General features: G+C 36.6%; 4 protein-coding genes across 7 annotated transcripts; 2 read left to right on the top strand and 2 right to left on the bottom strand.

Moving 5' to 3' along the window:
- Window positions 1-374: 374 nt before the first annotated feature.
- On the bottom strand, window positions 375-8,036 carry LOC132098101 (probable cytosolic iron-sulfur protein assembly protein ciao1). The gene is made up of 7 exons (XM_059504228.1): window positions 7,753-8,036; window positions 6,661-6,809; window positions 5,820-5,931; window positions 4,623-4,711; window positions 4,331-4,526; window positions 4,142-4,217; window positions 375-1,462 (listed from the first exon to the last, which is right to left on the bottom strand). Exons 1-7 carry the CDS (start codon window positions 7,889-7,891, stop codon window positions 1,216-1,218), a joined length of 1,008 nt encoding a protein of 335 aa, XP_059360211.1. The 5' UTR covers window positions 7,892-8,036; the 3' UTR covers window positions 375-1,215.
- Window positions 8,037-14,662: 6,626 nt separating this feature from the next.
- Window positions 14,663-18,841, top strand: LOC132098096 (transmembrane protein 127). 2 transcript variants are annotated; one of them, XM_059504223.1, is made up of 4 exons: window positions 14,663-14,792; window positions 15,907-16,240; window positions 16,642-16,806; window positions 17,395-18,841. In XM_059504223.1, the coding sequence occupies exons 2-4, from the start codon at window positions 16,003-16,005 to the stop codon at window positions 17,703-17,705; spliced, it is 714 nt and encodes a 237-aa protein (XP_059360206.1). In that variant the 5' UTR covers window positions 14,663-14,792; window positions 15,907-16,002; the 3' UTR covers window positions 17,706-18,841. The 2 variants fall into 2 exon arrangements, with proteins under 2 accessions (XP_059360206.1, XP_059360205.1); XM_059504222.1 differs by having other exon boundaries at window positions 14,664-14,950.
- Window positions 18,842-22,942: 4,101 nt separating this feature from the next.
- Window positions 22,943-26,294, top strand: LOC132098095 (ES1 protein, mitochondrial). The gene is made up of 7 exons (XM_059504221.1): window positions 22,943-23,140; window positions 23,277-23,329; window positions 24,096-24,209; window positions 24,420-24,551; window positions 25,072-25,164; window positions 25,709-25,874; window positions 26,053-26,294. Exons 1-7 carry the CDS (start codon window positions 23,021-23,023, stop codon window positions 26,185-26,187), a joined length of 813 nt encoding a protein of 270 aa, XP_059360204.1. The 5' UTR covers window positions 22,943-23,020; the 3' UTR covers window positions 26,188-26,294.
- Window positions 26,295-27,496: 1,202 nt separating this feature from the next.
- On the bottom strand, window positions 27,497-70,352 carry LOC132098094 (uncharacterized). Of its 3 annotated transcripts, XM_059504219.1 has the most exons (23): window positions 70,082-70,352; window positions 69,897-69,966; window positions 55,488-55,582; window positions 51,849-52,055; window positions 38,338-38,484; window positions 36,820-36,971; window positions 36,360-36,477; window positions 35,589-35,730; window positions 35,286-35,431; window positions 34,990-35,132; window positions 34,762-34,902; window positions 34,484-34,600; window positions 34,175-34,325; window positions 33,970-34,081; window positions 33,689-33,864; window positions 33,040-33,278; window positions 32,858-32,942; window positions 32,461-32,631; window positions 32,068-32,104; window positions 28,466-31,918; window positions 28,145-28,320; window positions 27,787-27,990; window positions 27,497-27,636 (listed from the first exon to the last, which is right to left on the bottom strand). In XM_059504219.1, exons 3-22 carry the CDS (start codon window positions 55,546-55,548, stop codon window positions 27,800-27,802), a joined length of 6,165 nt encoding a protein of 2,054 aa, XP_059360202.1. In that variant the 5' UTR covers window positions 55,549-55,582; window positions 69,897-69,966; window positions 70,082-70,352; the 3' UTR covers window positions 27,497-27,636; window positions 27,787-27,799. The 3 variants fall into 3 exon arrangements, with proteins under 3 accessions (XP_059360202.1, XP_059360201.1, XP_059360203.1); XM_059504218.1 differs by having other exon boundaries at window positions 69,897-70,352; XM_059504220.1 differs by lacking the exon at window positions 27,787-27,990 and having other exon boundaries at window positions 69,897-70,352.
- Window positions 70,353-72,089: the final 1,737 nt, after the last annotated feature.

Here is a 72,089-nt window from a genome sequence, read left to right as displayed (position 1 = left end):
GCAGTGAATGGGTGCCGTCAGAATGAGAGTCCAAACAGCTGATAAAAACATCACAGTAAATAATCCACAACACTCCTGTCCATCAATTAATGTCTTGTGAGTGTTTGTAAGAAACAAATCCGTCAAGGCATTTTACCATTAAAACACTGCTTCTGGATAAAATTAAGTCCATAATCCATAACATTTTAGCTGGAATGATGGATTTGTTTCATTCTGACGGCACCCATTCACTGCAGAGGATAATTTTGGTTGAACTATTCCTTTATGATTAGACTACTGTTTACACATACCAGGTCAAAAACAACTTGATATTCTTTCGGTGACATCAGAAAATAATTTCAACACAATTTAACTGAAAGAATAACCACAAGACATTGTTAGACATCAGCTCGCTGTAATAAGTTTGTCAAAACAGAAACTTGTCCATGTAAAATATCCAATATTTCATCAGTAACTTATAACCAAAGTTCAGAAAAGTAGAAATTATTCTGTGAAATGGGCAATTAAAATTAAATTAGCTTTCAGCTCAAAGATAATGGCTAATAGAAAAGCAGTTTGAAAAATGGCATATCTATTTAAAAGAATTATCAAATGCCCATAAACGTCTATTATGATTGTATCTTGTAAACACCTTAATCAGGTTAGATTCCAGATTGCATTTAACAGTTGAAAATGAGGTTGTGAAAGGCAGACTAACAGTCTTTACAATGGCACACACTGTATGAAGGTCCTAGAGGTTTTTTTCCACAGAATCAGCACGTTGTTCAACAACAGTTCAGTTCACTGAATGCACTGTGCTTTTATCTGTCAGTCTTGCTCTCATTCCTGTCAATAAGTAAATATTTACCCAGACAAAGGACTATTAAAAGTGGAACATTACTTTAACACAACTATTATAGATGAAGTCACTCTAAATTTTTTATATCAATCTAAACAGATGGTTCTGAGACATAATAAAAAGAAAAATCAGCATCAAGACGCTTTATTTAATTAAAGCACTGAAGGTATTTTAAGCCACAGATAAAAGTTGAAATATATCCATACTGTCAAAAACAATTCTGATAAGTTACAACTGACCCATCAAAAACAGTGATGTGAGTTAAAGAGTATATTGTCTTTCGATCCACTTCACCAGTGCTGCCAATACACTCAGTTTCCTCACTCACAGCCTGAATAAAAACAGCTATTGTTCCTCATTATGTGTCTGATTGACTGTCATTCACCGGCTGAGGAATCAGAGCTGTACTTCCAGATGGCAAACTCTCCGTTGTCACTGCAGGTGGCCAGCAGCCCCGCTTCCTTCGGGTTCCAGGACACGCAGTTGACGTCCTGACCGTGGGCTTTGGGCACATGGGCTGACATGAAGAAGACGGGCTGCTCTGAGTCAGCAGTGGGGTCTTCTCTGAACACACGGACTCCGTCATCGCCACACGCTGTGGCCAGGGCACCAGTCAGACGACACCTTAACATGTCAAAATTAAGAAAAATTACATGCACCTGCAATTACGTACATCGCTTCTGAACTCTGAGCTAACAAAAGGGATAAAAAAAAAAAAGCCCAATTAAAAACTATTTTAAAAGAAATTTAATAAATAAATTAGGGAGTAATTAAGAAATAAATTCAGGGCATGCAATATCTTCTCCAAAAGTAATATCTAAGGAGAACACAAAGAGTATTTATAGCAACACTTCAAAGTTTAAAAGTCAACTTTCAATAGACCATTTATTTCTTAAGGGATAGTTCACCCAAAAATCAAAATTATGTCATTAATAACTCACCAATATGTCGTTCCAAACCAGTAAGACCTCCATTTATCTTCGGAACACAGTTTAAGATATTTTAGATTTAGTCTGAGAGCTCTCAGTCCCTCCATTGAAGCTGTGTGTACGGTATACTGTCCATGTCCAGAAAGGTAAGAAAAACATCAAAGTAGTCCATGTGACATCAGAGGGGCAGTTAGAATATTTTGAAGCGTCGAAAATACATTTTGGTCCAAAAATAACAAAAACTACGACTTTATTCAGCATGGTCTTCTCTTCCGTGTTTGTTGTGAGAGAGTTCTTTGTCATATCCGGTTCGCGAACGAATTATTCGATGTAACCGGATCTTTTTGAACCAGTTCACCAAATCGAACTGAATCGTTTTAAACGGTTCGAATCACTAATACGCATTAATCCACAAATGACTTAAACTGTTAACTTTTTTAATGTGGCTGACACTCCTTCTGAGTTCAAACAAACCAATATCCCGGAGTAATTCATTTACTCAAACAGTACACTGACTGAACTGCTGTGAAGAGAGAACTGAAGATGAACACCGAGCCGAGCCAGATAATGAATGCAAGATTAGATTGACTCGATCATTCTAGAGTCAAGATCCGGTTGCATCGGTTTTCGGATCACCAGTAGTTCTTTCTGACAGTTCGATTCAATAAACCGGTTGAAGAAAACGGTTCACCGGTTCTTTTGCGCTCGACGTAATGGCGTCATTTGCGATGATTGCCCTTGATTCAAGCCTTCGGTTTACCCGCGCTCATAACACTAGCACAGAATCAGTTCAGAATCAATCACCAAAAGAATCAGTTCGGTTTAGACGCTCTGTGTATCGGTCTGCTTCACACTCAATCACACATGAACAGTATCATCAGCTCCTCGGTTCTCGAATCGGTCAGAAACGGTTCTTGACTCGTGAACGAGTCATTATCTGGCTCGGCTCGGTGTTCATCTTCAGTTCTCTCTTCACAGCAGTTCAGTCAGTGTACTGTTTGAGTAAATGAATTACTCCGGGATATTGGTTTGTTTGAACTCAGAAGGAGTGTCAGCCACATTAAAAAAGTTAACAGCTTTTCAGTGGATTAATGCATGGATTAATGATTAATGCAACAGTCATTTGTGGATTAATGCGTATTGGAGACGCGAACCGTTTAAAACAATTCAGTTTAATTTGGTGAACTGGTTCAAAAAGATCCGGTTACATCGAATGATTCGATTGCGAACCGGATATGACAAAGAACTCTCTCACAACAGACACGGAAGAGAAGACAATGCTGAATAAAGTCGTAGTTTTTGCTATTTTTGGACCAAAATGTATTTTCGATGCTTCAAAATATTCTAACTGCCCCTCTGATGTCACATGGACTACTTTGATGTTTTTCTTACCTTTCTGGACATGGACAGTATACCGTACACACAGCTTCAATGGAGGGACTGAGAGCTCTCGGACTAAATCTAAAATATCTTAAACTGTGTTCCAAAGATAAATGGAGGTCTGAAGTAACAAATTTAGGTAAATGGGTGCAGAGCCAGTGGTAGTTTTGTAGGCAAACATCAATGCCTTGAATTTTATACGAGCACATATATATATATATATATATATATATATATATATATATATATATATATATATATATATATTAACTTCACACCAATAAATCATCAGAAATATTGGTCTTTACCAGTATATTGAATCTTTACATTCATTCTGCCTGTTGTCCGTGCATTTACCTATATTTGGTGTCATTTGCTGTATAAATTGCATCTAGACATGCAAAATCGATTTTACAATCGATTCAATGAACACTTGTCACTCAAATCAAACAGGATTTTTTTCAAAGTGACAACCCAAGAAAGCAAAGTAAACGGTCTCTCATTTGTAGAATGCATTGACACCTAGCGGTGCATGCTAGTAAAACAGTACCTCATTTTTTTTCTACTCACCTGAAATTCATGCAATAAACATGTTTTTGATAAAGATTTCAATTTGTTTGTGGTCTATATAGCCTGCATCAAAATGAGGTTTGCAATGATGCGCCCAAAGGCATGGGTTGAAGTCCCAGTCAGTGACGTCACGATATGCTAATTTGTTTAAATTCATAACTATGTAACCACCATCACCAAAATTTTACTTTTTTTCTACATTAAAACTTGAAAAATATATATATATATATATAGACCTACCCACTGACCCTTTTTTAATTTTTTTTTACTGTTACTGCAAACCAAAATATTTTTAAGGATGGCCTCAACAGGTTTTCAGCAGTTTTGATCATGTTGATGATATAGAGGCCTTGTAAATTCACTTATCAAACATAAAACAGTAGGATTTATAGGGTTAAGACAAAGTTAGCACAGTGCATCTTACCATGCAACATCATACACTGTTCTCCCATGGAATCCAGACAAGGTACACACACACTTCCAGGACTCATCTGTTGAACCTGCGACAAAATCACCATCACAGCTGAGCCAAGAACTTCAGACTTACTATTCAAAACAGCAATATAGAGCAAAACTGTACATAAGAAACGTTTTGAAATCCTCACGCTCTCACCATCTCCAGCCGTCGACTCCTTCCAGATCTTCACGGTACGATCATCGCTACAAGACGCCAATCTCCTTCCTTCAGGGTCAAAGGCCAGACTCCAAACGGTGGATTCGTGACCCTCCAACGTGGCTCTACATTCCCAGTCATCATCCTCCTCTTTATAAATACACACTTTGTTGTCATAACTGGCTGATGCGAGAAGCTGTAAATGAAAATGACAAAAAAAACACTGGTCGTTACATGTGTGAAAACATTAATAATGCGAGCACCGTATAACATGCTTGTGTAAATACCATACCTCCTGTGTTGGGTGCCAAACGACATGCTTCACATCCTGCGTGTGTGAATTCACAACACTTACACACTCATATTCATCCTCCTCGTCCACTAGAAGGAAAATAAAGGGTTTAACACAAATACTAGTAATGTTAATAATTACTTTTAAGGAAGACACTACAGGAAAAACTACTGTTTCTTTTACATTTCAATCATGACAACTCTCTATAGATTTAAGCATAGAGATGGATATGATAATGTTTATGTATTTCATCTTGGTAGAATAGATCTGCTACGCTGCTGAATTTCTGCTGCTGTTGGTTATTGTTGTAGTTGTAGATTATTGTAGTAACTTGCTACTGACAATGCATACGACAATACGGTGATGTGAGTATTTAAGTCATTCCACTGCTGCTTAAATAACATATAAAACAACCCATAGAAGATCCATACAGGTGGAGATGGGGAAGGAGGAGGGTTTCAGAGAAAAGTGCACTGCAAAATCTCAAGTGAATGCTAGCCAGCCATAAAAATGCAAGGCAGCAAGCTCATTGGTGACATATGCAAAATTAACCAATCAACTTGTGCCAAGTTGTTTAATATCATCAGTTACATTAACAACCCTTCAGCCTGCACCATCTACAGTTTCATGACTGAACTATATATTTGATCTATTTGTGTCTGTAGATTTCAAATACAATACAAGGCTGTTTTATTCAAATATTTAAATAATTTATTCACATGCACGGAGCCAGTTATCTCCACTTTATAATAGCACTTACACAGACTTAACTTAACAGAACTACAGTTTTATTCCAATCCTGAAGTTTTCTTTATATATAGGTAAAAACTGTTAGCCTTAATGCACTGTAAGTCGTTTTGGATAAATGCATACATTAATTTATTTTTATATAATTTGAGTCACATTATATTTTATTTCTAAAACATGGTGAAAAATATACATATTTTCTGATTTATAAACATCCACTTTTCCTTTTGCAAAACCCTTGACTATAATATATCATCACAATGAAACAAGAATTTGGCTTTAAATGATCAGATTTCTGGAAATGTATGCAAATACTGTATGCATATTTAATTAGCTCATTTAAAAAAAATACTTAAACTTATGAATGATTCACTAGTGCATGTCGTTCTAAAGAAAACAAATCGTATTTTTGCTATAGAGAGATTATTCATTTATCACTTCGTGATGTACCTTCCCAGATCCAAACACTTTTGTCTCTGCTGCAGGTGGCCAGTAAGTTTCCAGACGGAGCCCAGGCCACACACTTGACTTCGTTCTCATGACCTTCTAGCACAGTCAGAGACTGTAAACACACATGACGGACATGTCAGTGTGATGAGATGTTAACAATGTCACTTCATACAATTTTTAAAGGGGTCATATGATGCGATTTAAATTTTTTCTTTCTCTTTGGGGTGTTACAAGCTCTTGGTGCATAAATAAGATCTGTAAAGTTGCAAAGACTAAAGTATCAAATCCAAAAGAGATATTCTTTATCAATGTTAAGACTCTGCTACGCCCTCCTAAAACACCTCATTTAAACACGCCCCCACATATCTACATCACTATGTGGAAATATTTGCGTAAAGCCGCCCCAAATGTTCACGTAATGAAAGAATTGCCGGTTTCAGTAACCACAGTTAGTGCTGAAGCAGTCAAGTCAGGGAGATGCTGTGTGTATCTAGACAAAAGCAAAAGCACTTTATTTTTTAAGTTTAAGTATTTGCTATTGAATGTTCAAATTTCCAACGAGTGCTTGCGGTGTTTGGCCAATCACAATGCACCTGGTCAGTTGGCCAATCAGAGCAGACTGCGCTTGTCAGAAGGAGGGACTTTATAGAAAACAATGTTTGAGAGAGGCGGGGCATAGGGGACCTACAATAATGTACAGTATTTGAAAAAATAATGTGTTTTTTGAACATTAAAGCATGTTAACATATTCTGTTACATCAAATACACAAAATAATGATCTTTAAAAAAGCATCATATGATCTCTTTAAGGGTCTGACACTATGCTTATGCAAAAACAAACCTCAAAATCATCATCAGTCTTCTTCCAGATGCATGTTGTGGCATCAAAGCTGGCTGAAGCCAGATATTTCCCGCAGGGAGACCAGGCCACCTTTCTGACCGTACGCTGGTGTCCATCAGCCAAGACACACTTACACTCCCAACTGTCCCCTGAGAAGAAAGATCAGACACATAACACACAAACAATAACAATAAAATAAGATGAATGCTGTGTTCATTCAGTCAGAAATACAGTAAAAGTTTGTGATGCTGTCAGTCTAAAATAGAGTAAAAACAATAATAGGGGTGCGTGGTAAATATCTTGCGATAATTAATGCGCATCTCGTCAGTAAACCCGGTTCTCTAATCAGCAGTAAATTCCATCAGGTGCGTGATTTCACATAGAACAGCCGTTACTACGGAGCCGTTGTTAACTGACTAGCTGCGCAAATCCACATTCATTATCAGCGTTCATTTGCGTAGCTAGTCAGTTAACAACGACTTTGAAGACTCTCACGATATTTATCGCGCACCCCTAAACAATAATATTGTAAAATCGTATTATTTAAAATAACTTTTTATATGAATACATTTTGAATTGTTGAATAAAGTCGTTTTTATTTTTTTATTTTTTTGCGCACAAAATGTACAATAAAAGTTATGAAACGTCTTTTGGGAAATCTTAAATTACTTTTTTTTATTATTATTGATTTTCAACATAAAAAGGTACTTGAATATAAACTACAACAAAAAATACAGTATAAAATAAGTAAAAGTTACAGTAAAAGTGTGTGATGCTGTCAGTCTAAAATACAGTAAAAACAATAATATTGTAAAATCGTATTATTTAAAATAACAGTTTTTTTAAATGAATACATTTTGAATAGTTGAATAAAGTCGCTATTTTGTTTTGTTTTTTTGCGCTCAAAATGTACGTTACTCTCGTAGTTTGGTAAAACAGCGGTTGAACCCCGGATGTAACACGGATTATTTTCCTGATCTAACCCTTTAATGACTCACTGACTTCAACTCGACGTACTTTAGATCTCATTTAAAAGTACATGGTTTACACGGCTGATCTGTGGTGTAAAACATAAATATGTTTTATATTTACCTTCTTTCCCCCATATTCTGATGGTGCGGTCTCCGCCGCATGACGCGAGCAGCGTTCCGGCCGGGTTCCACGCGACGTACCAGCAGCACGCGTCTGCGTGCGCGCTCACCCTCTGCAGCAGCTCCAGCGCGCCCTTCATCTCATATAACTCTATGATATTTGTGATTAGATGACATGTAAGTCTTCCCCGATCAGCGACACTATTCTCTCTCAAGTGTCACACTGCTTCAAGACTTGTGTTTATCAGCAGCTTCCCACTTCCTGTTTCGTGCTTCAGTGTTTTCCTGTTGATGTAAACGCACGGCAGTAGCGCCACCTTCAGGAATGTAGCGAAAGTGTTCATGAATATAGAACAATGAGACGCAATATGGAAATGTTTACTTTTATGCAACTTAACTATTTTGCTTGCAATATATTTTTTCCATAAATGCAAGTTTCTAAAAAATGACCCCCACTTTTCTTATTTTCAAAAAGATATTAAAATCTACATTAAATATTTATCTACTTCCAGTAACAAAAAGACAACTAAAACTTTAAATGTATGCTCACTTTTTGGTGTTTATATAGAATTTTTATATTTATGATAATTAATTTGTTTAATTTTTTTGGAATTATTATGTTTCTTGTTATGTGATCTGCTTATTTCATTTACTTTTTCTTTTTTTTTACAATTTATTTTACTTTTTAAATGTTTCTTTCTCTCTCTTGAAATGTAATTGGCATTTATTGTTTGGCCATCCTTGAACCCCTGGTGAAAGATTCTGTTTATTTTTATGTGATCTGCTTATTTTATGAATTATTTTTCATTTATTTACCTTTTCAAAGTTTCTTTCTCTTTCTCTCTCTCTTGAAATGTCATTGCTATGCATTGTTTGGCCATCCTTAAACCCTTGGCTTTTTTCACTGGGGTATGTTTTATTTCTTCTGCATTTGTACCTCCTAAGAAAAATACAATAAAATTATAGAGAAAAATGTGATTTTATGTAGTTATATTAATGGCTGAAGATAAAATCTTTCAAATATAGTGAGACCTATTATTAATAAATTTTGCTTTGCAATTATATTTTACTTATTAATGTTATTAGTTATTTTAATTTAGTTTTTTATGTTTCATTTAAATACATTTTGTTTTATTTTAACTGAAAGCATACGTCTTAAATTTCAGTTTTAGTTTATTACGTTTATAGTAGTGGAAGAGTCATGATATCTGCATTTTTTATTTATTTTATTCTATTGTAGTTCTTAGAACAATAAACATACAAGGGCAATAACATAAATTACATCGAAACAAATACAATAATAAGCAAAAACAATAAATAAAGTAGGTAAAGCGATAAGAAAATCACATGTCCATAAACAAGTACAAATAGTTATTAAAATTAAGGCTTTTAAATAATTTCTTTTTTATGTGTACAGGTAGTGAGCTAGACCTATTTCTTTTTTAAAATGAGTAAAATTATGTTTTTCCGCTGCCCATTTACATCTGTTGATAAAGAATTTTTCAAATATGAGTAAATTCACAATATATCAAATTTTGATCTGTATAATCATAAAACGTTCTTTGGAAGATCTTACATACTTTTTTTTTATTGATTTCCAACACATAACGGTACTTAACAAATCTAAACTACAACAACAACAACAAAAAATACATACATACATACATATATATATATATATATATGTAAGTATAAATAATATATATTTTTTTTTTTTTTTTTAATGCCAAGGTACCAAAGATACAAATACAGATAATATCAACATCACGTGCAAAGAGGTGACACTACGTGCAAAGCATCAAATAAAATAAAAATATTAAATAAATGAATCGTTTTACAAGCTTTGAGATTCTTTGAAGATGAAATAGTTTGAATATACTGTTGAGCCTCTTTTTCAAAAACAATATATAAAGGATTTTGACGATTGAATTTACTACCGTGAATGTGAAATTTTGCAAGAAGTAATAATAGGTTAATAATAAAATATTCCTTAATTTTATCTTTTGGTATATTAAAGAAGCCAAACAGTACATCCTTAAAAAGCAGAGAGAAACCATGGAGCACACTGCGATTGACAACACTACAGAATTCAATCCAAAATTGCTGTGTGTGAGGACAATCCCAAAATATATGTACATCTGTTTCATTAGGGTCACCACAAAAACAACAGCTTGTATCGATGTCTGATTTAAATCTTTTCAAAAACACTTTAGTTGGGTAAAATCTGTGTAATAATTTGAATGAGATCTCTCTAACCTTGTTTGTTATTATGTATTTCGAAGACAGAGTCCATACTTTTTTCCAATCAATATGATCAACCACATTCCTCCAATAAAACACAACATAAGGAGTTGTTACAAGCTCCTTTTGAAAAAGTGATCTAATCTTAAAGTTACGTGATGAAGAAGGTGACAGAAAGCATAGTTTTCCTACTGGGATTTCAAATGGGTCTAAAGAAATAGATAAAGTGCTGGATGATCTAACAGAGTCCCTTAAAAGCATAACAGCTCCTTTAGGAATAGCGTCCATGACAATGGAAAATTCTTTGGGAGTTACTGGAAAATTAAATTTACATAAAAATTCTTCATAACTTAAAAGAAGACCTTCTGAGTTAAATAACTGGGAAACAATCAGAATGTTTTTCACAAACCAACTACTAAAAAACAAAGATTTTCTCTTATATAAAATGTCTTGATTGTTCCAAATGAAGTACCGGTGAGGGGAGAAATTGTGCTTAAAGATTAATGATAAATTGTTAGATAAATTGTAAGGGATTCTAGCAATATTATAATTACAGATCAATAGGAAAGGGAGACCACCTAATTTGGAAAAATAGTAATTGGGGATAAAATTCCAGATTGAGTTTGGGTTACACAAAAACTGTCTAATCCAATTAATTTTGAAAGTGTTGTTCAAAGAAGAGAAATCAAGGACATTCAACCCACCATGCTCATACGTGTTCATTAATACAGACTTCTTAATATAATGGATTTTGTTTTTCCAAACAAAATTAAACAGGATTTTATCAACTGATTTACAAATTTTGTTGTCCACATATAGAGAGAGTGCAGAGTATGTAAGTCTGGAGATGCCCTCCGCCTTAGCAAGCAGTATTCTGCCTCTCAAGCTCAAGTCTCTCTGCAACCATGCATTGAATCTTCTTTGGGCTTTTATTATAACCGGATCAAAATTCAGTGTACATCTTTTATCTTGGTTTTTAGTTATCATAATGCCTAAATATGTAATCTCGGATTTAACTGGAATATTATAAATAGTGAGTGCTGTACAATCTTTAATAGACATTAATTCACATTTACTTATGTTTAGATTAAGACCTGAAGCTTCAGAGAACAGTTTTATATAATTAATGGTTATAGGGATTTGGGAAGCATCTCTCAAAAATAAGGTGGTGTCATCTGCTAATTGACTTATAAATATTTCTCGATCTGCTACACGGATACCCTGAATACCACTTTCATATACAAAAGTTGACAGTAGCTGCACACAGAGAAGAAATAAATAGGGAGAAAGGGGACAACCTTGTCTTACTCCTCTGGATAAACTAAACCTTGGTGAAGTGCCAGTCTTTAATTTAATCGAAGCACTTCCATTATTGTAAAGGGTTTTAATTACTCTGCAAAACATGTCCCCAAAACCAAATTTCCCTAATGAATTAATAATAAATTGGTGCTCTAAAGAATCAAAAGCCTTATAGAAATCTAAGAAAAGAATGAAGCTGTCCTCCTGAATCAAGTCTGAATAATCTAATAAATCAAGAATCAACCTTATATTGTTAACAATGTGTCTTTTGTTCAAGAAACCAGATTGTGTCTCATCTATAACAGAACCCAATACAGATTTTAGTCTTTTAGCAAACATAATAGCTAAGATTTTATAATCACTGTTAAGCAGAGAAATGGGTCGCCAATTGTCAATTAAGAGTAAATCTTTTTTAGGCTTCGGAATTAAAGTAATTAAGCCTTGAGTGAGAGTCGGGGGGAGAGCCTCATTCTGTATGCTTTCTTCAAAAACCTTAAGTAAAAAAGGAGACAATTCTTTAGAGAATTGTTTATAAAACTCTGAGGTAAGCCCGTCCGTTCCGGGAGATTTATTGTTTTTAAGTTCTAGAATTGAGTTACTAACTTCAGATAAAGTAATTTCACTATCACAGAAATTTCTGTCATCACTTGAGATAGTCTTACAATCTTTAACAGACTCCAGAAAAGTATGGGCTGCCTCTTCCGAAAAGTTTTTTTTATACAGATTACTGTAAAATTTAGCACAGAAATGTGCAATTGACTGAGGATTATTAGTGACAGTCCCCTCAATATTAAGAGTTTCAATTAGTGAAGTACTTACGCGATTCTTTTCTAATCTGAAAAAATATGCTGTGTTACATTCTCCCTCCTCCAGCCATTTTTGTCTAGATCTAATATAAGCACCCTGTGCCCTATAAGTGTACATATCATCTAATTTAGACTGCAGGTCAGCATACTCGAGCTTATCAGATTCAGAAAACAACTCTGGGGGTTTAGAAGAAAGTATTGCAATTTTAGACACCACTTTATTTTCTTCTGCCCTCTTAAGTTTAGCTAAATTACTACCTAATTTTCTAAAGTATTTACTAATTTCAAATTTTAACAGCTCCCACTGGCAACAATATGAATCTAACACTAAAGCTTTTCTCCAGTACTGCTCAATCAATAATGTAATATTCTTCTTGACGTCTTCAAAATGGAGTAGAGAATTGTTCAATTTCCAGTAAGAAGGGGATGAGCTGAAGTCAAGGGATGCAGAAAGACAAAGCCTAAGAGAGACTGCACTGTGATCTGTAAGAGGTGTAGCATGAATGCTGACTGATTTACAACTATTTCTTAGGCTTTGAGAAATGAGCCAGTAATCTATTCGGGACTGCTTAGAACGGTCCTTGCTGCTCCACGTATAGAGTCTCTGCTGTGGATACATTTCTCTCCATATATCAACAACACAAAAACGCACCATGAAATTATACATAATAGTACTTATAGAAGCAGCTCTAGGGGGAAACCTATCTAAATCACTGTTTAAAACCATATTGAAATCCCCACCTAAAATAAGAACAGCATTGGGGTATTTCTTTAACCAGTACTGTATATTTTCACTGATATTGTCCATTAAAGTAGTATTTTCTATAGAAGAATTGTACCCATAAACATTTAATAACACTGAGATGGTCTGACCAAGTGAAAGCACTAATAGAAGAAAATGACCCTTTGGATCACTGTCAACGTGTAGAATCTCACCAGCAAACTTATTTTTTAAAATGGTGACACCTGCTTATCGCTCTGTGCCGTGCGACATCCATACATCACTGCCCCACTGGGACCTCCAAAATTTAACATCGTCCTGTGTAGAATGGGTTTCTTGAAAAAAGCAAAAGTCTGATCCATGGTTTTTAACAAACAAAAAGAGGGCTTTGCGCTTCACATTGTTTCTTAGACCCCTGGCATTAAGAGAAATGAACGATATTGACATTGAAAAAACGAACAGCAATGAACAGCTGTTAACACGATTCAAAACAAAAGGCAAAAAGTCAAAACTGACCGATAGATGAGAAAAAAGCTGAGATGAGCAGAGCTTAACTGACCAACTTAAAGGTCCAGCTGTAGTAGGACGATAGATTAAACGCCATAGTGACAGTTAACAGTCATCATTTTACAAAAGAGTACACGATCCACATGATGGAACTCACAAAATAATCTCCACACCTTCAATAAACGCACGTGCTCCGACGTAATAAGCCATTCTTCCAGCAGCCCTCGCCTCTCTCACTCTCGGCCACAAGCTCTTCCGTCTCTCCCGGTCCAGCGAAGTCAGATCCTCTGCGAAGCGTAGGTTGTTGTCTTTGAGAAACTGGGAATTCTTGGCAGCTTTCCATAAGACATCGCGGATAACCCGTGAGGAGAACTGCATGATAACAGCGCGAGGTTTTGTGTTGTCACCTCTCCTCCCTAAACGATGCACAGTGTCAACAACATCAGGGTACTTGCTCTTGGCCTCGGGATAAGTCTCGCTGCATATTCGAATGACCTCGGATCTGATGTCTTCTTTGAATGTCTCAGGCACTCCAAACAATCTCAAATTCCACCTACGAGAGTATCTCTCCAGATCAGAAATGCGTGTTTCCCAGGCGCACGTGAGATGTTCTTGATCTTTAAGCCTGGAATCTACATCTTTCACATTAGTTTTTAAATCTTGTACTTCGGCACACACAAAGTCTACCGTTTTCTTCAGCCCTTCTATCTTTAGAGCATTGGCACTAATCATTCCTCTTCCAGTGCGTCAAACCGAGTATTGATCAACGAGGAGAGTGTAGAAATGATGGCAGAGTCGGCCTGCTCGTTTGGACTTGAAGATTTACCTTTTTTATGAGCAGGTGGCTTGCTAGGAGTGACAGGGAGTGAAGTAGCGCAGAGAACATCTAGCTCGTTTACAGCAGGAGAGGCATAATCGTGGACATCCATGATGTCGCTAGTGTCCGATCGCTCTTTGCGTTTGTCAAATGGCATATTAATGCTCTCAATTGAATGTACTAAAATATGATCAACCAAATGTAAAGAAAAAAATGCGTTAAAACAGCTATACTTTCTTAGTATGTAAAGTTTGGTCAGGAGCTCTGAAAACTTCGACTTAACAAGGCGCCATCTTGGACCTCCCCCTCAAGTATAAATAATAATACAAGTAAATAAAATCTTAGATTACATCACATACACGTGCTCGAAGACTGACGTCAGCTGAAGGACGCGCCTGATTGGTTCAAATATAGATGTATATACAGTAGAGGTATACCGTAGACGGGTTACGTTTAACGGCCCATAGAAACAGTCGCTAATGAGCATCTACATATAGAACTCTATGGGTTCAAATGGCAACACACAGGAAACGGAAGTCAGAGACAGTTCTCCGTCTGATGGAGGAAGCGGACGGACTATTGTTTTTGTTTTCTACTGGAAATCAACAATAAAACGCGAAAATGTCTACGATATAGCGTCGATCCGCAGGGTAATTCGAAACTGAACACATTATATATTTGTTTTATTAAGTTGTTTTATATTTCGGTGCGATTTGAGAAGGTTTTAAATGTTTTTGTGTGTGTTGTGAAGGTGTAAATGATCAAATCTGACTAAAACTGACAGAAGAGCTTCACTTACAGCAAACAGGTAAACATACTGTTTAAATAAAATGTATACTTGTTTATAAATACAAATATACCTTTAATACTTTGTTATAACAGGAAGATTTAAAAAAATCTTAACAGTATTGTTTATGTGTTATTTTGTTATTAACTGGGTATGTTTATTCTGACCAATAATCAATCATTTATAATTCATTAATATAATAATGATTAAAAGTTGGAAACAGGTAAGTTAAGTGCTGTATTATCATTAGTGTATGTCTACCAATAGTTTAATATAATTTAGTGCTGTCAAACAATTAATGGCAATTAATCGCATTCAAAATAAAAGTTTTTGTTTACGTAATATATGTGTAATATATGTGTGCTGTGTATATTTATTATGTATTTATAAATACACACACATGCATGTATATATTTAAGAAAATTGTTATTTTTATATATTAAATATATTTATAAATAATAGAAATTATATGAAAATATACATATATGTTTGTAAATATTTTCAAAATATATACATGCATGTGTGTGTATTTATATATATACATAATAAATAAACACAGTGCACACATATTATGTAAACAAAAACATTTATTTTAAATGCGATTAGTCGCGGCTTGACAGCACTACAATAATTCATATTTTATTATTATTATTAAATAAGTAGTTAAATTACTAAAAAGAATAAAAATGTCACTTTTGGATAAAAGCATCTGCTGAATGCATACATGTTAATTATCGTTCATTTTTTATATTATAATATTATATTATATTACATAAGGCTTTTCCTTCTTTAATTAATGATCTATAATTTACATAATCAAGAATTTTCTTAACATAGTAAAAATGTTCTCTTTCTGTTCCAGTCAGTTCTTAGTAGTTTCCATTAATTAAAACACACTTATTCTAATGTTTTGCTCTAGATTACTGTTACATGATTTGGGTTTTGATTGATTTATTTAAATTTTTTTCCATCTTTAGTGCCCGGCGGAGTTCAAACCCCAGTTCCGTCCACTCTCACTCCAGTGTATTTGAGTTTTAGTGTTTTAAGCAAAGGTTTTCAGAGCTTTTAAGACCATGTACGCCCCCCCGGGAACAGCTGCGCCTGGAAACCGGAGGAGGAGAGGTGGAACGTCTCTACCCAAACAACCAGAGCGGAGTTTAGCATCCGCGCTGCCAGGGGCGCTTTCCATCACCGCACTCTGTACAGCCCTGGCAGAACCAGCCTGGCTGCGCGTCCATGGAGGAACCTGCCCCAGACAGGAGCTCGGTGTCGCTGACGTCCTGGGATATATAGATGACAAACTCATTGAGGGTAGGTATCCCAAACTGAGATAGTTTAGGGTCTGTAAGGTTTTTGAAAGAAGTCTCTTCTGCTCACCTGGCTGCATTTATTTGATAAAAAAAATATTTGAATAGATTTCAGAAAGTAATTGTTTTGCTGTGATTTAAAGCTGATTCACTCCTCCAGTCTTCAGTGTAATGTGATCCTTCAGAAATCATTCTAATATACTTGATTTGCTCAACAAAAATTATTTTGCTGCTTAAGAAACTTATTATTAATATCAATGTTGAAAACAGCTGTGCTGCTTCATATTTTTGTGGAAACCCCAAAACTTTTGAATGTTAGTGTGCATAGATTACAATTTGAAGTTGAAAGTGAGTTCTTCTACTTGCACATCTAATGATAAACTGTTTTTGTTCATTCTCTCTCAGATTACTGTATCAACGCTCAGTCCATCCTGCTCTTGCGGGTCATTGCTGCGTTCTGTTTTTTGGGCATTCTGTGCAGCCTCACGGCATTTCTGTTGGATGTCTTTGGACCCAAACACCCAGCCCTCAAGATCACACGCAGATATGCTTTCGCCCACATCCTCACAGGTACGTCCCCCAAATAGGATTTAATTAATAATTAATATAAATATAGTTATTTTTTATAGCATTAAATGTATAGTTCATCCAAAAATGAAAATGCTGTCATCATTTACTCGCCCTCATGTAGCTCCAAAACTATAAGACTATAAGTTGTGGTCACCAAAAGTTATAAGATTCACAAAGGTCATAAAGGCATAATAAGATTTGTGGTATTCCTGATCAAAATGGACCAGCTTACAAAACATTGCATATAAATCTCTCATTATTATCAAATCTGGGATTCAGTCTCTTTGTCAGCTTGTTTTTTCCAACTAGTTTCAATTATAAGTAAGTGAACGCTGTCAAAATTATCCACACTCAAAAACTGGAGGTGCATAAGCTCTGATCAGTCACCTCCAAGATCGAAAGAAATTGAAAGAAAACAAGCTGACAAAAAGATTGAATCCAGAATTTGATGATCACAAATGTAAACATGTAATGAGGGATAGGCTACATAAGCAATATTTGATGGGAACACTAAATTAGGTAAAGGATTTCCAGCACAGTTTTTTGAGGAGAAGTGTTTTTTAATGTCTTCATGACTCTGTTTTGCAGTGCTCCAGTGCGCTACAGTGATTGGCTTCTGCTACTGGGCCTCAGAACTGATTCTGTCCCTGCAGCAGCAGCACAAGAAGTACCACGGCTCGCTCATCTACGTCACTTTTGCCATCAGCTTCTACCTGGTTGCCGGTGCAGGCGGAGCCTCCATTTTAGCCACGGCTGCCAACCTGCTCCGTCATTACCCCACCGAGGAGGAGGAGCAGGCCTTGGAGCTCCTCTCAGAGATGGAGGAGAGCAGTGAAACATACCCAGTTGACTACGACATTGCCAATCAATTCCAGCCTCCACCGGCCTACACACCCTGATCGCTAACCGCCGTCACCCCACATGTTATCAGCCCAGTGCCACACCTTTGGCCTTCAGATAAAGCAACGATGTTCAGATTTTAGGTGCGCCATCGAAAATGAATATTTATTCAGTATTCCAGATTGTGCAGAAAGCCCCACATCCATGCACACATTTAAATAAGCGTTTTAATTTGGCAGACAGATTAAGCCTTACGTACATGGAATAAATCAAAGAGAATAATCATGGCATTGCTTTAAGAATTCCATTCGAATTCATCGTGCAGTAGTTTGCATGTATCTGGCAATAAAACCCACACAGATTAGATTTTTTGGCACGATTAATTATTGATTAAAAACTTGAAGGGCATCATGCTTGTTGAAAATGCATTTACCGGCAGCCTCTTTGGCGTACTAAACTGTGGGGAATTACTCCAATATTTTTCCAAAGGCATCTTTTTGTATTTCATCAAAGGTTTATCATGTTTTCCATTTGAAATGTTGAGCTGCACTTTCGACTTTTGTTCCTATTTTTCACTGGGTCACTTTCCTTTCATTTTTAATCATGCTATTAAAGTATCCTTTTATTTATTTTAATGAATCAATAGTTTACAGGTGCTGCCATATCTGCACACTTTCAGATTCATCCCATTGCATTAAAAAAAAAGGTTTTAATCAGTTATTGTAATGTTACTTTAATGCACATATAGCTGCAAATACCCAAGATGGATAGACAAATTATTTATTACCTGGTTGAAATAGACTCTCAAAGAAAGTAGAAAGCGGATATTTTATGTACCTGCAATTTGGAGGCTTTCAGGTTTGCCAACTTCACATTGTGAGTGTGTTGTCTATTAATTGGATTTGTTTTGTTTTTTAGTGAAATTATGTTTGCTGTGTTTTGATAGTAATAGTGTGAGCTATGAATGAGACTTAACACATTCGATCATGATTGTATCCACAGTTCACTTGGCTAGCTTTTGCTCTGGTCTGATTATTTTTGATAAAATCACTGCATGACTGTAATTGTTCAGGATTTCACACATGCTGTTCACTTTTGCATAAAGTTCTGATTGTTTTTCTAGTAATCTGGTGGTTTTGTGTTCTTCTTTATTTCACATTTCCTTTCTGTGTTTCATTTGAAATACGTTTACTGACATGGAAAATAAAGAAAAAGAAAAAAAACCGTGTGTGAGAGTTTTTCCTTAATGCGTGTGCACGTCGAAATCGATGCGCGCGGTAGTTGTAGTATGCTGTATGTAAATGAAGCCAGATTTATATTAAGCAGCTACATTTTAGAAAAAGCTGAATTTTATTGCATATGTTTGTGATAAAATAACCAAATTTCAGCTTTACAATGAGCCGTAGAGATGCTTATATCCATCTTTGTCTCTTTTAAGGTCTACACTGCGTTTATAAACAAAAACATGAGCCTAAATTCCATGAATGAATAATCTACTACTCATCCCAGTGGCACCATGTCCTCCAGTAATCTGCCACCCCTGCGAAACCTGCCCAGCTGGACCAGTCCTTCTTAGGAAATGGTGCAGTCTGAAAATTGGTCAAGATATTTTTTTTTTTTTTTTTCATCATTTCATTTGAGAAGGTTGTTTTAACTTTGAAAAAAAAAAAAAAAAAAAATCACTACAGGTCTAAAACACCAGGATGAAAACTGCCATAGACACTGGAGGAGCACAATAGAGGAACATTTTTCCCCAATATTCTAGTAGTTACAAAAACAAAAACAGTTGAAATACTAAGGCCAGACATAATGAAATACTGATAAAGACTGTAAAACAAACTTACTTCTGTTTGATGCATGTGGTCAGAATTTCCTCAAACGTGATGTAAGAAAGAGCAAACCATGTGAGTTAAAACCTAATTGAGGAACAGAATATCTTAAATATAATATTGAGATGATATTTTAATTTTAAATGCCACATCTATTTTTGGTGTATTTTAACATTTTAGATAACCAACTAACTTGTTAGAAATCATTTAATATGTGAGGAAGATGCAAATTGGCAGACATTTCCTACTTAAAAGCAAACATTTTAGTAGTATTTGAAGGTACATTTTAACATTTGTTTTCATTGCTTCCATAAACTAGTTTAAATATTGTCACAGTTCAGTCTTGTGGACACAAATAAAGCACAAAAAGATGTTTGTCATCTGAGAATGAACCGTTTTGATGCACACTTGCATACTATTTTTATGCTTAAATATATTTACTTCTTTTAAAGAATTACAGTATCAGCTGATTATGGAACACAAAAATTCTCAGAAAGGTAAGCTATATTTTATCAAGCTTCTAAAGAAAGAAATAAGAAACGATATTTTGCTTCTCATTAATCTAATTAAAAATAAATCTAATTAATTTTAAATAAATATAAAGTTAATATATATATATATATATATATATATATATATATATATATATATATATATATTAAATATATCAAATTAATTTATATCCATTTATCCTTATCAAATAATATAATTTATATATGTGTTAATTTTTTTATGTAAGTGTAATATATTTTGTAATAATTAGAAGTATTTTATGTACTTATGGGAATAATGATGCCGACTATGATGTTAATAAAAATAACAATTGTTTAAAAAGTATTATTATTGTAATATTTTTTATAGTAATTAGAAGTAATTTAAGCATTTATGGTAATTGTAAATATACATCATGTAGACTCTGAAGGGATAGTTAACCCCAAAATTAAAATTCTGTCATTAATTACTCATTAATGTAAAATAAAAATCTTAATGATCAGTCACAAAGCAGACTTCATTTTGTTTATACAATACAGTTTTCTTTCTGTGGCCTGGACACTTATTTCTCTATTATTTAAATGTATAACAAAATGAATTCTGTTTGCCTATTCAGAATCCATCTCTAATATCATTGCCACTTTATGTAACCGTCTGATTGTTTTTCAGGGGTGAAGTTCTTGAACATTTTCCACAACTAGCTCTCAAACCACTGCCAAAGACACAGTAGGCTGGCTTTTCTATTATCATCATCACAGAATACCACAGACAGTCAATAATTCTGAAACAGTTTTTGGTCATTTCCCCCCAGGGTCCCGAGTCACGCCAGTAAAGGAGAACCTGTGCTTCTCCCAGCCATCAAACACGATCTCAGAGGAGAGCGCAGGACGTGCACAGACTGCGGTGAACTCTTAACCCTCCTCCCACTTCTGTCATTGTGCCATGGTGTCTGCTCATTAGAAGGTCTTACGGTTCGGTCTTTTTTTACTCTATGAAAAGGCTTAAACACCTCAGCCAGTCTCTTTATTAGCTGAAGGAAGGTCAAAAATAGGTCTTTTTTTCTTCACCGGAGAGACGTAAGGAATGAGTGAACGGCTGTTGATCACGTTTGAATCCTTAATGAACTAAATAAGAATCTTTCCAGAGAAGCAGCCAAATGTCAAAGACGAGACGAGAGCTGAGCTAAGCTGCACGTCCTTCAACAGGAAGTTCAACTCTGAGACAGACACGAGATATAAAAGAAACCCTCTGGTCAAATTTCGTATGATGCATTGATTTCATGATTTTCATGGTTTTAAAAGGTGTTCGTTTGACAGCAGTTTAAATTCCTATGACTATTAATACTGCTATTCTCTTTAAATAAATGCACCAGCACCACCATTTATGACATGTTTTTGTATAATTCTTTTCGTTCTTGTTTTGCACCAAAGGCCTATTTCTGAACTCCATGTTCATTTCCTCACTAAAGCTCAGTATGTTTCATCTGTAGTGCACTAGTGTAATCCTGTAGGATCTCTAACTGACGACTACAACCCATTGGATCAGTGCCCGGGTCTCCGGCAGACACCACATAGTATTCCTGTGTTTAAGAGCCTTATTAAGTAATGGGTTTCTGATTTGTGCAGTTCAGTCAGATGGTTTAGATGCCTCAAACAGCAAACGTTCAACATGTTTCTCTAATTCAGTTAACCAATAAAACATTTTAGTTACACATTTTGAAACCATTTGATAAAAATATCAATACACGATAATGTATTTTACAATGATGTTACATATGGCAGTTTTTAGGCAATAAAACAGAGAGTTACTATTGTTAACTAAAACCATTAAAAAAATGTTGATTTTTCAAATAAAAAAATAAAAAAATGTTTTATTGTAACTACTTGGGGCAAGGCAACATTTCTCATTTTAATCTAGTTGATGAACTGAAATAATTACAACTGAAATAAAAAAAATATTTAAACTACATAGACATATAACCCCCCCCCCCCTCCAAAAAAAAAAAAAAAAACTACAAAAAATTACAAAAACACAACAAAATGACAATTTTTTTTGTAAAATACAAAAACTGATAAGAAAAATATCTAATCAAAATATGACTATAATTACTATAAAAAAGGGTCTGAGAGCACCCTTTTCTTTCTCTCTCACAAAAAGGTTTTAGGGCTAAAGATTTTAAGTGTGGACCCTGAATATAACATTTTATATGACCCAGCACAAAACCAGTCTTAAGTGTCAATTTTTCGAAATTGAGATTTATACATCTTCTGAAAGCTGAATTAATAATCTTTCCATTAATAAATGGTTTGTTAGGATCAGGATATTTGTATGAGATACAACTATTTGAAAATCTGGAATCTGAGGGTGCAAAAACATCTAAAAACTGAGAAAATCATCTTTAAAGTTGTCCAAATGAGTTCTTAACAATGCATATTACTAGTCAAAAATTAAGTTTTGATACATCTACGGTAGGAAATTGATATAATATCTTCATGGAACATGATCTTTTACTTAATATCCTAATGATTTTTGACATTAAGGAAAAATTGATAATTTTGACCTATACAATGTTTCTTTGGCTATTGCTAAAAATATACCCCAGCGACTTGGTTTTGTGCTCCAGGGTCACATATGTATATTATATAATTTATAAATGTATATTTTAGTTTTAGTTTATTATAATTATATATGTTCAAGAGTTTAGGCAGCTACACAGTTTATCAAAATTAAATCAAGCAATTAAACGGGTCAGACAGTTTAAAGAGGTAAATGGAGGTAAACAGCCACAGCAAAGCATCAACGGCCGGGTGTTGACCAAATTACTTAATAAGATAATATAATTGAGGAAGGTATTATCAGATAAGCAATGAAGAAAGGGAAAGGGTTGTTCAGACAAAGTATCTTATCTTCTCAGAACCGTAGCTTACAGAGTGACGTCTCACAACCAACATTAGTATAAAAAAGCAGGGCTTCCTCTGCTGCAGGATCGGACACGTTCAGTCTGCACACTCTCTAGCGGTTGATCTCTGTGTTGTAAACTCAGCAGTGTGATCATGTTGGCATCAAGGGCACACCTCGCCAAGCAGGCCGCAGCCATGCTGGTGCGCCAACCCGCCTGCCTGATGCATCATGGGGGAGATTGGGGCAACTGGGGCAACACCAACATCGCTGTGGTAAGAACATCAGATGCTACGCAAACACAAACTGGCAGGTTAAAAACAATGGAAACATTCAGTCTTGACTTTCTTCTTCGCTGTAAGATATAGTCTCTGTTTGGTTCTGAATTAGTAACTGGATCTGCTTTTGAAGGTTTTCTCGGGCTGTGGTTGGTGGGATGGAACTGACATCCATGAGGCTGCGTAGTAAGTATACAGCAGGGTGCACTTCAAAATATCATTCCCTCTATCATTATTTTGGTCGTTTATTAGTAAAAAAAATAGAAGGATCCTTAAAACAAGCTCAATTTATGGTAACACTTTGCAATAAGGTCTCATTTGGTCTCATGACCGATATATTTCAACAGTATTCATTAACCTTTGTTAAATGTTAGTTGAAAATGTTCATTTTAGTCCAGTGCATTGACTACTGAAAAAATGCACATTTACTTTAGAAGTTAGTTGTGTCAAGACATTTTGTAGTTTTGTTGCATTTCTGACTAAATCAAGAAAATCTGAGCTCTGAGATATTTTTTCTTTTGGATTGTAATAATTGTAAAAAATACTTAATACAAATATTTTTTGCAGTGCAGCAGAAGGGCTCTTGCAGTAGCATCACTCAAAACATGAGCCTGTCAATATTGGAGTGCTCTTATATTTTTATAACGTATGGATCTGTTTGGATAATATAAAGGATAATGTACAGTCACTTGGTCGTTATCACAGAATAAACTCTGATGGGTTCATCAAGGGTTTATTTAGACATAATGACTGGATGACTTCACATGATCCTTATTACAAGACTACTTGCCTAATAATTAAATAAATACTGATTTGAACTGTAATGATGATATCTAGGTTACCTGGTTTAGTTCAGCACCTGAGCTTAAAAATATTTCGACAGCTAAGTGATCAATCAGAATCAAGTATCCTATAAAATAAAATTAATAAATAATGCTGTGTCTCTTTGAAGCACCATGTACCATTTGAGCCGTAATGGAGCGCGTTTCCAGATCTTTGCCCCAAACCAGCAGCAAATGCACGTCATGGACCACATGAAGATGCAGCCATCATCAAGTGACAACAGGTAGACATTAAAATTAAATTTAACATTACATTTACTAACTACACAACCTTTCATATAACAATTCTGCGTTTATCTGGAAATATAACAAAAAAGTACCATGAAAACATGTTTTATGGGAATGTCATTGATTTTCGGATGTGCGGCAAGGAATACAGGATTGTAGTGATAACGTACCATTGACCATCTGATAACAAACTGTTTTCTCTCCAGGAACATGATGATGGAGTCAGCGCGATTCAGCCACGGTCAGGGCATGATGCAGATGAACGATCTGTCCAAACTGGACGTCAGCAGCTTTGACGCTGTCATCTTCCCTGGAGGCCACGGAATAGTCAAGAACCTGTGAGAGAGACAGTCTTTTAGCTGATGAATGCTAATGCAAATATAAATGTTATTGAAAAGAAATCAATGTAAATAGGTTCCAAAAATAGTGCATTATCCTGAGAGGCCAGATAACCGCATAAACCAACGAGAATCAATGTGGAGTCCGTATGCAGTACTTAAACTTTGATGAACCTTTGATGATTATGTGCAGATTGGCCTTTTCACTATCAGTCACCCCAGATCTATCCTTATTCCTGGAGTGAAAATCCTCTTATCATATGTCACTATTAGCAAACAATTGGTTAAGGCTAAGTGGGAATAAAGGTGATGGATGAGACTAATCCACGTCTGAGCCCAATCCGGTTTCTGATAGCCCAGTTACACTTTAGCACCTTTACAAACTCTAGATTAAAACTGAGAAGTGTTGGGTTGATTTGAGCAGAATTAGTTTTTTTATATATATATCTTCATTACTTAAGTCATGTTAAAAAATACATGTCAACATGCATTTCTGGTGACTTTCATATTTCATGAGCAGGTCCACCTTCAGCAAAGACGGCAAAGACTGCAAGCTGAATAATGATGTGGAAAGAATTATGAAGGACTTCCACCGCGCTCGCAAGCCCATTGGGTATATGACTCTAAAATATTAACACTGTGAATTTAAAATCTGAATTTAATCCTTATTTATACTACAAAAAGATGGGTGAATGACAGCTATTTAAAATTCTGCACTGGTTTTAGGTCACTAATCAAATTATAGTAACACTGATCAATAACTGTTGGGTATAAAGGGTAAGATTTTTATTGCTTCACCTACATTTTTTTTAATTCAAATTATTCTGAAATATTCTAGTAATGACAAATTCTGTATTTAAATATCACTTTCAAAGTCATTCTAATGGTACACTGACCTTTATAGAGGCGAATGGTGTCTTGATTTTGAGGCGAATGATTTTGGACTAAGTTTGGTGAGCAGGTACAAAATACTGCAAAAAGAGCTGATCACTTTATAGCAGCAACAAATGCAAGTGCACAGCTATCCACTTTATTTATGACAGTGAATTCACTCACTTAACTATAGGGGGCTCCATAGTTGCAAAAATACAAACTACATACAGCTACTTTTCATCGGTTTCAGTTAAGTTTCAACTGACTGCAATCCTGCTCTCTAGTCTGTCCAGTATGGCTCCTCTCCTGGCGTGCCGAGTGCTGCCCAATCTGGAAGTCACAATGGGTTACGAACGTGATGAGAGCAGCCGCTGGGGCCGCTGGCCCAACACCAACATGGTGCAGGCAGTCAAGAGCATGGGGGCCCGTCACAACAGCCGTGAACCTTACATATCCTTTCACTTTCATTTTTAACGTATCTGTCTAACGTATTATACAGTTTTTAAGTGTAAAACACCATAAAGTGTACGTGCCTTTAAATTATGCAAGCCACTGCATCTTTAAGCATATGTCAACTAGATGATAACAATATGAAAACATGATTTTTACCCTTAACTGCCCATCTCAGGAGGCCTATGTGGACGAGAAAAACAAGGTGATCAGCACTCCAACCTTCATGTGGGAGACTGACTATCACTACCATTACATCTTTGATGGCATCGGGAACATGGTCAAGCACGTCATGCGTATGACTGCAAAGTGATTCCCAGGAGGTGTAACTAAGACACCTGAAGGCTTTCACACTTAACTTTAGGTTGACCTGAATCCGCTATTATGTGGACATACAGAGAGTAAATAAAGAAAAGCATACAGTGCAATTCCTGTTGTACTATGTATCATATAGCATATACTTTTTCTCCCACTGTACATGCAACCAAACCATACACTTGTTATATTTGAAGCAGATGATGACGGAGTAAATAACTGAAAGGCTATCACATGAGATAGTAACATTTTAGTGGAACATTTTATTTTACAAATCATACAAAAAAAAGAGTGACAACATTTAAAAAAAACAAATAAGAACAGATATAAAACTTTTTCTTTTACACAAAACTCGCTTCTCAAAAATGTAAAAAAAAAATGTACAGCAGCATCTTAAATATCAGATAGATTCATGTTTTCTCAAAACATTCATGAACAGTTGTACAAAATGTAAAAATATTTACAACACTAGAAACAGACTGACAAAGGGCCACAGATGAATGTCAAGATCCACGGGCATCTATGTTTTTGTTTCAACCATTTAAACTGTCTATTTTAACGTCTTTCAGCTCAGTTCTTTGTATTAAAGTGAAACAGAAATAGAAGAATTATAGAAGGGAAATGGCTGTTGAATATGTTTCTCTTTGGGAAAGTGAGTAACAAATGTAAATAGACTAAATTATGAGGAGGGTTTTAGTATTAAGGAGGCTAAGCTTCTTAACTCAATATTGGCACTGAATTTTTGCATTATATTTTAACAGAATTTGGGACTTGACCAAAATGAAAATGACAGAGTTTAAGATGAATTCAGTTTAGAGATATGGTAAACTTTACACAAAGTAAACAAATATGCAGCATTATATTCATTTATATTAACACATGTACATGTATAATACAACAACTTTATACACTTAAGTTGCTTGAAATATATTTTCATGGCTGCAGTATCTGATTGTCAAAGCAGACTTTATGCTATACTGTTGTTTTGGTCTGGCCGATTGGAGAATGTAAAAGGCCTCTGGAAGTACAGTTATATTTCCATCATGTCCATTATCCACAATGGATATAAATTTAATTTACAAACTGTGTATCATAACGCTATGATACTTCTAATTAGTTCTTATTTTCTGTAAAACTGTACTTCTGTAACCTAACCTTTTAGTCAAGACAGATAGAAGTGCAATCTGGGATTGATGACAACAGGTAAATACAAAGTCAACAAAAGACAGATACAAAATCTACATTCCATATACTGTACATTTTTCAAGTTTAGAAAAACAAGTAGGAACTGAATGCCCCTTTACAGCAACATGGCAATGCTCTTTATTCAGCTTTAGGATGAATATACATTAAAGCTGTTAGAGGATATTCAAGTCTGGATCCATTGCTTTCTCAGGATTTGGTAGGTTTGCATTTAAAACCAATTTGTCTTCTTTCTTGGGATGCTCTGGAAATATAAACACTTATGTGAATATATCACTTGCATAATCTTGTATGACGAAATAAACATTTTGCCTACAAAGTGAAGTATGCAAATAGCCTGAGTTAAAACAAGTTAAATATTGTGGGTCAAAGGAATTAAAGGGAGGTAACGGACCAAGGTAAGGTTCTCAAAGAAGTGCGGAGCTGGAGTCAGAGTCTGGGTCAGGGGGGATGCAGGAATCTTGGGAGCAGGATTGCTGGGCTCTGCGGTACTCCTGGAACTCCTGTCTCAAGGCATTGAAGCGGGCCTCACTGAGGGAACGACTGTACCGGTGCTGAGGAGGCTGGGATACTAAGGGAGGGCTGATGGAGTACAGGCCTGGGAGGAGAGGAAAGGAGCAGGAGGAGGATGAGGAAGATAAAGTGAGGAGGATGGGTGAGGTTAAATAGGTACAGTTTTAAGGAAACTTAATTTACCATTACATTTGGTGTGGGGAATAATCAAACATGCTCAAAGGGTTTAAAGTTCTTACGTTTACTCTGGAAGTCCTGGAGGCCAGCAGTGGAGCGGGGGCGATCTTGCCTGAACTCCCTGCCTTGCCCAAAGCCTGCAAGGGTCCGCTCCATCTTCATGGCCTCCAGGATATCAGGATCCACAGAGCATTCCACAGCATCCCATTCATAACTCTCATCTACTGAGATATTTCTTCTAGATACACACAAATGCAACAGTACAGAGTGAGACATACAATATGACAATGATAGACAAGTGTACAAGACAAAATAAGAAATTGGTAACTATTCTAGCTGTCTTTGCTGAGGTCTCGCCTCAGGCATTTGTGTGTCAGCTTCACCTTTTGGACCTCTGTTTTCTCACATCTTTGTCTGCCCTGTGCATCTCACTCTCCTTGGTGGTCTCTGGCGAGCTGAGTAAAGTTGGGGTGATAGAGAGAGACTGGCGTAGATGCCCGTGTCCATACGATCCCACGCTACCCCTTCCACTGCTCTGGCTGGCGTAACTGGCTCTGCCCCCATCACCTCTTGTATCTCTGCCTTCTGTCTCTGTGAAGCCCCTAGCTGCACCCATCCCTTTATCCACCTGTCTCGGAATGTCTTGCTCTCGTTGGGGGAAGGGTGTATGATATGGTGAGGGCCAGCTGTAACCTCTGGGTAGGAAAGGTCTTGGCGGACACCTTCTGGGTTCTGCAGGATGCATATAGTCCACTCTGGCCACTGGTCTTGTAGGGCCAAAATTTTGAGAAGGGTCTTGTGGGACATACTTATGCTGAACTGATCTGAGTGTTTCCTGATAAGACACAGGCCACCTAGAAGAATCTGGAAAGACTGCTCCCTGTCGACGTGGATCTGATCCCCTCCTTGAAGGAAGGGATGATTGGATGTGTTGTGGAGGATCTGGGACTGAGGGACCAGGTGTGTGATAGGGGGGTTGCATGTCAGCTCTTTCAATATGCTCATGTCTCTCTAGACTGTAGCTGTTAGGAGGCTGAAAGGGCACTGTCCCTCTCCATGATTGGCCAGACATGGGATAGTAACGTGCAGGATTATGACCCAAACTGTATGACTTGAGCCTTATATCTGGATGGGGAGATTCATCTCTGTAACAGGTCTCAGAGATATAAGCTCTTGGATTTTCAAAATGTTCCCATCTAGAACCTAAACTAATGGACTTTTTTAGGAAAGGGCGTGGTTGCCTGACTCCAGAGAGGGTCCTACAGGGACCAGTGCTGACTGATCTCTTCATGAAAGGCACTGGAGCCTGATAGATTCTTGAGGATATCATGTTTGTCCTTTCACCGTGAGTCTGAGGTCTTTGATATTGTTCAGATGTAGAGTCTGGACATTTGGAAACTATTGCTGCCATGCTTTTAGCTGTGCTAATTAATGTTTGTGCTGGACCACGATGAGTAAATTCTTGTTTTTGAGAACCTGAACTCTGAGAAAGCAAAGGCTGAGAATTCTTTCCTTTTTGTTTAGACTGTGAGAAGCCTTTGTTGCATGTGTCTAAGGTACCTGATGTATCACAAGTAACCCTTGCCTCTAATTGTGAACATGGTTCAGAAACTGAAATACTTTCAGGTTGATCATGTTCTACAGGAATCTTCAGGGTGCTGTGGTCATGAACAGCACCATTGTGCTGACTAATACTGGTCTCTGAGTAGTCCTGTCCGTGTTTTTCCCAACTTTTGGGTACAACATCAGGCTCATCTCTTAACAGTGTCCCAGTTTTTGCCTCAACACCGTGTTCAACAGATTCTGAAGACTCAGTCACTTCTACTGGATCATCTACACTCATTTCAATGAAACCAGGAAGACTAAGGTATTCCAGGATAGTGCTGGTATGCAGTGGCGAAATCCTGGCTGGTTGGGGAGCAAGCTTAACTTTTATTGATTCTGACATTCTCGAGAAATTTGACTGATCACTTTCTGCCTCATTTTCCAACAGGGTCAGGGGTGAGATCCAACTAGGGCTTTCACTTAAGGCACATTTGTCACTCTTTCTGGATTGAGCCCTGATGCCCTCTTTCTCTTGCTCACTGTAAGGCAAAATGGAGCTAGAATCATCACTCACGATGACTTTTCCCTTTGCTCCTGCTTTCTGATGATCATAGGGCAATGTAGAGCAGCCTGAGGGATTACGACTCAGTCTGTCTTTTTGATCAACCCTTACTTCCTCCATGTCTGTAACAGTTTGAATCCTGGGATTGAGGTAATGTAGGTTAGGACCAGTATTTATATCTTCTCCAGCCACTACTTGGTGCAGCTCAGATGACTGAGGACTCAAGCGAGCAGGGGTTGTTGATCTAAATGCCAGAGCCTCTTTTTTAATTTTTCTTTCTTGCAACAATCCTTCCTCAACTAACGTACTGTTGGGCAGTTCCTCCTCCTCTTCCAGGTGACTCTCCGGGTGTCTAGCTCGTGCCCCACTGAGACTGATTCTACTGTGAGAGGGTATGTCCCTGGTAGGAGAGAAAAGTGAGAGAGAGGTATATTGTGTTGCTGGTGAATGAGAAGCATCTGCTGCCATTGAATCTTCAACACTGGCAACGCCTTGTTGACGTGTATGAGGATAGAGTGAGCGAGGCGTGTTCCCTTCAGACAGGCTCTGCACCGGCACCTGGCTGGTGGGGGATGTCACAGGGCTTATGTCCCACTGGATGTATGTGGAAGAAAAGGAGGGAAGTCTCTCCATGGGACTGCTGGTGTTGCCGAAATAGCAGCCCCTTCTATAATCCGATACATGCTGGGCCAGGCTGCTGGGTCTGGATTTTTGCCGTAAATGGATGTCTTGGGGTTTCCAAATAGGGTCTTCAGACTCAACGCCTGTCCATTTTCTTAAGGGACTTGCAGACTTGGCCCGCCTCTGTTCTTGCTCATGTGCCTGTGCCCTTCGGCTGGCCGTGTAATGTTCTAACTCCCTCTCCATTTGCTCACGTTCCTTAACCAGCTTTAAACATTTGCTTAAGTTGTCCCTTTCTTTTTCACCATCTAACTGAGTTATCATAGTGCTGGGCTCTGTCAGCTGGCTGTCTCCATTGATTGGCTGATAACGTGCTTTGTGGGGCAGCCTCTCTCGCTCTAAAGCTCGGGCTCTCCTGGTTAAGCTTGGAAATAAGTCCTCCCTATGACTGGCACTCCGGTATTTTTTTAGTGAGTCACTTGCTCTTTTTTCACTGCAGTCAGAATAAAAGCTGGCCCTCTCCAACAATGCCTCAGAGCAACCCTGCTCATCATCAGAGTAGAAACAGCCATGACGAGAGAAGTTTCTGGCCATTGCCTTCACCCTGCCAGGTGAGTGAGGGGGTCCTTCTGGATATGGAGGGTCTACTGTCAATACAGAGGGCATCTTTCTCTGTCTATCCCTCTCAGAACTTACAGGATTTGATTGGTTGGACTCTTTAAAAGATCCATTGTTACTTCCTCCTCCATTGCCTCTACCAGGAGATTGTTGGAACTCCTTTTTGAGGTTCTTTTTGATGTGGGTGGGTGTAGAGTTTTCTAGATCAGGTTGTATAACGAACCGCCCATCAGGACTTCTCGATATGGATTCAATAGCAGATGTGGGCAATGGAGATCCCCCAAAGTGGCTCTCAAACTGGGTGTAGTGTGGAGTTGGAGACGATGAGGACAGAAGCTGCTTTCTCTGATCCTGGTACTCACTGCGGCTGCCTTTATCAAAAGAGGAACGGTCTGAGCGATCGGAAGAGGAAGAGTTAGGGAAGAAGTTTAAGGGAGGGCATAGTTTTAACTTCAGCACACTGTCTGGACTGTCAGAAGGCGAGTGAACTCTGTGGAGAAAGAACACAGAGATAATTTAGGGAGGGAGGACAAGAAGGCTTCATCCCTTCAGGTGACCATTTCACAAGACAACTGTAGTACAGTGACAAAGATGGAGAAGCGTAGGAATGATTTGTGCACAGCAAAGATGGACACTTACTGTGGAGACGAACTCTTCTGGAAGGCAGAGGGGATATCTGAAACGGTGGGGAGGGTGCAAAGTTCATATCATGCCACACATAATGAGTAATAAGATGAAGTGACAAAAATACAAAAATAAAAGCAGCCTCAACAGAGATGCCATGCATAGCAACAATGTAATAACTGGAATGAACTTTAAGAATGGACTTAATGAGGAGTCAATGCATTGTTCACTGTACAAAAACATTTGATTGTCTAAGATTTAACTACAACAATCATGTATCTGAATGCTGCAGCCCAAAATTACTTTAAGACCATGCAGAAAGCTTCAAAATGTGTTTATAGTGGTGTAATTGTAATTGAAAAAAAAAATCATATTCAATGACCCTGTAAACTTCATCCCTGCATTTACCATCTCTCTTTTTCCTTCGCCGTTGTCTCCTCCTACTGTTCATAACGCAAGCTGTCACCAGAGAGAGGGTGATAGCAACAAACAGGAAACACACGCCCCCAATCACACCAGCCAGCAGGGGCTCAGGAACAAAGGCCAGGAGACTGGGTGCTGCTGGATACATCTCCATACCTTAAGGTCACATTACATGTTATCAGTTAATAAAACAATACATCAATAAGAATGAATCACTTTAACCAAAATGACACTTCTGACTTCTTGAACTTTTTATCATTAAACCATACTCAAATTCCAAAATATTATTTAAAACAGTACTTTTTCCAAGTAACCCAGGGCAGAGAAAAGCCTGACATATTTCAATATTAAGTCAAAATACACATTTCTGAGTCAGCCTCACCTTCAGTAGAGATGACAACGGAGTCACTGGGAACACTGAACAGTCTGTCCCTGCAAGACAGTAGTCGCAGCTCATAGTTTGAGTCCTGTGGAAATAAATGAAGAGTAAATGAACCGTTAAGCCAAAAGGAATAGGAACATTCAACATCAAGCAGCCATATTCTCAATATTTCACACATTTACCTTCACAATTCCCTGTACAATCAACTCAGTCGCGTTGACGGCAATCTCTCTGTCTATAGTGACCCACTCCCCCTTTCCCCGTTTTGCTTGAAGTACAAATGAAGTTAATGGTGGAGACTCTTCTAGAGGTGGCACCCATTGTACCAACACACCCAATGATGTACGATTGGCTGACAGCAAAGTGGGAGGGGACAACACTGCAATGGTGGTTACCACAGTGGAAGCTTCTGTTGGAGGTGCTGCAATGTAAAAAAAAGGAAAAGATTTACCTCAGCATGCTAGAGCATACATCCTGGCCTAAGAGTCTGGAAAAACTTTAACATCCACCAGGGAATATTTTGAATCAAATAAGGGGATTCAAGTCTGAAAAGGAACTATTCACAGTCTAACCCATAGCATGTATAACAGGGTTCCCCAAATCCTGGCCTGGTAGGCCACTGCCCTGCAGAGTTTTAAGTGAAGATACCGGAGCAAACCAATATTCAGAGTTACTACAAAATTACAGGCAGGTGAGTTTGATCAGAGTTTGTGCCAAAGAGGGCAGATTTAAGGAACCTTGATGTGCCTAAGATACACGTCTGTATTTCTGGAGCCAAAGAAAGGACCTCATGAAGTGCATTTTGTAAATGATGTATAGACAAATTCTGACCCAGTGTCCTAATGGTGACAATCTCACTGAAGGGGCCAGAGCCCAACTTGTTTTGGGCAAGAACGCTGAACTGGTAACTAGTGGCAGCTTGCAGACCCGTTACCAGTAGGGAGGTTTTGGATGTTGGCACAGGGATTGATGCCCATTCATGCTTGCCTCTCACAGTGGGTTTTACCCTGGTACGGAGAGAGATCAAATATTTAGCCATTGATACGGCATATACAGTAAATTTGTATTAATGTACTGGGTCACTGATACTTATGCCGCAGTTATTGACTCACCAAACAGTAAATTTCTGTGTGTATCCTCCATCAAATCCTGGCTCCCAGGACACATTGGCATGAGTTATTCCTGTATCCACAGACACAGAGGTAGCAGCATGGGGACTTGTGCCTAAAGTCAACAGATAATATATATTTAATTTTAGTCTCATTTGTTTTTATGTAGGTAGGGTTATTTTTATTAAAGGGCATCTGTTCCTCACACCTAGCACTAAAATTGTTGTTGAAGCACTGACAGTAGCCACACGGTTGAAGGCAATACACTCCCATGCTCCCTGATGGTCTTTACTAAGTGGACGCAGGACCAGAGAGCCATTAGACTGGACTGTAAATGGAGAGCGAGGGGCAGGACCAACCTAGAGAAGATAATAAAGAATCAAAAAGACACTGAAGCAGTATGCAAGGCTTTAAGTCCATGCATGTTAGTACATACACTATGTGCATTTATTAGCAGATATACACACATTGCTGGACTGAAACAAACTGAAAGCTATCAGACATTTTAAGACCTTACCTTATTCCATGTGATGTTAGGGGTTGGGTCGCCCTGAGACTGACATGGTATTACTAGCTCCCTGCCTACTTCTTGAAGGTACTCGGCACGAGGTGGGACACGGAAAGAAGGGGGGTCCTGTGCATATCACCAGATTGCAAACAAGAGAAATGGTGGCAGCAATCAGTGTCAAGGCAGTCATTAATAATGCATTTCTATATGTGGTGACATTTATGAGTAAGCTGGAACTATATAATCATATGTCAGAGTATTTTCTATTCTAGACAAATGGTGTTCACCTTCAGGATAACTTTGGTAGGTTCTGATTGGCCCATGGTCCCGTAACTGTTATAGGCTGTACAGGTGTACATGCCCACTGCATCATCATTGGCTGCGGTTATGAACACTGAGCCCTCAGAGTTGAACATCCATCCTGGATACTGACCAATCAAGAAGAAGAATATTACATGATGTCATATGGGTCATAATGAAATAAGATGTTTGATGACAGAAACATTAAAATGTACCTGCTCCAGGTCCAAGGATGCTCCATTTTTGGTCCAATTAACATACAGTACAGGGGGCTCGGCTTGAACTGGGCATATGATCTTTCCCCCCATTCCCATGGGCAGATAAGTCTCACGGGGCATCCGTACCACTCGTGCTGGATCTTTAAGAGAATCAGGCTTTTAATTCTATCATTTGCATTATTAACCAAATTGTAATTTAATTTGAACTTCTCTAGTTCTTTTTACCTAGTTTACATGAAGCAACAAAACCAACAAATTGCAAATCAAGAAACAACAATTTGCAAAGCACTCACGTTTAACTTTGAGGTAGGCAGATGCAGAGGGCGGAGTCATTAGTCCATTGGTGGGTGTGCAGGTATAATTCCCAGAGTCCTCAGGGATAAGACCCGAAATAAGGAGGGTCCCATCCACTAGTATTTTCACCCGTGATTTCAGAATTCTGTAAACACAAACACACATCCAATTGAGGGGCAAACAGATATTGCAAAAATACCTATTGCAAAAAGAATTCACTGAACACTATGGTTGACCATTCAGTCTTCCGGTGAGCCCTGTGATACTGTTATAAATTTACGATTAGTATTCTGGTCACTTACTCGATGTGATAGACATTTTGTCCTTGTTTCCACCACTCATACGTGAGGTTAGAAGGATAAGCTTCTGCTTGGCATTGCAGAATTGCATCCTGGGACATGTTCATGGTGGTGTCCTCAGGGGGGATGATGATAATTGGAGGACCTGGTTGAAAGCATAAGTGCAAGCATGTAAGATGGAATGCATGTAATCAGGTTTTTTAGGGCATTCAGATTCGAGGAGGTTGTTTATTGATGGGTGAGATTTAGGCTAAAGTGCCAAAATGCATTGTGCTAAAGAACTACCACCAAAAGAGGGCAGTGTTTTATTCATTGAATCACACTATGACTTGTCCGAATAGTTACTCTTAAATCTTAAGCTGTGTAGAAGACAGATGTGAGATATTTCTTTTTTGCGGTTTTCAAAAATATAAAGCATTCTGTTGCTCAATGTTCAGTAGACGACGGATGAAGAAACAAAAGGGCAATGCTAGCACTGACCAATAGAAAACACTGTTCTTTCGTCATTACACAATGGAGGAATATGGAATCATTAATGCATTTTATTTTCTTAAAATTGGTTAGCGTCTTTCTCTGTGCACATCAAACACGCATTCACAACATGAGAAGTCAAGATTAAAGTTATACACTATGCACACAAATCCAACTCCACCAAAGATGCCAGTGTTCTCATATCCAACGCTTCTTAAAACGCCTAATACCCTGCAAGCCTATTTCTGTTTGGTGCTGCTGAGTTTCTTTGCCCATATGGACAAGACGTGGTGTTTAACTGACCTTTGACCTGCAGCTGGGTGGTGTGGGTAAGGTTCCCTTCTGAGTTGGACACGTGACACTTGTATATTCCTGCTGTTTCCCTGGTAACCTTGCTTAAAGACAAGGTTTCATTGAATACCTGTTTGGGGAAAATTAATGTTTATGTGGTAAACGAGACGAGGACTGAGGAGAATGTGAACAGCACAAAGTGAACTCTACACTCAAGTCAGTATGAAACAAGATTTACAAGTAGCCATGCTTCTGTACACCAATGTATTTGTGAGTAAAACAGGAAGTAAAAAAAAATGTAGGTTTGATTGTATGAATAATTGCACAATGAAAAGCTGGTTATATATGAAAATGGAGATAGGTAGTTGGAGGGTGAGGGATTCATTAATCATCATTCACAAGATGAATCTGAATTCATGTTGACCTTCAGTGGTCTTAATTAATGACCAATCAACCAACAAACTCTGTGTACCTGAATTTCTTCTTGTTTTTCAGCATCACGTCCATCTTTTCTCCAGATGATGGTGGGTTTGGGGTTTCCATGAGCATCACAGAGGAGGGTAAGAGATTCACCCAACATGACCTCCAGAAAATGGGGAGGAGTCTTTATAAACACCGGAGGAGCTAAAACAGTCATAAAAACAATCAAATCCATGTTCATAAAAAATAAATAAAATAATAACAATCAATAGAATAAAATAAAATAAAAACAATAAGAATATATAAATAATTAATAATAGAAAAATAAATACGTACTATTAAAAAAACAAAATAAAAATAAAATAATAATATTAAATTAAAACAATTAAGAATAAAAATAAAAAATAATAAAATATCAAAAATTAAATAATAAATAAACAATAGAAAATAAATACATAGTATTAAAAAACAAAATAAAAATACAGAAATAATAAATAAATACACAAACAAACAAACAAACAAACAAGGTGTAATCAAGCAGACAATTCTAATATCAGAATAATTAGACTGATATGAATGAAAATGCAGCACTTAAGGGTCTGAAATCATTGCATTACACTGAGTAGAGCATGGCTTTTTTTTACTTTCCCAAAGTGATAATTTGCAAGTGATGAAAAATATTTAAACATTCAACGAAAAAACATCTTATTTCCCCATAACTCTGTCAACACAAGGACAAGTTTTCCAGCACACTCGTAAACAATGACAGCTTACAAAACCGCTGTAAGATGAGACTGTGCATATAATGGGCGTAAAGCGAGAGAGATCTGGACTGTGAGTGTGTGTCTGTCCTCAGTCTTCATTCTGATCGCACACACATGCAACAGAAACACAATCAGATGCTAAAAGCCAGTCAGAGCCCTTCAGAGGATTCACAAGCCAGTGCTGAATGAGTGTGTGTGTGTGTGTGTGTGTGTGTGTGTGTGTGTATGTCAGGAGGAGAAAGTGTGTGAGTTTCAGAAGACATGACAGTCGTCCTGAAGGTGTGAGACAGAAAGTTCAGTGTGAAAAGATTGCAAGCAACAGGAAGTGAAAAGAAAGTGTAGATTTTGGTGAATTAGTCTTGGGTGAATGGATGGAGAAAGGCTGATTTTGCATGAGTTCTGCTGATATCAGAACAAAATATCATCTGCATCAAACACTGACGTAAGTGGTGTATTGGTTAACATTTATTTTATTTCAAGCAACATTTTTACGGTTTTAGTTTTAGTTTACTATAATAAACCTGTATGAAGTAAAATATTTTTATATCACAGTGCAATTAATTTTTACAGTAAATTTAACAACAAAAAAAGGTTAATAGTATATAATATATCATAATATATATTTTATATTATAATAATCATTTGGAGTTCCCAATTTGCCATAATACAAAGTATTAAAATTATATTTGGAACTGGATAGAAAAAAAAACAAAAAACAAATCTAATAGTTTTGACACACAAAGCCATTATGCACACACCTTAACACTTGGATAAAAGAAACAACCTCAAAGCATTTCTTATCCCACCTGAGATGGACAGGAAGTTCCAGGTGCCGTTCTGAAACTCATCTGTGGTTTTATCCAGCAGGAGAATGCGACACTCAAACCAGCCCTCATCCTCCAGAGTCAACTTATCCACCAGAAGAGACGCGCCGCGGCTCAGGGACACACGACCTGCCCCAAAAAATCAGAGAGACAAGCAGTTATTCAGAAGAGTTTTGAGAAATTAGATAAAGACACAAATCACACAAAACTGCAGCTCAAACATTAGAGCAAGCACTAGCAACTCAAGGGTTTTGATTCCCAGGGAATGACCTTAATAAAATGTGTACCTTAAATGCAATGCATAAAAGCATCTGCCAAATGCATAAAACGTAAATGTAAAACTATTTCCCAATGCAAAGCACAGAAGCAGATGAGATCCTGCGCACATTTTAAAATAGCCACGGTTTATTGCATATTCCAAAAGCCACATGTATACCTAAAAACCTCCAATGCAAATCCAAGCGTGATTATTATAGCCCTAGCTGGTACTTTACAATTCAATAAGGAATTTAATATATAAACAATAATACATTTAATACAGATAGGTGTCTGGAATTGAAAGTTATTCAGGGCCCAGTTGTATGCTTGACCTCTATTTTACATAACGTAATGGTTATTTTCATTCAATATTAACAGATACAATGCATGACTCAGTATATCATATAGAGAAGAAGACAATATTCTTTCTAGCTCGGAGTAAAAAGAAGCACCTGTTTTTGTGGAAAGACCAACTCAGCTCCACAGAAATCTGAACATCTCTCTGCATGATGTAACACGATCAGCTGACTCAAACAAAAACAACCTCACAAACCCACACTGGCTTACGAGTTCTTAAAATATGATATGAATGGAGCAGACAGACACAAAACAGGTTCAAAGCACTAGAAACAGTTTAATCTACTACTCTTTGAAATATGATATGCATTTACTGGAGTCTGGTTTTTCAACTTCTCTCTCGCTCTACTTTCATTCTGCTTTTTTCTGAATTCCAGGCTTGTAAATGATAACACACTGATAACGCAGTGGATGCCGGCTGTGAGTGTGTCTCCGCTTTGCTGGATGCAGTCGTTAAAGTTTGAAAGTAAGCCAAGAACGTACGAAAATCGTACCGTGACAATTTAAAGCCAAATGGCTACAGTTGAGGAATTAGAATACAAACACACCTGGAGTCTGACATAGCGCTGAACCCTCCAGAGATGTGTGCAGGTGTGTCAGCATTAGATTTACACCTCCAGACTTCAGTCAAGCATCACAAACACTAAATTAATGCACTGGACTTCAGTGTGTAAACTACCTCGCTCCATTTGTGCTCATAACATGAATGATTTCTCAAGATCCTTTAGACAAAGGAAAAATTCTGTTAATATCTGTTGCTCGGTCAACTGCAATCCACTCTTTGGACAGTAAGAAACAATCCAATCCTGATCATGTGTGGGACACAACAACAGTAATCTAAAGTTAAATCCAGACTGAAGAACTGAAGGCCTGTCCTAACATGTCCCATCCTTTATCTTTTATCAAACGTGCTGCATTATTCTTTGTTAGGCAGGTCTATTCATCAAATCTAGAGCGCCTATAGGAGAGAAAAAAAACACAAAAGATCTATTTTGATATCTCAATTGTTTCCAGACAATACTGGAATAAAACAACAGAGATCTCATTATGAACTCAAACAATTCTTATCAAATGATCTGAGCTGCTATCCACATTTACTTTTATAGTTGTTATAACTATGTACCTAAAATAAAATAAATAATAAAATAGACAAGCTAGATAAAAATACACAGACAAAGAAGTATCTTCTGTTCACCAAGACTGCACATATTTAATTAAAATTCAATAAAATTGTGAAATATATAAACATTTTAATTAACAGTTTTTTTTCTATTTAAATATATTTTTATTTATAATTTGTGATTACAAAGTGATGCAAAGCTGCATTTTTAGCAGCAATTAATATGCTAATTTTAATATCCTGGTTTGCTGCTCAAAAAAATAAAAATGTAAAATGGTAAATGGACTGCATTTATATAGCGCTTTCAACAGACCACATGGCCATCCAAAGCGCTTTACAAGTTGCCTCACATTCACCCATTCACACACCGACTGCGGTGTCTGCCATTCAAGGCGCCATCCAGCTCGTCGGGAGCAGCTGGGGTTAGGTGTCTTGCTCAAGGACACCTCGACACTTGGTCAGGTGGAGCCAGGGATTGAACCACCAACCTTCCGGTTTGTAGACAACCTACATGAACCACTGAGCCACTGCCGCCCTGTAAAGCTGAATTTCCAGGTTTCAGTGTCACGTGATCCTTCAGAAATCATTCTAATATACTGATTTGCTGCTCATGAACCATTTCTGATTATCAATGTTGAAAACAGTTGTGCTGCTTCATACTTTGGTTTGTTGCTGTTTTTCAGGTTTTTTGACGAATAGGCTGATCAAATGAACTGAATTTATCTTTTGTAACATTAAAAATCTCTTTACTGTCTTTTGATCTTAATGCATCATTGCTTAATAAAAGTAAATACAAATTTCTTTTGAACAGTGGTGTAACTGAAACTCCATAAAGTCCAAAAATAGCAACCTCCAAGTAACAACAAAAGCAATCCTGACTGCTAAACACAGGGTCATTTCCTCAACGGGGGAAAGCTCCATTGAACAGGAACCGAATAACAATCAATCAAGCACAATTCACAGCCTGAGGGGTTATTTTTCAAACCCACCACACAATATAAACAACTGTGTCTAGCAATTAAGCCCAGTCTAATCTCAGAACTGCTGGTGAGGGAAGTGATTTTGCATAGATAATAATTGTCTGATCTGATCCTTTTCACCGAGCAGCAGCCGGTGGTTTTTTTTCCGTCATTAAAAGGTTCCTCTGATCTGAGGTCAAAGGGGGAGGGTGCTTATTAAAGCAGGAGAGAGACTAAAACAGGCCAGGTGTGGTGGATCCTCCACAAATATATACTGCTGTCTCTCCCCTTCCTATTCTGGAAATGTCCGTTTTCTTTGGCAGATGCTTTAGGGCAGAGAAAAGCACCAAATGGACATGCATACAGTTAACTTAACACTGAACAAATGTATATGCACACACATGCAGGGAAGCACACACACTGATTGTGTGGTTATCAACACTCTTGGTTATTGGACTGTTTCCCGCCACGGAATGTCTGTCCATCAATGAGAACAGAATGGACCCCCCCCCCCAAATTCTCTCAGGTTACCATAGCGATGGATCCTTGGGGTGGGAGTTTGGATTTGAATTTAAAAAACCAAAGGGGCAAAAACACAGTGAGGGAGGGGTGGGACACGGGGAAACGTTTGTGCTGGTGATTTTGAGAAATTACACGTGGGGTTGCAGGGGAAAAAGAAAAACGTGTTTTGATCTAAGTGGATGAAAGGTTCGAGAAACGGGCGAGAGTGAATTACAGAGAGGGAGAGAGAGAAAAAAAACATGTTTTTATTTGAACCGAGACAATGACTGTGAGTGACAGATCAAGGTCTGTTTGGGTTTAAATGTTCAATGCTGCGTTGCTTTGTACCTACAGGCTTTTAAAAATACAAAACATGTGACTGAAATAATAAGCACAAAACATCTTATGCATTTAGACTCACTGTCATGATATCATCTCATGCTTATTTGGACAAATATTAGACATCTCTACAGGAATGGGCTCTTAATGATCCCACAGGGCGAGTTATTGATGAACAAAAATTTAATTAGTGTCTCGAGTGCATAACATGAATTCCAAAGAAGGTACTTCTGGATCAATGACGAACCCTCAATAGCCAATGAGCAGTCGGTGACCCTTGACCCCCATCCAGTCTCATGATTTTTCTCCAGACATGTCTATCATTACGCACGGGTCAATACTGACATGATGGTGGTCCAGCAGGACCCCGGTGACTAATCAGAGTCTGTGGATTCCAGACATGCAGCGTCCGGGACAATAAAAAACACAGCTTCATTTATAAAAAAAAAGGGAGTGGCAAAAAAATATTATGTGTCGTTATAATATTATTAAATTGGCTAAAAACTATAAAGCTAAACTTTGCTAAAAACCTTACTTTCAACAAAAATAAAATAAAATATTTCTTGTATTTTCCTTTTCCTGGATGATTTCAAAAGTTTTACTGCTTAACATCCAACCAGGCTCTTTGCTGACAGATTTCTGACATCCTTTCCTGCCATGCATTTTTCTTTTCAGCCATTCCTCTATTAATTTGTCTTTTTTGCTTTCCATTCCTGAAATATATTCTATTTTATAAAACCAATAGCTCCAGTGGTATAATCAGGCTGGATTAGCCATTATGCACACACTTTTTTGTGTCTTTTATTCTACTTTTGTAAAGATCAATATAATGCATGCTTTGATTAGCTTTCTGCTTTATTCAAAAGCTTTCCCACCGCTCTCTAATCACACGTTACTGAGGTTTGTAACGTCTGGCTGATGTTGGTTGGAGGGTAATATGCAGCTCATATGAGCCTGTGGGTGGTACATGAGCCTGCCAAAAGATCCTCTCCACGTGGTTCTGGGATTCTGACACTGGCTTTTCAAAAACTCCTGGTCCTGAACTCCCTCGGCATACAGCACTGAAACTCCTCCTCACTTCACTCCAGGCTACTGCGGGCCATGTTTCGTCTCCTTTGAAAACTTTTGGCCGAGTCATTTTTCAATGACGAAAGAGAATGTGCTGGTATGAACATAAAGCGCCTCCAAGGGTAAAACACTGGCCACCCCACTGCCCTAATCCAAACAAGATTTTTCGTTTAAATTAAAAATAATAATTCAATGTCTACACGTACTATCAGAAATTAACGAAACACTTGACTATAAAAATGCAAAGAGAAACAAGCATGTGTTCGTTTAGAAATCTCTCTCAAACCCAAAGTTTTTTTCTTTTTTAAACCTGTAAACTGTTTTGTTTGTACCTGCTTATTGCCATCTTTGGTCAATTTTTCTCATTAAAGCCAGTCATAAATATCATGTGACTAATGAACTGCAGGAAAATAATAATGATAACTCTGGTAGACTGATTTAAACTACAAGAACAAACACAGTTACAAATCCTTTACTAATAATGAACATTAATAATAAAAAACACAAATATAAATATGAATAAATAATATAATTATATTATATAGATTACATATCATTTAAAAAACAGAATAATATGTACATTGACTATATCGTATTTCATGAAGCTAGCTGATTTTTTTTCAAAGTAACAAAAATGATTTATGGTTTTATTTTTAGGTAACTATAATAACTATAATAACCCTGATGTAAAAAAAAATAAAATAAAAAATAACAGTGTTAAGTATAAAACTTATATTAATAATATAAATAAAAAATATATTTAAATAATACAATTAAAATAAACTTAAATGAAAGAAATCACAACTTTAAATAAAACAAATTACATGTTAACATTTAACAAACATTTATTTACATAAATATTACCACTATATTTAAATGATAAAATTAACATTAACACATTTAAATTAACAATCCAATATTTAAAATAAAATATAAATAATATGAATACTAACATTTTAAATATTAAATCTTATTTAAATAAATAAAAAAATCTAATCAAATAAGATAAAATAAGATAATAAAAATATTAAAATAAAATAAAAGCAAAATGTTGCATTGTGTAGTTCTAACATAATATAAATAAAATTCATAAAATAAAATAAAATATATAATTAGCAAATCATGTTCTACAATGCAGCTACAGTTGAATGTCTGTAAATGGAGAAAGATGCTTTTTGCTTCCAGACTGTAGTTATAACATCTTCCACTAGCCTAACCCTGACCCCTTTGGTGTCACCCAGAGATTTTCACTGTCCCCATCTGGCCACACCATTAAAAATTTCCCCAGGGCGTCACCGCTAGCGAAGCGCTCACTGCGGGTGGCCTCTTCCGCTGTCCGGCTGTTGAAGCAAACACGAAGCGTTCAGTTTACTTTAGCCTACTCTATCTTTCCCATGTTGTTTTGTTCACACTGATCTTTTCCATCCGTCCCTGCTAAACCGGAGGGATAACCTCTCTATTGTCCACGGTCAACGGAAAGCCCTGCGACTGTCACAGCTGCACCTCTTTCCATCCCGTTCATGAATACAGCCTGAATGTGTCACAAAATAACATACGGCACCTATGGAGAACCACGGATCGTATTGAGAAAAGCCTTGAACTTGTTTTTCTTTGTGTGAGTTGAAGGATGACAGGGCCCTGCTGCATTATGGGATGTGTTTTGATTTGAATACAATCACACGTCTGGGTTGGGGGGTGAACGGATCTCCTACCCTATCAGCTTTTAACCCCCTTTCGCTGAAACACCCCCCTCTTTAGCTACTATAATCGCTTGAAGCATCTATGAATAGCTCTTTGTCGTGGGATAGATTACAGTTAACGCTGTCCTTGTTGCTCTCCGTCTGGCAGGCTTTAGTCTGAGGTAGAGACTCATGGGATAATGTTTGAGCCCTGAAGGCATGGATCAATACAGAAATAGAGCAAACGTTTTACTGCAACCAATTTCAACCAGCTATTGCCAAACGACCAGCACGCATTATTGAGAAACCCTTTAAATGGCTCTAGATGTCCGTCAGTAACATATAATGCTGATCCAGAGCTTTGGAATGTCTTAATGTGCATGTGGAAGTTAATGATTGGTTAGAGTAAAAAATCCATGTAAAAGTTCAAACAGAAGTGTTTCAGGAGGAAACATCTCAGCTGATCACTAAAGAGTTTCTAACGCTGTTTTTCAACATCTTTAAGTCTCTTATTCTCATCGAGGCAGCATTTATTTGATTAAGAATGCAGTAAAATCATAAAAATATTGTGAAAAATATTGAAAATATTTTGAAATATTTTAAAATATATTATAATTTTATGTTAGTGTTTTCAACTGTAGTTTATTTTAAAAATGCAATTTAGTCATGTGATGCAAAGCTGAATTTTCAGCATCATATTATTCCAGTGTTCACTGATGCAACTGTTGAACGTATTAGTGTTGTAATACTTTTGGACACCACTGTATTTGCAATATTATATATTACTATTCAAAAGTTTGGGGTCAGTAAGTCTAGGGGGCAGGTGTTTGAAAGAAATTAATACTTTTATCCAGAAAGGATGCATTCAGTTGATCAAAAATGACTTTGGTTTCCATCACCAACTGTTTTCAAAATTGATAATCAGAAAAGTTTCTTGAGCAGCAAATCAGCAATATCAGACAGATTTCTGGAGGACCATGCAACACTGAAAACTGGAATAATGATGCTAGAAATTGGTTTGATCTGGTTTTTTGATGCTCTAGATCAGTGATCCTCAAATCTGGCTCGCGAGATCCACTTTCCTGCCGAGTTTAGTTCCAACCCTAATCAAACAAACCTACCTGTGATTTTTGAATGACCCTAAAGACACTGATTAGCAAACTCAGGTGTGTTTGATTAGGGTTCGAGCTAAACTCTTCTTTGTTTGAGGCAGTCCTTCTTCTTCTAAGACTCTGGGGACATGATATCCCTAGTTTCTTTGCTCTTTTTTTTACAGCTGTTCAGTCGAAGCAGAAAGACAGGTTTCAGGGTAAACTCATTGTTTTCCATCTAAGGTGATTTTTTGTGTTTTTTTTTACACTGATTAAACACTTAAAGTTACCCAGACTTCAGTTGAGGAATGTAAGAAATGCGAAACCAAAACCAGTGCAAAGCAAAGGTCAAGCAAAGGTAACGTGGCTTTGCCTTTGAATAGATGTGGCGCTGAAAGAGTTGATCAGTGAATAGCTGGTGAGTTGGGGGTGGAGATGTGCTAAATGAGGAAACTGACCACTGCACACACACACACACACTTTATATATATATATATATATATATATATATATATATATATACAGTACAGACCAAAAGTTTGGAAACATTACTATTTTTAATGTTTTTGAAAGAAGTTTCTTCTGCTCATCAAGCCTGCATTTATTTGATCAAAAATACAGAAAAAAAATTAATATTGTGATATATTATTACAATTTAAAATAATTGTTTTTACATTTATTATACTTTAAATTATCATTTTATTTCTGTGATGCAAAGCTGAATTTTTAGGATCATTATCACATGATCCTTTAGAAATCATTCTAATATGATGATTCATTATCAAAGTTGGAAACAGTTCTGCTGTTTAAGTTTTTAAAATATAAATATTTTGTAATAACAATATACACTACTGGTCAGTAATTTGGGGTCAGTAATTCTAAATGATCATGTGATAGACTGGATGTTACATGTGACACTGAAGGCTGGAGGAATGATGCTGAAAATTCAGCTTTGCATCACAGGAATAAATTATTTTTTTTAAGTATATTCAAATAGAAAACTATTATTTTAAGTTGTAATAATATTTCACAATATTACAGTTTTTTATGTATTTTTGATCAAATAAATGCAGGCTTGATGAGCAGAAGAAACTTCTTTCAAAAACATAAAAAATAGTAATGTTTCCAAACTTTTGGTCTGTACTATATACATATACATACATACATATATATATATATATATATATAGATACTGGAAATGAAAGAAAAAAGAAAGAGAAGAGATTTACAGTCAGGAATAATTTACCCAAATTATGTAAATTACATCATGCCAAATTCCTTTTTTTTTTGCACCATCACTAATAAAAAAAAAATTTGCTTGCTAAAATTCCTTGTTACTACATTTTGAATGTATTGTAATTAAGATTAATTGGAAAATATGAATCAACTTGAAAACATTTATATACATACACACATATGTATATCATTTTTATTCTTCCACATTTTAACTATATTTTTAAAGTCAAAAATATTTGTAAAAATCAAAAAGATATTTGTTTTCATTAAATATTGTATACGGTACGTATATTTTGAAAACACTTTTTTTATCTTATTTTTTTCTTCAGCATTTTTTCAGCATATAGTCAAAATACTGAATACACACACAATAATAATACAAATTAATGAATTTCTAAAAATATATTTATTTATAAATCTATGCGCACTGTAAAAATAGGGCACAATGTACTGTATTAATATGAAGAAATTTTCCATATTTTTTTGACGCACAGTTTTAGGCTTAATGGAAATGTCCGTAAATTACAGGATAATGTACTGGAAGAAAATGACTAGTACATTTTCAGGTTTTGTTTTAGTATATTTTATTTTGTTTTTGGTTGTGTATCTGACTGTATGGAAATAAAGAAGATCCTGTATCACAAACATGCCTGGTTTTAACACACACAAGCATAACAACCACTCTTGCATTTTGTGCACTTTCCCAGACTTTGCATTTAAAATGTTTAATCAAGTCTGCTTCAGATCCCAAATAGTTCTCTTTGAGAAGAGTGAAAGTTTCTAAGGAGAAAAACAAGCGTGCTGCTATAGTGGTTTTATCATACGGCTCTTCCTCAAGGGGGTCTTTCCCTAATTTCCTCATGAGGCAGGAAGTGAGGGCGCATTTGATCAGCTCTTCTTAGACTAACGGCTCCTGACAGCACAGACCGAGTGTTCAAGATCCACACACCACACATGCTGAACTCTGCAGATCCAACATGAAACGGCATTCACTTCATATTAAACATGCATGATCTGACATATATAATATTCAGCTGGAAAAAGAGAGCAAACCATAAGAGAGCAGAAACTTGATGGTGGACTCCTGGACCAGTAAGAAACTATAGCTATACCCCAGAGCCCATACCAACCTGCCAACCACAAAGCATCACGAACACCATTCATGTCTGTGTAATAATTACAGATGGGAACAACCATTCTACTTAAAAACCCATTAAGCTGATCTGCACGAGTTATTCTGGTATTTTTATTGGGCGACAAGTTTGTGTTACACAACTTCCCTGTCATGGAAACATTGACTGATTCTTCTCATGTGCATTGACTAAAGCATTTACATTTAATCATTTAGCAGATGCTTTTATCCAAAGTGACGTACAAATGAGGACAATAGCAATCAAAATCAATGAAAGAGAGATGTTTAGCGGTGCGGTCTGGGAACGTTACATCCTTCAGTTTTTAATTTGAGAGAGGACATACATCACATTCAAAGCTGTAAGATGCTTCATCTGTTGCCAGAAATAAACACAGATGCAGCTTAGAGAATGAGGAAAGAAGCAGCGATTGATGTTTCCTTTCGTTGATGTTTCTTACTCATTATTGACTATGTTTTGTCAATGTTTGCGTTCTCAGGAAGTAATCTGCTTTTCCCAGAATTTCTTCCTTTGACCGGTGACTTACTATCTAAGCACCACAGGACAAATCTTAATTGATTTTGTATTAGTTTGCTTCAGGGTGCTGATAGACACCACAGCGTCAGGTCAAGACACAGAGGGGCTCATCTGAGAAACACATGCTCCTCCTGACAGTCACTGCTCATCCCATTGGGAAAACATGGAAATTTCCTTTTGATCTCCTATCAAAACCTGTTCAAGTGAAACAAACCCAGACCACATCAGAACTGATGTCCACGAGACCCGGGGACTGCTCTTACACAAAGACTGTGGTACAGAGATGCTTCCAGAACAAATCTCAATATTTATCAGAATACTTAGAGTACAATAACTTATCACTACAACAATAAAACAGAGACCACTAAGAATATTAAGAAAATAATATATGCTTAAGCAAAAATATGAATTATAATTGTATTATACTTATTTTTAAACTAATAAATAATATACATAATCTAAATGTAACACATTATACACGCACACACACACACACACACACACACACAATATACATATATATAAGAAATTCCATATTAAAATGAAAGAACCAATAATAAAATGACTTAATAAAAATTTACTTTATACTTTACATAAAAAAGTACAAATGTAACATTATACCACTCTAAATATTAGTGAAAATATTTTTCTTTACTTCAAAACATTTGTGCTGTCAAATGATTAATCGCGATTAATCCCATCCAAAATTAAAAGTTTGTTTCATCATATATATGTGTGTTCAGTGTATATTTATTATGTATATGTAAATACACACACACGCATGTATATATTTCAGAAAAAATATATTTTTATACATTAAATATATTTATTCATAATATCAATTATATGGATATAAATATAGTCATGTAAATACATGTAAATATTTTCAAAATATATACTGTATGTGTCACACATATTATGCAAACAAAAACGTTTAATGTTGGATGTGATTAATCGCGATTGATCGTTTGACAGCACCAATTTTTTTTGAAGTAAAGATGCACAGATAATTAGATAATTAGATTCACCAATCTATAGTTGTATCATTTTACATTTGTACTTTTTTATTTAAATTATGATTATTATTATCATTATTATTATTATTATTAATACATTTTATAAATAAAGTCAGTCTATTACTTTGTGTGTATAATGTGTTACATTTACATTTAAATTCTATATATTTTGGATGCGATTAATCGCGATTAATCGTTTGACAGCACTACAAAAAATACTACATTGAATATCCACAATTGAACATGGATTTCTTTGAGTTCTTTGTCTTTTGCATGCTAGCACACTGACAGAACAGTAACCTGTATAAATCTATCAATCCCACACCTTCTGTTTAATCTTAAAGACAATTTTCTCTCTTACTGGGTCAAACCCACTGGATCCCGGTAGGGACACGCGGCCCGCTGCAGTTTAACCCCAGTGTTCTTAATCCAGGTCCCGCTCACATACCCCCAACCCCCAAAGACTGTAACGTCTGCGCACCCCTCCTCCCCATCCACCCCCTTTCTCTCTGCATTCATTACCTCCTGCACCCCTTCTCTTTTCTGCAATTGCAGATACACACTCTACATAATTACAGGGCACTTGTTTGGGCGGGTCATTTATATGAGGATATTCGTTTAACAACACAATGCCCCTCCCCCTTCAATAAATTCCAGAGCATGACCCCTCCTTCAGCTGCACCGGTGCAAACGGCTGTATTTACATCGCCAAGCACCTTTCTGGGAACGAGTAAAGCACACAAACAGCCTTCAAAGTTGTTCAAAGAGGAAACTCTTGGTGAATTGCCCGGGAAATCAGCCTTTTGCAGGCTGTGTGTCGGCATCTTTTGAAGAAACAACAACAGGAACTATCAGGAGCTATTGAGTGGATGAAGTCTGTGGCCCCCAGAGTCTAAACAAGTGATTGTGAAACACAGGACTGCTTTTAAAGCACCCTACAGTCTCTCTTAACAATAGCAATAAACCTTTAGACAGCTTTCAGCAACCAAAGCGTTAAAAATCCAGCTGCATCTGAGAAGCTGCCTGCAAAGTGAAGCTTTTTCAGCAGGTGCCTCTTATAGAAAATTGTACAATTCAACCAAAGAAAAAAATCTTTCAAGAATTTTTTTTTGCCTCATGTCAATCTAAACCGGAATGTTACTATTTTTTATTTTGTTAAGTATTTTTATTTTGGAATAATAATAATCATAAAAAACACAATCATAAAATAATACTAGCATTATTATAATTTATTATTAATATTATAATTATATTAAATTTACATTTATGCATTTAGCAGACACTTTTATCCAAAGCAACTTACAGTGGGGTTTTTTTCTGGATCCACTTTAATTATATCATTCATAATAATTAAAATTATATAACAACAACGACACTAATAATAATAATAATAATAATAATTACATAGTCATGTTAATATATGTTCATTTTTTTACCTTTATGATTATTATTAGTAGTATTATTATTATTATAAACCATAATATAATATTATATAACAACAACAATAATATGAATAATAATAATAATAATAATAATAATAATGACAATAATAATAATAAATACAATTACATACATATATTCAAAAATGTTTGGCCTTTATTATTATTATTATTATTATCCATAACATATTTTATTATATAACAATAATAATTCTAATTACAATTACATATTCATATATATGCACAATCTTTTGGCCTTTATTATTATTATTATTATAATTATATAATTCATAATAAGCAATATTATAACAACAACAACAAAACATCACCACCAATAATAATAATGATGATAATAATAATAATAACATGGTCATATTAATATACATTCACAATAGTTTGGCCTTTATTATTATTATTATTATTATTATTATTATTGGATAGTCATTAATATACAATCACAAAGATTTGGGAAAAAAATGTTTTGGCTTGTGAAGTTTTTTTTAATTCCATTATAATTCACAATATAATTGTATTAGATAAATTGCAACTACCACCCCCCCCGAACACACACACAAATCGTGCAGTGCTATTTGACATTAATATAATGAAATTATAAACATTACTGTGACAAAGCTCCAAAGACAAAGCACATCAAATTCAAGCCCATAAAAGTCTGACAGCCGCATCACTTCCTCTGTCTCCTCTGGCAGAGTCTCTCCTGTGGGACTAATGGAAAACTAATTCATGTCTGGGTGACGCTCACCTCTGTAGTTGGGATGCACTCGTGGGGTGTAGCTGCCGAATTTGATGAGGATAGGGACGTTGTACCCCAGCCGGACCCACTCCACCACATGCAAGGGAAACAGGTTTGGAGTGGTGGCTCCTTCTGATGCAGGAGTCAGACTACAGCCCAGCTCAGCAAAACCCCCGACTCTTCCCTGGACCACCGCCTCAGCGCTCAGAGAAAGACCTGAGGAACACAAGCACATGTCAGCTGGACTATTATTTCTCTGCTAGACCAGATAAACATGCATAAGACAGGTTTATGTGTATTTATGTTGTTTAGCGGCAGTTTTGTGCTAATCCAGATAGATTTATTCTGGTTAGCAGGAGTTTTGAGCTGGTCCAGACTGATCTATGTCAGTTTAGAGCTAGTTCAGATGGACATATGTGGTTTAGTGCTGGTCTAGGTTAGGTGTGGTTTCGTACTTGTCCCAACTGATCTAAGTTGGTTTACAGCTATTTTAGACACTGTACAAGCTTGTTAGTGCTGGTCTTGATATGGTGCAAATGAACTTATTCTGGCATAAGGGTAGTTCAGCTGGTATGTCTGCTGATTTGTGCTGGTCTAGGCTTATTTATACTGATTAGTGTTAGTTTTGTACTGTTCCAGACTGATTTAAGTTGGTTTAAAGCTAGTCCAGATGTATGTATGTGGGTTAGTGCTGGTCTAGACTGATTTCTGCTGGTTAGTGGTGGTTTTGAACTGATCCAGATTGATTTATTCTAATTTTGAGTTGGTCTATGTGCTGGTTAGTGCTGGTCTAGACTAATTTCTGCTGGTTTTGAGCTTTTTCGGACTGATTTATTTTGGTTTAGAGTTCATATAGATGGACTTCTGCTGGCTAACTCTGGTCTGGACTCATTTATGCTGATTAAGGCTTTGATCTGATTCAGATTGATTTTTGTTGGTTAGGGCTGGTCAGTCGTAGCTTTAAGCTGGTCAAGATAGTGAAAAAGCGTGTTGAGCTTGTCAGCAAAGCTGGTGAAGTTGGTTTATGAAGGCCATTATTTTGGTGTTTTCAGCAGGGAGAGAAGTGGCTACAGTCATTTGACAAGACACTTATTTTTATTTTGACAAAAGTAATGCAACTGAGAAACATAAATTGAGGTAAATTAATGTAGCTCTTAAAAAAGTCAGGAGAAGAACAATATATCATGAGGAACACATAGCAAACACACAGCATTTGTCAGCAAACACACAGCATTTGTCATCTGACATGCGATTTCTGTTTGCACTCACGGTGTACAGATCAAATTCACAGGACATAAACCACCAATATTTGTCATTGGAGGAAAGTACTTCCTGTACACTGTGTACTTAAAGATAAACCCAGCAGTTCTGATGTCCTGGAGAAAGCATGAGAGGCATGAGGATGCAGACAGGAACAAGAGCCAGAAGGGAATGTGAGATGGAAAATGAGAGCGTGACTGAGAAAAACAAGAGACAAAAGAGGGTGATGTCACAAAAACACACACTAAATGGGGGTGAATGCAAATCCAGATTAAGGGGGGCAGGGTGCCAAAGAGATGACATGCATGTAAATGAACATACAGCATGTTAATATGATGGATACTTTCTCTCCCAGCAGTCCTCAACAGGACAGACAAAAGAAACCTCATTAGGGTAAATCTCACAAAAAACTGGTTGATATTACATCACAAAATAAAATGAAATAAAAACTATTTATATAAAATGTTTCAAGAAAATAGAATTTTATATAAATAGAAAACAATTATATTATTATACCATTCATTATATTTGATAAAAATAATAATAATTAAAAAAACATTCTGGATAAGACAATGAACGCCAAAATCTAATTTTGCTACCATTATACAGTCATAAATGATCAATGTACTGTACATTTAAATTAAGTACAACAAATACTACCATAATGTTACTTAGGACTTTACAAATACATCACACATATAAATAGTTTATTTTTCTTCGCCCCAAATTACAGTAAAGATTTTTTCAATGAGAATTTATAAAATAAAATTAAATAAGGTCCTAACAACATAATACTTTTTTTCTGGGACATTTACTTTTTGTGAGATTCCTCCATTTACACACTAGGCTGAGAGATGTCTGTAGACTCTCAGATTCACAAGTTGCAAACCCAATGGGGCAGTGTTGCACCCCTTGTACCAAAGCTGGCCCCATGCATCTCGTCTCGTCGGCGATTAGAATAATCTCTCAAAAACGACGCTCGCTGACAGAACCACAACCTTCCCACCCTCCCTCTGCCCCGAGACCCCCTGAGGCGCACACATGGCCAGCCGCCCCTAAGACTCTCACACCCCGTGCCTCGAGAGAAGGGAAATCTAAATCCCAGGCCAATCTAAATCCGGATTTGCAGATTTCTTTTTTTTACAGGGAGGATTTGATTCCCTTTCCCCGCAAATGTTGGGGGTCTTTGCTCATAAATACCAGCTGCAACATCACAAACGCTATCTTGCTTGTCCCGGGAAAGGTTGTGTGGCATAAAGAACATAGAGGGCCGTCTGTTGGTTAACAAACAGGAAGTAAGCTCCCTGCACCAAACATGCTCTGTGAGTAAACAGGCTGAACTATCCCACCTCGTGTGCTGTGATATTATGATCATGTCTACAAACACCAGCAGAGGAATCATGGAGAGAGAAAAGAGACACAAAAGGACAGATAACAGATGAATGAAGAAAGGAGAACGCTTGGGGAAAAAAAAGAGCCAAAAAAGCATTTATTTACAGCGAAGCAGGATATGCAGTGTCCAAAATGTACACTTGCCAGATAAAACTTTGGCTTTAACAAGTAGACAAACTGTTTGCCAGTTGGCCAGTCATTTTTTTTTAGGAAAAGCAACATGATTCATGGTTTTAATCACGGTTTAATAATGATATCCTGACCTTCAACCAAGTTATTCTTTTGTTTTCATAAATGGCTCAAGTCATGTTGGCTCTCAGTGTTTTTTTTGTTGTTTTTGGTGTTTTTCAAAACATGTTTTGCAATTAAATATAGCAAAATATAGCTTGATTATGGCTGAAGATAAACATTACAGTTTGCCTCATGGATTTTATTGTGTAAAATCACAAATTATTATCTAAATATAGATGAAAATTAAATAAACTTAAATGTTGCCTTGGCAGCTAACTGAAATAAAATAAGATTAGGCTGAATTACTCAAATTAGATTAATAAAGGTAAATAAAAATACAGCTATTTGTTAAAAATGTATAATACAACAAAATCACATAAAAAAGCAATAAATGAATAAAATGCAAACTGGATTAATACTAATTAACTAATTAATACTATAATATTACATTAATAATAATATAATAACTTGTTCACTTGCCAATAAAAGGTGGCCCGAAAAAGTATTTGGACATTTGCGCTATACTTAAAAATGTTGCAATGTCCTTGGATTACATGACAAAATATTAAAGCAAGTGTAATTCATCATAAACAAAGATAGCACAAAAACATATTGTAGGCAAAAAATGTGACTTTTGAGACATGCAGATACAGACACCTGTTCTAATGCAATCACATTGACACAGAGTGAATGAAGGTAATAAAGGGTCCAGATATTTTGTGAGGTCACTGTGATGTTAGCAGGAGAAGGCAGAAGTATACTTACGCAGTAAAGAGAGGGCGGCCGCGACGGTGACATTCAGAAGCCAGAGTTTCTTCTGTACCATGGTAAACACTCACATACCATCACACACACCCCACCTGAAACACAATCACACACACATAAGTCAGTTGACCTGAGATAACACAACATGAGGAACATTTCCCGGTTCAGAGCGTTACATACTTTACTGACTTAATCCATTACACACTTCTCGCATTATCATTTAATACTTGCACATTTCCTTATTAAGAAAATCTCATGAGACATTAAAGAACATGTGCAGGTCATGTTTCACCACAAACATGCAAAAGAATGATTTGTTCACAAATTAGATAACAGCAGCATGCATCTATTTTCTGAATGAAATCGGTGTTTAAATGTGTGGTGCTGATTCCAGTAAATGTTCTCCCAAAATATAATGCATTTCGAAGCACTTTTGCTTTTGACGGACATCCCTTAAACACAGAAAAACTGAACAAAGGCATGCTTCATGTCTTCCTCTGAGTCAGGTTACAACTAATTGTTCAATTATTAGCTGAATTTTACATGCATGAATGATTCTGGAGACATTATTTTAAGCCTAATTCTAATTAGCGCATTCAAAATAAAGGCTTTTGTTTACATTATATATGTGTGTGTACTGTGTATATTTATTATGTATATATAAATACACACACATGCATGTATATACTGTAATATAAATTCTATGAATATACATGTAAATATTTGCTAAATATATATTGTATTTGTGTGTATTTATATATACCTGATAAATATACAAAAAAACACAAACTTTTATTTTGCATGCAATTAATCACAATTAATAATTTGACAGCATTAATTCAAATTTCCTCATTTTCCACTCCTCTTGCTTTTGTTGTTTTGGTAAGTGCAATGAAACGGATATACATTTAATCTTCATCCTTATTATAACTAACTGTATGGACAGTTTTTTATAAATTTTTTAACTCATTTAACTGAATTGTTTTTATTTGTAATGTAAAAAGTTTTATTGTTCTTATTGTTTTAAAATACAGTACAGTCCAAAAGTTTGGACACACCTTCTCATTCAAAGAGTTTTCTTTATTTTCATGACTATGAAAATTGTAGAGTCACACTGAAGGCATCAAGGGCTATTTGACCAAGAAGGAGAGTGATGGGGTGCTGCGCCAGATGACCTGGCCTCCACAGTCACCGGACCTGAACCCAATCGAGATGGTTTAGGGGTGAGCTGGACCGCAGACAGAAGGTAAAAGGGCCAACAAGTGCTAAGCATCTCTCGGGGAACTCCTTCAAGACTGTTGGAAGACCATTTCAGGTGACTACCTCTTGAAGCTCATCAAGAGAATGCCAAGAGTGTGCAAAGCAGTAATCAAAGCAAAAGGTGGCTACTTTGAAGAACCTACAATATGACATATTTTCAGTTGTTTCACACTTTTTTGTTATGTATATAATTCCATATATAATTCCACATGTGTTAATTCATAGTTTTGATGCCTTCAGTGTGAATCTACAATTTTCATAGTCATGAAAATAAAGAAAACTCTTTGAATGAGAAGTGTGTCCAAACTTTTGGTCTGTACTGTATGTTTATATATTTTATACATTTTTATTTCAGTTTTAGTTTATTTTAGACCATCAAGTTAAACAAAAGAAAATAAAAAATGTTGCAAACACTTTAAATAAAATGCATTTTAAAATATAACTTAAAATATATTATATATAAATTATTTTATATAAATTACTCATATAAATTCTAATTTAATATTTTATTTCAATTAGTTGTTTTGCAATTTTGTAATTTTTTTTATACATTTAAGTTTTAGTTAACTATAATTTGATTGACCTGGTCCTAAAATATGAGTTCTGTTTGCCCATGCAAAAAAAAAAAAATCAGTTTCAGGTTTTTTATGCATTAACAATATTAATAGAAAATCATGCTTTTTCCACATTTTTCAGTAAAAAACATTTTAACTACTAAAATACAGCAATTCTGAATGTTTCATCTGAAAACAACAGACAACCATCATGAAATCTGCTTGTTATCTTTAACATCACCCAACAGTGACCCAGAGAGTGAACACACACCGCGGTTTACAATAATCAACTCTCCAGACGTTCAATATTTCTCTCCAGTATTGTGGAGGAGTTTCCCTGCAAAGTGCCTGGAAATGAAAGCAGAGGTTGTTTAATACAGAGCTGGCAAACATCCACTTGTATGATTGAGCACCTGAGAGCAGCAAAATCCCCCAACAACCCGTCTCCCACATCCACCATTCAAAGCCACTAATACCAGCTTATTACTTTAAGTTAATTAAAGCCCAAGTTGGAGGGGGAGACTATTTTAAGAAGCCATGCGCAAAGACGAAAAGCATGCAAATGCATTTCTCTTGGTTTTGTCTTTCTGCACACATTGAATGCAACAAGAATTTGGAGGTACATAATGGTAAAGGTAACAGATTTGGTGGTTAAATTTGCTCCGGCTCATCACAGTAGTCAAATTTCATGAGGGGAATATAAATCTCTCATCTCCATTCTTTCCAGCCCAAATCATGAGACAGATTTCCACAACGCAGTGGAAAGTTATTGGCTGAACAGTCTCAGAACAACCACAGGTATGAAAGAAACCACACACTTCTACCGTTTCCACATCAATATTTTCTGTTTGAGTGTGAAAATGCATTTGGTGTCTAGAACAAATATCCTTTTCAAAAGGGGAAGTGTATATTTTGTAACTATATTTTGTAAATAAACTGTTTGAAAGAGAAAATTTCAGTTTTGCTGAAGTCGTATGAACAGGCACTTTTAAAAATGAAGGATTTTTTAATGGAATTGATGCTTCCATGAAGAAACTTTAATATCCACAAAAAATCTTTACATTTAACAAACGCTTCTCAATAGTGAAAAAAGGTTCTTTAGATGAAAAAAAACACAATTGTTCTCCAAATAAAATAAAGTACATTCTTCAAAATAGAGGTTCTTTGTTGATGTTTCCATAAAGACCTTTTAACATTCATATAATTTTTAAAGTTTTTTACATTTTTTAAATGTTCTTCACACTTAGAAAAAATGGTTCTTTTAAGAACTTTTCACTGAAAGTTCTTTGGAGAACCAAAAACGGTTCTTCTATGACATTTGCTGCCAAAACCCCTCTTTGTAACCTTCATTTTTAAGAGTTGGAAAAGTCACACTCCCATGCCTACAGTCATGTCAACCGAGGTTATAATGCATCTGTTCTGGAGTCAGTGCTTTATTTGACTGTATAAAAGGCTCAAACAGGTTTTGGGCTGCATGAACTGATTTTGAAACCGGCCTTGAGAGGTGCCAGATGAGGGCAGGGCATTGTGTGCCTCTGCGTGGAGGCTCTTACCAGTCAAGCTGTTGAACAAGGCCTCCTTGTGAAAGTGTCTTTCAGAGAGAGGAGAGCAAGCAGTGAAAGAAAGACAGAGAGCAAAGCTTGCTTCAGACTTTCTGCCCTACAAGATTCCAGGTGTGTCCTAATCCGGCAAAAAAAAAAAAGTCAAGAATTTGTGCTCTGTGGTGAGACTGAAACCATATTTTAAGGACTAAGGGGAAAGAAATGTTTTAATTTAAAAATAAATTGTTTAATAGCCAATATTGGTAGACCTCTAATGTGATTAACATTGATAATAATCAGAAATGTTTGCTGATCAGCAAATCAGCATATTAGAATGATTTCTGAAGGATAATGATGCTGAAAACTCAGCTTCGATCACAGCAATAATTTTTTTTTAAATCTATTCAAATGGAAAACAGTTATTTTAACTTGTAACAATGTTTCAAAGCATTGCTGTTTTTACTGTATTTTTGATCAAAGCGCAAGCAGTGAAAAAGAGAGGCAGAGAGCAAGATTCCATTACTGGCCAGAAGTATTAAACCTGGCAACATATTTAAAATCTTGTGCTCTGTGGCCAAACTGAAACCACATTTTAAGGATTGTAAGAAGAAATGTCCTTGTTTAAGAACAAATAATTTAAAAACATATTGGTTGACCTCTAATGTGAATATTTGTGGATACATCTATAGCCCTGTTGTGTGGAACATAAAAAGAGATACAATGCTGTTCAAAAGTTTGGGACCAGTATGATTTTCTTTTTTTTCTTCTTTTTTTAAAGAAATTAATACTTTTATTCAACAAGAGGCATATTAAATTGATCAAAAGTGACAGTAAAGACATTTATAATATTACACAAGATTTCAAATAAATGCTTTTCTTTTAAACGTTCTATTTATCCTAATAATCCTGGAAAGGAAATATATCAGATCTAAAAAATCAGAATCAGAATCAGAAAGAGCTTTATTGCCAAGTATGCTTGCGCATACAAGGAATTTGTTTTAGTGACATAAGCTTCCAGTAAACAGAGACAACAACACACAGACAAAAAAAAAAAAAAAAAAAAAAAAAAATTTACAGGAGATTTACAAATTGGCAAATAAATAAGTGTATTAACAATTGTGCTATAAATGATAATGGAATAGGATTGAGTGAGATGCGGGAATGTTCTAGGATGGAGGGGTAACAAATAAATATAAGGATATTGCACATTTTTGCATAAGTTTAAGTGGGAAACATTTAACTGTTCATGAGGTAGATTGCCTGGGGGAAGAAACTATTCTTGTGCCTTGCTGTTCTTGTATTTGCGGCTCTGAGGCGCCGGCCAGATGGCAAAAGTTCAAAGATGGGGTGACTTGGATGTGAGGGATCCAGAGTGATTTTCTGAGTCCTTTTCCTCACTCTGGATGTGTACAGTTCTTGGAGGGTGGGCAGGGGAGCACCAATAATCCTTTCAGCAGTCCGAACAGTTCTCTGTAGTCTTCTGATATCTGATTTTGTAGCTGAACCAAACCAGACAGTAATTGAAGTACACAGGACTGACTCAATGACGGCTGACTAGAACTGTTTCAGCAGCTCCTGTGGCAGGTTAAACTTCCTCAGCTGGCGAAGGAAGTACAACCTTTGTTGGGCTTTTTTCACAATGGAGCCAATGTGATTGTCCCACTTCAGGTCCTGAGAGATGGTGGTTCCCAGGAATCTGAATGACTCCACTGCAGTCACAGTGCTGTTCATGATGGTGAGTGGGGAAAGTGCAGGGGGGTTTCTCCTAAAGTCCACAGTCATCTCCACTGTTTTGAGCGTGTTCAGCTCCAGGTTGTTAAGACTGCACCAGACAGCCAGCTGCTCAACCTCCTGTCTGTAAGCAGACTCGTCACCGTCCTGGATGAGGCCGATGACTGTAGTGTCGTCTGCAAACTTCAGGAGCTTGACAGAGGGGTCTTTAGAGGTGCAGTCGTTGGTGTACAGGGAGAAGAGCAGAGGGGAGAGAACACATCCCTGAGGGGCACCAGTGTTGGTGGAGCAGCTGTTTGACATGAATTTCCCCAGTCTCACTAACTGTTGCCTATCTGTCAGAAAGCTGGTGATCCACTGACAGATAGAGCTAGGGACAGAGAGCTGGGTCAGTTTGGTCTGGAGGGTTGTTGGGATGATGGTGTTGAAAGCCGAACTAAAGTCCACAAACAGGATCCTCACATAAGTCCCTGTTTTGTCCAGATGTTGCAGGATGAAGTGCAATGCCATGTTGATTGCATCATCCACGGACCTGTTTGCTCGGTACGCAAACTGCAGGGGGTCCAGTAAGGGTCCAGTGATGTCCTTCAGATAAGCCAGAACCAGTTTTTCAAACGACTTCATGACGACAGACGTTAGAGCCACAGGTCTGTAGTCGTTAAGTCCTGTTATCTTGGGTTTCTTTGGAATGGGGATTATGGTTGAGCGTTTGAAGCAGGAAGGCACTTCACACAACTCCAGAGATCTGTTGAAGATCTGTGAAAAGATGGGGGCCAGCTGGTCAGCACAGGTTTTCAGACAGGCTGGTGTAACGCCATCTGGGCCTGGTGCTTTTCTTCTTTTGTTTTTCTTGAAGACCTGGCGCACATCATCTTCACAGATTTGAAGAGCAGGAGGTATGGAGAGGGGGATTGCAGGAGGTCTTAATGGTTGTGTAGGGAGATGGTCAGAGTGGGTGTTGGGGGTTTCAAATCTACAATAAAACTCATTCAGGTCGTTAGCAAGTCGTTGATTAGCCTCAGTGCAAGGGGATGGTGTCTTGTAGTTTGTGATGGCTCTCAGTCCTCTCCAAACTGAAGTAGAGTCGTTGGAAGTAAACTGGTCTTCCAACTTTTTAGCGTAGGTCTTTTTAGCCACTCTAATCTCTTTGTTCAGTGTGTTCCTGGCCTGATTGTACAAGACCCTGTCCCCATTTCTGTAGGCATCCTCTTTGGCCTGACGAAGGTGTCTGAGTTTTACTGTAAACCATGGCTTATCATTGTTGAATGTTAAATAAGTCCTGGTAGGAATGCATATATCCTCACAGAAACTAATATAGGATGTTACGGTCTCTGTGAGTTCGTCCAGATCAGTGGTAGCAGCTTCAAAAACGCTCCAGTCTGTGATGTCAAAACAAGATTGTAAATCCTGCTCTGTATCGCTGGTCCATCTCTTCACAGTCTTTACTACAGGTTTAGCAGATTTAAGTTTCTGCTTGTAGGTCGGTATAAGATGAACCAGACAGTGATCAGAACGTCCCAAAGCTGCTCGTGGAACAGAGTGATATGCATCCTTTATTGTGGTGTAACAGTGATCCAGTATATTACTGTCTCTGGTGGGACAGGTAACATGCTGTCTGTATTTTGGCAGTTCACGGGAGAGATTGGCTTTATTAAAGTCCCCAAGAATGATTAAAACAGAGTCCGGGTGTTGTTGTTCTGTGTCTGTGATCTGATCAGCGAGTTTCTGTAAAGCCAGACTTACTTGCGCTTGAGGAGGGATGTAAACACTAACCAGAATGAACGAGTGAAACTCCCGCGGCGAATAGAACGGCTTGCAGTTAATAAACTGCGTTTCTAGATCAGGACAGCACATCTTCTTTAACACAGTTACATCTGTACACCACCGTTCATTGATGTAAAAGCATGTCCCGCCGCCGCGCGATTTCCCCGTTGATTCTGCTTCGCGGTCCGCTCTGAACAGCTGAAAGCCCGGCAGATGGAGTGCGCTGTCCGGTATGGCGTCATTCAGCCAGGTTTCCGTGAAACACAGAGCAGCAGAGTGAGAGAAATCCTTATTTGTCCGAGAGAGCAGAAGGAGTTTGTTCGTTTTGTTGGGTAGAGAGCGGAGATTTGCGAGATGGATGCTAGGCAACGGCGTTCGAAATCCGCGCTTCCTGAGTCTGACGAGCGCTCCCGCTCGCTTTCCCCGTCTGTGCGTCTTGAAGCGCTTGATCAGCGCCGCTGCTCCTCCGATAACAATGTTCAGTAAAACGTCTGTATAATAGAAATCCGGAAAAATATCATGTGGTGTGTTCTGCCGAATGTTCAGCAGTTCATCCCTGGTGAAACTGATCGTGTTTGTTAAACAAAAAACAGGGAAAACGAACAAAAACAGTACAAACACTGGAGAGCCAAGCACTGAAGCAGCCATGTGCGGCGCCATCTTGGATCGAAAATTGAATGCATCCCACTCAACCATCATTTTGAACAGTAGTGAATATTTGGAAATAATCACATCACTGCAACCTGACACACTCTGATCTACTGTAAGTGACACACACAAACCCCATGACCTTTTCTCAAAATCAACCTTTAAGACAACTTCAAGAGAGGAAGCCCCCGAAACAGATGCTCAAGATGGTGAAAAACGGCTCTCAGGGCATGATGGGACATGCTCTGCAAACCGTCTGATCTTTGATCTTGGCCTTGACTGGCAGAAGCGCTTAATAAAACAACTTCCACAAACAACTGCACAAAATCCAAAGCCAAAACAACCACATGGCCACTTGCTGTTTCATGCAAACCATCCAAACTGGTTAAGACCTGTACCATCTGTGTGTCCACTTGGACGGCTTTAGCAGATAACAGACCATCTCAATCTAGTTGGCACACCTCTGGAGCTTCAGGCTGATCTGCTTTGATAGTTCACAGCCTCAGTTGACTAACTGAATTAAGTTATATACCAGTGACACAGTTACTGAACACCATGTCCATTAACATATCTTCATGCAATATAAATATACCACTGATGTTTCATTCCACATGCTGGCAATTGCTCTCTCTGATCAACTTCCCTGATCTGATCATGTCTTCAATTCAATTACCAATAACATTGTAAGGACTCCAGCTAAAGCTGTTTGCTGGACCACTTGCCATTTTGATCTCATTAAGAGCAATGTGTTCGAGTTGTTCTCACCATAAGGTACTCTGACAGAGGTGTTTGTGTCAGGTGTATATTTCTGCTGCTGAACATGCTTTAGTGTATTAAAAGGTGAACCGGTCATCAGAAAGCAGAAGATTAAAGCTACTTGATCTGGGATCAAATGTCAAAGGAGGTGGTTTTCTCTTCCGGTGAGGATAACACCTGTTCTAAGAAACACACATGCAACTCCTGCTAAAGCTTTTAACAGAGCAAATAGAGTTGATTAACACTGAAATATGGGATTATATTAACCACTGTTCTAAAGCAACTGTATCACTTTATGTACAAACTAAGACACTTCACAACCAGTGATCTTTATTTTATTTGTCCTGTTTGATGATGCCAATGAATGTCTGGCTAAGAAAGTTATGGCCAATTAATTGAAGTAAAGCTGAAATAAAATAAATTAAATATTGAAAAATGTTTGTTTTTCCTGCCTAATAATAACTGCAATAAATTCAAAATAACTTTTTGTTGCGTGGTAAATTGCCGCAGAAATAATAGCGATAATCGATATTATTGTCATTTTAAACGTCATTTTATGCCACTGAATATATAATCATAATGTAACAGCATAATAATGCAATGCATACACACTTCCAAATGACAACAAACGTTAAATCTTTAAGAATATTTAATTATGGAAATGAAGTATCAAAATATTAGATACCTTTAAAACTTGAGTAAATAGTAAATCTAACAAAACGTGCAAAGTAACAAATAATAATAAAAATAAAAATCACAAAGAACTTTTATGGAGATTTTTCCATCTCTCTCTCTCTCTCTCTCTCTCTCTATATATATATATATATATATATATAGAGAGAGAAATATATAAAAATAGAACTGACAAAGAACATAAAACTATAAAAAATTTAATGAATTAAAATGAACTTAAAATAAAATTAAAGTGAATTCTAAAGATATTGAATTATTTTAAAAACTATAAGACTCATAATACAAACTGTAATACTAAAATAACACTGAATACATTTTTTAAAATTGACAAATTATAATATTAGTAATTAAAAAATATATATTCCAACTAGCAAAAGCTGAAGTGTAACTGCACATTCAATTTTGTTTAGTTTATTTTTTATTTTTTTACTTTTTCCTCCTACTGTCTTTCTTTCCATATCTAAATCAGATGCAAATTTTAATGCACTATTATTATGACATTATTATTATTATTATTATTAGATGTTTCGATAACATTTATTTCTTTTTCAAATGTATTATAATTTATTGTAATTTTTGTATTTTTTCTCTTTATTATGATGTCAGCACTATCTAAACCGTTTCATTTAGCTCATGTAAGTTCTGGGAACAGGTAGATGAAAGGTACACGTGCTCTTTGCCGGAGTGAGTAGTGTGGACAGAGAGCTGAAGACACAGCCTGATTAGAAAGCTGTATTATGCTGCAGCTAATCCTGGATGATCCAGGCTACCACAGCACGGCCCAAGCAGAATGACCCGGGTCAGAGAAAGACCAGTAAGCCAGCAATCTCCCTGTGGCACAATGATGGCATTTCTAGGGTAGGACGAATGTTAACGGTGAAAATATCATGCCAGATTAAACTAAGAGAAAGAATTTGAGCCATTGCATTTAACAATTAAGCATGTTTCATCATAGAATCAACAATAAATTAAACCAGTGAAAGATTGCTGTGTTTTCAATTAATGAACCCAGAGAGCAAAATGGCCAATATTGCATGTCCCTAATATAATTTAATGACAGTAAAGGAGACATAAATGGAAAACTGACAATAAATCAACACTTACTGTAGTGGACAATATAACAGCCAAAAAAACATCCCATAGACTAAAGAGGGACTTCTTTTAGGCCAGCAAGTACAGTAACCACATATCAACCATGCAAAACACTCTAGCAACCACTTAGCAACCCCCCAAACACAGCTCAGGCAACACTTCAACGGTTAACAGTGCTTACTTTACTATTATTTATTCCAAATACTGTTGTAGCATTTATTAAAATGTGGAATATTTACAGTTTTTAGTGGTGGGAGGACTCTAATTTTATTTTTGAGGGTCTAAAAATGCTCAAAAAATCACGAAACTTTGCACATGCGTCAAAGGTGGCAAATTTGACTCGATAGCGTCACCTGTAAAATTTCAACGAAGTGTCCCTCGAGCTGTTTCACATACATGTTCGAAACTCATTGCTGTAACACACCAATACCTACAAAAAAGACTCTTAGTTTAAAACCCAACAGGAAGTCCTTTATTTTTTATTTCCTGTACGATTTCTGTGCAGCTTTTGCTATTTTCAGGCCTCGTACTTTAACGAACTCCTCTTACAATTTTAATCGGATCATCTTCAAATTTGCTGAGTGTTATCATAAGGAAGTGGAAAGTGTCATGTTTAACACTGTTATGGACTCCTAGCAACTATAACAACATTTATCTAAACCAAACATATTTTCTTCACATTAACCCAAAAATCACTTTAAAATTAAATTAAAAACTAGATTTTGCAATGCCGCTGATAATTTCAAAACGGTATAAATTGGAGTTTCCCTTGAATTCTCTTACTTCCCACAGACCATAATATCAAGCTCCATTGAGATTCCTGCTTTCATAAAGCTTTGCACAGTGAAATATCATTCTGTACCTGGATGAACACCAACATGTAGGCTAGGTAATCAGTTAATAAGGGCTCGTTAGATCATTTTCCCATTTGTACCACCTTTCTCGCATTAGCAGCCCTCAGGGAAGGTTTATCCTGATCTGTACCTGCTGCAGAGATACTCATATACCACTTATTATCACGCTAATCATGGCTAACAGAAACCAGACCGAATGTGCACACCAGCCAATGGCAGTGAAGCACAACATCTGGGATCGCAGGAAGTCTTAAGTAGCATCTTGGCAAGAACCTGGCGTGAAATAAGTCAGGAAATATAACTTGATGACATGATATGTCTATTAAACACCCGTGGGAGCCCTGCTGCCAAATACTGCTCAAGTGGCTTTGATTTCTCTCCAGTGAAGATCATGTAGATGCTAAAACGCAATGAAACTACCACCACCCAGGTAGATCTGTGAGGTAAAACCTTCAAACCTGGTCGTGTGACTTTGCCATGCATGAACAAGACATGATTTGTATTACCCTGAGCCACACACAATAACTCCATTTATAGACTGCAGAAGCAGTAACAAACATAATCTCCTTTAAATATTTTATTTTGGCTTTAACTCCAAAACCTGCTGTGATAATGTCTGACCTAAAAGAAAACTAGTTAATGAAGGTCAATTATAGTGAAGACATGATATAAAGCATGCATCATGCAAGTTTGTATAGCATACTGTTTATGAAAATATTAAAGAAATATGGACGATAGTTTTCTGAATACAAAATGAATAGGTAGTTGTGGTAAGTGTTATCTCACAATTCTGTCTTTTTCTCGAAAGTGTTTTTTTTTTTTTTTATTCAGACCCTTTTCCCAAGAATTGTTAAGATATATACTTGAAATTGCAAGTTATAAAATCCAGTTGAAGAAAAAAAAGTCAGCTTGCAATTTTGACATTTTCTTACAATTGACAGTTAATGTCTCGCAATTCTTTATTTTTTATTTATTTTTTTAATTGTATTTCTTATAACACAATTCAGAAAAAAAAACACAGAAAACAAACAGGAAAAAGGAAAAAAAAAAAAAAGTATATACAGGTGTGACGAGTGGGGCGGGGCCGAGAGACGTGGGAACAGGAGCGAGGCCGGTGGAGTGATTGGAGATGAGCGACACCTGTTCGACCCACCGGTCTCGAGTCCCACGGAGGAGATGGAGGGATATAAAACTGGAGCGACGACAGTGAAGGACGAGAGAGGACCAGGCCTGGGATTTAGTTTGTGTTTGCTTTTTATTGCAAACTGTTGCGCTGTTTTGTCTTTATTTTGTTATTATTTTGTCTTTATTTGATTGTCCGCCGGTTCCCGCCTCCTCCTTCCCGAAGATTACAGAGTTTTTATCGTTACAACAGGCCATCGATATGATATAATTCCGATATCGATACAAAAACTATTAAAAAGAAGCCTCGTAAAAACTCCCAAGAACACCTACAACAGATGTCTGAGCATACAAACTTAAGAAAATTGTATTTGCCAAGTCTATGACACCTCATATAAAACCATATAATAGTTTAGAGAAATGTTAAATGTTACATTTTACTTGTATTTAGCCTTCATATAAAACTTTCAAATTTCCATTGAAAAAGCCATCTTGTCTGAATCAGGAGAGAAATATGCACAGATCAATATTATTACAATGGATTACTATGGACTATGGATTTGTATAGCTGGAAGCAATTGTTTGAGGATAAAATGTCTACTAAATGATGGATTTATTTCTTACAGACACGTGTGCTTTTCACTTCACAGGTTGTTAAACTGCTGGACTGGAGTGGTATGGATTACTTCTGGAATATTGTGATGTTTTTATCAGCTGTTTGGACTCTCATTCTGACGGCACCCATTCACTGCAGAAGATCTTTTGGTGAGCAAGTGATGTCATGCTACATTTCTCCAAATCTGATTAGCAAACAAACATATCTACATCTTGGATGGCTCTAGAGTGAGGAAATGTTTAGCAACATTTCATTTTTGGGTGAACTGTTCCTTTAACAGCTCTTTTTAAAATTCCTATGTGAAAAATACTTCTGGAACAAAGCCACTAAAAAGTGTATGGACAATATTGCACTCTACTGTGACACTTGCTTTAGCAAACACCTCTAGTTATTATCTCAAGAAGAAGCAGGGGCATGCAACAGACTGAAAGAAAACAATAAAATGTTTAAAGGTATCAAGATAACCATAATGACGTGTTATCCTTGCGACCTTTGATCTCACAGCAGCTGTGTGCATCATCACAACACTGTCTAATGTGGGTCAATAATAGTGTTTGAGAGCAGAAGGTGAGTCAGTAAAGCTCATTGATGTTTGACCCTCAACGCTCACTATAGTCCAAGTTAAGCCATTCTTTTTGATATTGCTAGGCATGACCCGGTGACCAAAGTATACCACAAACTAACACAAGCTCGACTGATTCAACTGCTTTAGTTAGCTTCCGCAAGTATATGTTTGGCAAACAGCAACTGTAAAGATATTTCTCATCACACAGTTCAGCACACTTTCTCTCTCTGAAATACGGCTCTATTATCTTTTGACATATATATGGATATAGCCTTTATCAGGTGCTGGAAACTACAGAAAAGCATAATAAGATTGCATATCAAGCTATTAAAGATCAAATATGTCCGATCCATGAACCAATGCCACACAGCTGAAATACATGCAGGTGTTAATTCATTTATAAGTCATATGAGGTAATAATGTATAATAAATCCTAATTGATATAACAAAATGTCATTGAACATCACAATATGATACAAATAATGAACGTAGTAGGGTTAAAATGAAAAAGTATAAAAAAAAATATTTGAACTTTAATTCATATTTTTTTTCAGATGTTGATTGTTGTCCCCCCATGCAAGAAGAACAGTAATAAATAAATAAATAAATATACATAAATATTAAAATTATATAAATATTCTTAATAATATTTTATATTATTGTAGTTTATATAAATGTGTAAATAAACACAGATCAGTTTTTGGAAATTAATTTTATATATTTATATTAAACATAAATATAAAATATAGTGTAAATGTTTTTAGATGTATGTGAAACCAATGTGAGTTTATAAATAAATATAAAATAAATACTTTTTTTGTATTACCTAACCACTTTTTACTTTAATAAATATTTAAACAATATTCTATATGTATAGAAAGCCACTTGAATACCAAAATTGCCCCTTTAAATATAATATCATTACTAATAATAGCTTATTAAAAAATGTAAAAAATGTATTCATCTAATGCATTTTTTTTTTACTCAGAGGACTGACATCCACATGTCCAGCTCTGGTCAGAGAGACTGTGTGCTGGTCATTGTTCTCATGAGAAACACTGGATCTCACGTGCACCCCAGAAAACACACCTTTAAGCAGAAATAAAGCCAAGGAGAACAATCCCTGCAGCTGAACAGCATATTTAGATGTTTCATGCAAAACACAGACATCATAATTCAAACTGAAGCCTCATAAGAAATGTGTGTCTTTTACCTTTTTGAGGCACTTGACTGATGATAATAAGAAGGTGTCACTCCATCGATGCTTCAAGCTTTTTCCCCCGCTTGAAAGTGGCAAGAGATATTCCCCAAAAACACTTAAATATTCTTAAAAGTACTTCAGAAATCTCTTGAGAAGGTTTAAAAACAGAACCAGAGCCCGAGTGTCGTCAGTGTTACCGTGAATCCAGCAGCTCTGTAAAACTTCAGCAGGGTTGGTTCCCATGGGTCTGTTCGCACGTTAAAGCTTCTCGTCTGGTAAACTGTGAGCTTGCTCGGCGTCCATTCAGATTCTCCTCCGGACTGAAGGGAATATCGTCATGTGTGTGAAGTTTCCCGCGGTCTCTGGAGTCACTCAGTTTCAGTCCACTGAGGTTTGAGCGGTTACTCACATGATTTGTGTCGCGTTTAAACACAGAGAGTGTGAAACACGCTGAAACATCGTAGCGCTGCTGCTCGCTCGCTCTCTCTCTCTCTCTCTCTCTCTCACACACACACAAACACACACATACTCTCTCTCTCTCTCTCTCACACACACACACATACATACTCTCTCACTGTCAATAAATGTTAAATCTAATTTCTACCTTGTTTAGCGTCTCGATAGCGCCCTCTCGCGCTATACTGACGTGGCTACCATAACTGCTTTATGAAAACCTTTAGTTCCGATGGCTTTATGATCTTAATTATTTTTCACGCCTAAAAACATGCAGCATATAAAATAATCGTAACTGTATGCTATTAGTTTTGGGGGTGGCATTAGGCTTTGAGGATGTATCAATGAACATGGTAAAAATAGTTATGTCAAAATGTATAAGAGCACCCTTTTTTATTTCAGAAGCACCCACCGTCAGTGATTTGATTCTGGAACCGGGCCTGCATGTATCTTATAACTATATATATTTCTATATCAGCCTATATATAGGCTGATATAGAAAAAAAAAAAAAAAAAATATATATATATATATATACATATATAGGCTGATATATATATATATATATATATATAGGCTGATATAGGAATATATATATATATGATGTATAATCATTTGAGTCGGATCGCGACTTCAGAGCAGGTTCGCGAATCATTTGAGTCATTTGAGTCAGATCGCGACTTCATAGCGGGTTCGCGAATCATTTGAGTCATTTGAGTCAGATCGCGACTTCAGAGCGGGCTCGCGAATCATTTGAGTCAGATCGCGACTTCAGAGCGGGCTCGCGAATCATTTGAGTCAGATCGCGACTTCAGAGCTGGTTCGCGAATCATTTGATTCTGATCGGGACTTCAGAGCGGGTTCGCGAATCATTAGTTGATTCACCGTTTAAAGCCGAATGGTTGAAAAACTTTCAGCACATGACCAACTTTCAATGTTGAAATATGGTTGAAATAAGATCCCCTGCTAACAACATTACGTAACGTAACTGCAACGTAATCTGGTGACCAAAGTTTCTAGGCAAGTTTCTAGGGTTTTTTAGACGTAACTAGGCAACCGGAAAAGTGAAAGGTGCATATACGTCGCCACAACGTAACTTTTTGACGTTGCCAGTAAATCGTCGCGGATTGGTAGTTGTGTGATTTTTTTTATTATTATTTTATGGGCGGACATGCAGTACTTGAACCTAATTTATGTCCTCATATGCCCAAACTAATTTGAAGGCTGTTTCAGCAGCTGTGAATGATGAATACATACTCAAAATGAATTCAGTTAATTTATTAACAAGCAAATATGAACAGTAATACACCCAGATTATTAATAAAAACATAGGATATACAGCGAAATATGAATGAAAGCATTCAGCCCATACAGAAGCACATAGATTGAGATATATTAATAATAAATACATTTCCATATATTTAAATATCTACACCCTTCTGTAAGCATCCAGGGTCAAAACATTATGCACAAACATGCAAGTCTTAGTAGGCACTCAGTACATTGCATTTAAATATTATCATTAACAATGCACACAATTCATCAACTAATCACAAGCTCCCACAATAATCAGCTAATCACATCCTTAACCAAACCACTACAAATAATTCATTGAAAATAATATGCATTAGCTTATGAACAGATGTATTATAGCAAATCAAGTTTAATAATCTCACACCTATCATACAGCATTATGGCCAGTTCACACTGCCACAAAAAAAATTATATATATATATATATATATATATATATAT

This window comes from Carassius carassius, chromosome 21 (genome assembly GCF_963082965.1).
Source record: "Carassius carassius chromosome 21, fCarCar2.1, whole genome shotgun sequence".
NCBI classification, from domain to species: domain Eukaryota; kingdom Metazoa; phylum Chordata; class Actinopteri; order Cypriniformes; family Cyprinidae; genus Carassius; species Carassius carassius.
The sequence above is the reverse complement of the archived record's forward strand: the minus strand, read 5'-3'. Positions and strand labels throughout refer to the sequence as shown.

Excerpts from the sequence above, each read along its gene's own strand:
- LOC132098101 (XM_059504228.1), bottom strand. The coding sequence starts at position 7,891 with ATGAAGGGCGCGCTGGAGCTGCTGCAGAGGGTGAGCGCGCACGCAGAC. Across the intron at positions 4,527-4,622 it reads TTTGGCACCCAACACAGGAG|CTTCTCGCATCAGCCAGTTA; the intron begins GTATGGTATTTA and ends TTTCATTTACAG. Across the intron at positions 1,463-4,141 it reads ACAGTGTATGATGTTGCATG|GTGTCGTCTGACTGGTGCCC; the intron begins GTAAGATGCACT and ends TGACATGTTAAG.
- LOC132098095 (XM_059504221.1), top strand. The coding sequence starts at position 23,021 with ATGTTGGCATCAAGGGCACACCTCGCCAAGCAGGCCGCAGCCATGCTG. Across the intron at positions 23,330-24,095 it reads GACATCCATGAGGCTGCGTA|CACCATGTACCATTTGAGCC; the intron begins GTAAGTATACAG and ends GTCTCTTTGAAG. Across the intron at positions 24,210-24,419 it reads CCATCATCAAGTGACAACAG|GAACATGATGATGGAGTCAG; the intron begins GTAGACATTAAA and ends TTTTCTCTCCAG.
- LOC132098096 (XM_059504223.1), top strand. The coding sequence starts at position 16,003 with ATGTACGCCCCCCCGGGAACAGCTGCGCCTGGAAACCGGAGGAGGAGA. Across the intron at positions 16,241-16,641 it reads AGATGACAAACTCATTGAGG|ATTACTGTATCAACGCTCAG; the intron begins GTAGGTATCCCA and ends ATTCTCTCTCAG. Across the intron at positions 16,807-17,394 it reads TTTCGCCCACATCCTCACAG|TGCTCCAGTGCGCTACAGTG; the intron begins GTACGTCCCCCA and ends TCTGTTTTGCAG.
- LOC132098094 (XM_059504218.1), bottom strand. The coding sequence starts at position 55,548 with ATGGTACAGAAGAAACTCTGGCTTCTGAATGTCACCGTCGCGGCCGCC. Across the intron at positions 32,632-32,857 it reads CGTTGTCATCTCTACTGAAG|GTATGGAGATGTATCCAGCA; the intron begins GTGAGGCTGACT and ends TGTGACCTTAAG. Across the intron at positions 27,991-28,144 it reads CCAGGACTTCCAGAGTAAAC|GCCTGTACTCCATCAGCCCT; the intron begins GTAAGAACTTTA and ends CTCTCCTCCCAG.